This window comes from Lycium barbarum, chromosome 7, assembly GCF_019175385.1.
Source record: "Lycium barbarum isolate Lr01 chromosome 7, ASM1917538v2, whole genome shotgun sequence".
Classification (NCBI taxonomy): Eukaryota; Viridiplantae; Streptophyta; class Magnoliopsida; order Solanales; family Solanaceae; genus Lycium; species Lycium barbarum.
In genome coordinates this window covers 11,153,450-11,224,219 of record NC_083343.1, presented here as the reverse complement: position 1 = coordinate 11,224,219, position 70,770 = coordinate 11,153,450, and the positions used below count along the sequence as shown (strand labels likewise).

Sequence of the window (70,770 nt, the reverse complement as noted above, 5' to 3'; positions counted from 1 at the left end):
TAGATAAGTAGCAAAGTAGCTTCAAGATAGGTTTAGATTATAAGATTTCCCAACTTATTTAATTATGACTTTATTGATCTAGAACTATTAGCTAGGTAATATTTCAATTAATTGTTCACGCTTTCTCTTCTTTGTGCACATGATCTAGAATTTCAAAATTTTAAATTAATTGAACTCCATAAAATTGTATAGAATTTCAAAAGAGAAATTTAACTATTAATAAATCTTCAGAAACCTGCTACATAGCAAATGTGGCTGCTCTAATGGCTGAATTTAGATATGGGAGGTTTTTTTCTTGGAAAACACCCATTGTATGAACGGTGCACTAGTTATCGAAGAATGGGATGTAACTTTATTTACTTGGTTATATTTGAAGAAAAAATCAATTTTAAATTTTGGAATCCATGCTTAATTATTGAGTAATTAAGTATAACTTTTGAGTAGAGAAAAGTTCATTTATATTTATTATTAACGTGAAGTTTAATTGTCTCCTTCAATAGAGAGATCTACTTTAAGAAGATAATATTTTTTTTAAAGGTATCTAATGTTTTATTCAAGGTATAGTTATAAACGTTATCAAATTATTTCTTATTTAAAATATCTAATTCCCAAAATTATATTCTTATTTTTCTTTTAAAGAAAAAAAAAACATACATTGTATGAACGGTCTATTAATCATTGAATAAATGGACATAATTTTATTCACTTGGTTATATTTGAAGAAATATATAGAAAGATAGAAATTAGAATTTTTGATTACTTACAATTCTTGAAAAAAAAATAGACAAAATAAATATCTTAGATATTGATTTGTTGAAGGGTATTAAAGATTTATTGAAGGGAATTGGGAGATGGCATTGTACCTCATCGAATATTTAAGCATAAAAATTTCGCCTTATAATGCTTCCGCCTAAAGCTATTAGCGGTTAGCTGTCTTCAACGAATTAAATTAAGTTGGTAATCCAAATATCTTTCTAATAAATTTAAGGGTAGGGCGTTTAACCGATTAATTATAATTAAAAGAGGGGGTTGCTGCAGGGCACTGGGTAGCTTAGGTATGGTTTGGGTGGGTGTTTGTACATTCTTTTTGGTAAACAAAAAAACATTAAAATAGGTAAAAATGAAATTCCAAACAAAAATGTTGGTAGACCAGAAAATACATTTAATATAGAGAAAAACAAGACAAAATAGAATGGAAAAACATTGTAGACAAGAAATAAATTAAATAGAATAATTAAAATGATTAATATTTCTTTCGCAATTCTCATGCGGAATTATTTGCCAAAAAAGTCACAAGAAAATTCCTTTATTTCACGAATTTTTACCAAAAATTACTTGCGAATTTTTAGTATTTCATGCGAAAAAATCCGTAGATAATTTACATGCGGAGTTGAAATCCCCAAGTAAGTTACCTGGGGAATTTTAAATCCGCAGGTAATAATTACCCACGAGCTTTTTTCCAACGGATTTTTATTGGCAGGAAAATTCGCAGGAAATTTCTTTACGTGCAAATTTTGCTTCAAAATCCCAAGAAAATCCCCATGTAATTCTGGTTTTTCTAGTAGTTAATGGCATTTTTGGCCCTCTTCCGCCTTGTGAATCATAAATAAAATTTAATTCATACCATCTACTATCCATATTAGTTGTTTTATAACATTTTTGCACACCCATTAAGAAAAGATATTTAATTGTCTCAATCACAAGAATATTTATCTAAACTATCATATTTATCTCCTTAATTGTCTCCCTTACCCACACCGGGGGTGTTTACACCAAATCAATGGATGTATCACATGTTTCCTAAGATATACAATTAGCACTTAATCACAATTAGTTGAGGTATACATTCATTTCATTAAATCACTTAACCATCGTAAATTGCCTTTGTTCGGTGAAAACAAGGGCGAATCTATGTAGGACTGTGGGGGTGCCACGCCACCTAGACACCTTGGTTGAAACTGTGTGTATGTGTGTGTGTGTCTATATATATATATATATATATATATATATATATATATATATATATCAAAGCGAGTCTGTGGTACCAGTGGTGAAATGCTAGATTCTTCTCCCCAGGGACGCTGGTTCGATTCTTGCTGCTACAATTTTTAAAACTTTTTTAGTATACACAAATTTTTTAGATTGTCTACTTGTTGCAAAAAGTGTAGAACTTGTTGTAATAACTACAAATCTGTTGGTTATCTTCTACAAACATAACCAGATAAATACCAGGACAAGAACAAAAAAACTATTTGTTGGATATATTTTCCTAAACCTTGAACCATACCAGGACAGCAATAGAAAAACTATTTATTCCACTACAAACACACAACAACAACAACCTGGGTTTTATCCATCCTAAACCCCCCCAAAAAAAAACAAAAAAAAAACTTCCTTTCAAGATTTTTTTTTGGCGTGTGTGTGTTTTGGGGTGGGGGGGTGCAAAAAATCTTTTCAAAACTTTTTTTTATTTGGGTGGGTGGGGGAAGTAAGAAACCAAAAAAAAAAAAAATTCAAAACTTCTTTTCAAGAAAAATCATTTTGGTGGTGGTGCAAAAAAATAAAAACTTTTCAAAACTTCTTTTTTAAAATTTTTTTTTTTTTTGGAAGGGTGGGGGATGAAAAAAAAAACAAAAAGAAAAACTTATCAAAACTTTTTTTTAAAAAATAATTTTTTTTTGGGAGGGGGGTTGGCAGGGGTGGGAGGAGGAGGAGTGGGGACCGGTAAAAAAAATTAATTTTTTTTTTTGAGGTGTGGCATGGAGGAAGGGGGTGAGGAGTGGGAGGAGGAGGAATTGGGACTGGTTAAAAAAAAAACTAATTTTTTTTTTTAATTTTTTTTTTTTGGGAGGGTGAAAAAACAAATAAAGAAAATCAAAACTTAAAAAAAAATTGGGGGAGGGGTGGGAGGAGGAGGAGCCGGGGGGGTGTGGCTGATGAAAAAGCAAATAATTTTTTTTTTTTTTTTTTTTTCAAGTGGTCTCTATGAGTCACCTATGAAAATTTCAATAGCTAATTCTTCCCGCTTACTAAGACATCCACATCCAATGGACTTTCTTAATTGGTTGATTTTATTAAAGGAATTAATCCAAGCAAATGATAATCACATTTGTACTTAAAATAACATATATTGCATCTTCTCTGTCCCCTCTCTTTTCAAATACAGAGAAGAAATTAAGACAGGTAACACGTTTTTTGGGTCATAATAAAAGTTATATATAGTACTATATTAATAAAACATGATTCATGGCGGAAAAGTGATTTATTTTTCCTTGATTTATTCAGCTCTTTTTTATCGTGGACGTTGTTTATCTAAAGTCTTATCAGTAGATTTGTTAAGTATTACTCCCTACTAATTTGTCGAATATTTACAACCACTAAAGTTTATTGATTTTTTTTTTCGGACGTGTGTCTCTGCGGGTTAGGTGAAAAAACAAACAAACTTTAATGTTTAACTTATCACATTTTTTATATTACAAATGCTAATAATTGTTCGTGTCTTTTTGTCTCTTTGTGACGGCACTACATTGTCTCATTAGGTTTGTAAGTCTAGGACAGATTTAATTAACGGGAAAAGGTTTTAATTTCGTTCAATAGGATTATAACATGTAATATTAATAATTAAAATTTAATTTATGCCTGAGCACAAGATGGATATAAGCGTCAATTGTCACCTAAAAAAGAAGATGTATGTGTGTATATATGTATGTATGTATGTATGTTAGTTTTAATATAAGGGCAAAAACGAGCCAAAATGGTGAGCAATTGGGTATTTCTAACAAAATAGGTAGATGAAGAATATATTTAGACCTTTTTAAAAAGTCAAGACACATTTTTGGCCTTTTTCCGAAGAAAGAATATGTGAAAATATGTGTTTATTGCAACTCTAACCACACATAAACCTATCATCTTGATACAATTTTGCATGAAAGGTTAACAAAATCTTTCTTATGTAAACCGACTATAAATATGAATCTCTGATTTGAATTACTTTCAATAATTTTTTATACTCCTTTTTTTCCTTACTTGTTAATGAAATATACAAAAAATCATTTCCAAACATGTAATCCTTAACAAATACTATATAATGTCGGACATAGCAAGATGTCACGTGTAAATTTAAAAGAAGATGAAATTAATTTGCTCAATTATAAAGGTGCTTTATGAAAAGTAAGAACCAAACATATACTCCTATAAAATAAATAATGTGTCCATGGACGTGAACCCCTGAACCCCATACTCCCCCACCCGCAACTCTCCAATAAAATTTATATTGGGTCCCACATAGACAAATGGAGACGTGGGTCCCATATTATTAGCTTATTTACCTTTAACTAATCTCATACCTCCTTTCTTGCTTGTACCGAAATAATTTTGCTTTCCGTTAAAATTTTAGTCAATACCTCCGGCATTAATTAATTTTGTAAATCATATAATAATACTAAAATAGGATTGTTCACTAAAATTTTCAAATAGTAATTCTTCATTAAACAGAAATGGCACAACTTGGCACAACTCCACCTTTTTAGGGGTATTAATGTAATTCCACGTGGCCTTTGAGGGTGTACCAGTAAATTTCTCTTTTTTCTATTCCATTAATATCCTTCCTGAAAAGTTAGAGGGAAAAGTCAAAATAATTCAAATTTTACTCTCTCTTTCTTCAACACCATAATTATTCTTTTCTTCCCAATAACATTCAACAAGAAAAAACGTGCAATACACCTATTCCAAGTACATATTTGCATGCCTATTTTTTTTTAAATATGACTCCAAAAATATCTTCATTGGATAAATCAGAAAATTATCATATGCAACATATTGCTGACATGTTGAAAAAATTCAAGCTCAATTCAATGACTAAGGAATTTTTTCTTCCTTCTTATAATAATCGTGTTGGTGATCAGATGCTTCTCACTAACTTTGTACCGGCTAATAAGACTAATGGTTTTCAATATAACAGAAGGGTATAGATTTCGTTTTTTTTATTTTGATTAATTTTTTATTTTTTTTGGAAATTGATGTTTTTGCCTGTTTTGTTTTATGGATCGATTCAAAATTGAATTAGTGCAAATTAACTAAGATTAAATTAGGATTGAGTAAAAAAATATTGCTAACCGTTGATTTAATTTCGTCAATTTTAAAAAAATGTATGTAACAAGTAGTCAACACTATGGTTGGGATGAAAAAATTAATCAACTAGAACATAATCTAATCTATAACTTAACGTTCTCTTCTCTCTCTACACGGAGGCCTGAGGGCGTAGCCATTGCTGCTGCAGCTAGTTGACTTTACCTGAAACATTAAATTATCTCAATTTAGCTAAGATTAGATATAATTGAGTAATAATTAGCAAGTTTTGATTTAATTCAATAACTTTTAAAAAAAAAAAAGTTGATGTAACAAGTGTTCAACACTATGGTTGACTTTAATTGAAATATAGGATCGATTCAATTTAGCTAAGTATTATATAAGATTACGTAAAACAAGTTGATAACTATTGATTCAATTTCATCAATTTAAAAAAAAAAAAAAAAGTGGATGTAAGAGTTTGTCAACACTATGGTTGACTTTAATTGAAACATTGAGTTATCTCAACTTAGCTAAGTATTAGATAGAGTTAAGTAGCAATTAGTAAATTTAGATCTAATTTAATCAATAAAACAATTGATGTAACAAGTATTCAACACTATGATTGAAACATTGAATTGCTTCAATTCATCTAAGTATTATATAAGATTGAGTAACAAGTAGCAGCTTTTGATTTAATTCTATCAATTTCAAAAGAAAAAAGTATATGTAATTAGTAGTCAGTACTATAATTGACTTTAACTGAAACATTGAATTATCTTGATTAGTTAAGTATTAAATGGAAAAAAGTAACAATGAACAACTTTAGATCTAATTCAATCATTTTTTTTTTTAAAAGAGTGGATGTAACAAGTAGTCAACACTACAGTTGACTTTAATTGAAACAATAAATTATCTCAATTTTGCTGAGTATTAGATAGAATTGAGTAGCAATTAGTAAGTTTATATCTAATTCAATCAATAAAACAGTGGATGTAACAAGTAGTCAATATTACAATTAACTTTAATTGAAATATGAATTGCTTCAATTTAGCTAAGTACTATATAGGATTGAATAACAATTAGCAACTTTTGATTTAATTCAATCATTTTTTTAAAAGTAGTTGTAGCAAGTAGTCAATACTATGGTTGACTTTAATTGAGACATAGAATTATCTCAATTAGTTAAGTATTAAATAGAATTGAGTAGCAATTAGCAAGTTTATATCTAATTCAATCAATTTAAACAAAAATAAAAGATGTAACAAGTGGTCAACAATATGGTCGACTTTCATTGAAACGTTGAATTCCTTCAATTTAGCTAAGTATTAGATAGGATTGAATAACAATTTGCAACTTCTGATTTAATTCAATCAATTTAAAAAAAAAAAAGTAGATGTAACAAATAGTCAATACTATAGTTGATTTTAATTGGAACATTGAATTATCTCAATTAGATAAGTATAAAATAGAATTGAGTAACAATGACCAAGTTTAGATCTAATTCAATCAATTTTAAAAAAATGTAGATGTAAAATGTAGTCAACACTATGGTTGATTTTAATTGAAATATTGAATTGCTTCAATTTAGCTAAGCATTATAAAGGATTGAGTAACAATTAACAACTCTTGATTTAATTCAATCAATTTTTTTAATTTAAAAAGTAGACGCAACAAGTAGTCAATATATGGTTGACTTTAATTGAAAAATTGAATTATCTTAATTAGTCAAATATTAAATAAAATTGAGTAACAATTGGCAAGTTTTGATCTAATTTAATCAATCTCAACAAAAATAATGAATGTAACAAGTAGTCAACACTATGATTAACTTTAATTAAAACATAAAAATTATCTCAATTTAACTAAGTATTATATAGAATTGAATAGCAATTAGTAAGTTTAGATCTAATTCAATCAATAAAATAGTGGATGTAACAAGTAGTCAACACTATGGTTGACTTTAATTGAAACATTGAATTGCTTCAATTTAGCTAAGTATAGGATTGAGTAACAATTAGCAACTTTTGATTTAATTCAATCAATTAAAAAAAATAGATGTAACAAGTAGTCACTACTATCGTTGACTTTAATTGAAATATGAATGATCTCAATTAGTTAATTATTAAATAGAATTGAGTGACCATTAGCAAGTTCATATATAATTGATTCAATTTAAACAAAAATAGTGGATGTAACGAGTAGTTAACACTATGATAATGGTTGACTTTGATTGGAATATTTAATTATCTCAATTTAGGAAAGTATTAGATATGATTGAGTAACAATTAACAAGTTTTGATTTAAGTCAATTATTTTTTTAAAATACGGATGTAACAAGTAGTAAACACTATGGTTGACTTTAATTGCAATATTAAATTATCTTAATTTAGTTAAGCATTAGATAGGATTGAATAACAATTAGCAAGTTTTGATTTAATTCGATTTTTTTAAAAAAAAAAAATAGACGATGTAACAAGTAGTTTCTCTTCGTAGACATTCGATAAAATTGAAACGATACAAAGAGACGTAACAAGTAGTCAACACTATGGTTGACTTTGATTGAAGTTGAATTATCTCAATTTAGCTAAGCATCAACCATTATTAAGTAAAAGTTTTCCCAAGTGTTGATTCAATTCAATCATTTTTTTTAAAAAATAAGTGAATATAACAAGTAGTCAACACTATGATTGACTTTAATTGAAATGTTGAATTATCTTAGTTTTTCTAAGAGTTAGATAAATTTGAGTACCAATTAGCAAGTTTTGATTTAATTCCATGATTATTTTTTTTAAAAAGGATGTAACAAGCAGTCAACACTATGGTTGACTCTAATTGAAAAATTAAATTATCTCAAATTAGCTAAGTATTAGATATGATTGAGTAACAATCATCGGCTTTTAATTTAATTAAATCAACTTTTAAAAAATAATAATGGATGTAATGAGTAGTTGACATTGTGATTGACTTTAATTAAAACATTAAATTATCTCAATTTGTTAAGCATTAGATAAGATTAGATCGAATAAATATTTTTTAAGTGCTGATTTAATTCAATCAATTTAAGAAAATAAAAAAAACAGTGAATGTAACAATTAACCAACACTGAGTTGACTTTAATGGAAACATTGAATTATCTCAATTTAGCTAAGTATTAGATAGAATTGAATAACAATTAGCAGATTTCGATTTACTTCAATCATTTTTTTTAAATAGTGGGTTTAACAGGTAGTCACACTATTGTTGACTTTGAATTAAAGATTTATTCTAGCAAGAACTTAGATAAGTATTAGATATAATTGAGAAACAATTAGCAAGTTTTGATTTAATTCAATCAATTTAAAAAAAATGACAAAAATTGGATGAAACAAGCAATCAATATTATGATTGACTGTAATTGAAATGTTGAATTATTAGCTAAATATTATATAGGATTGAGTAAATATTTTTACTAAGTTTTGATTCAATTCAATCATTTTTTATATAAAATAAATGCAATTTCGTCAAAAAAGTAGACAATTTTTGTATGTAATTTAGGACTTTTTTTCTATTGTTTAAAAGATATTTATTGGGTACATTAACTTGTAATTTGTATTGATAGACCGTATATATAGGTTGACCAAATAACTAAATTAGGTGTATGTATAAATTATATAAAAATATTAGAGGGAAAAAAATTGAAGTAAATCTTTATCCAAGATAAATTTATGGGTTCTAGGTGTTGGAAGAATGAAAAGCTTAAACATGCTATGTGTAATAATTGTTTTGTCTTGGAGGAAAATTTTTGAGGGAAAGACCACCTAGTGAAGCTAAATCTTCATTAAGGATAATTAGGACTTTTAATAAATTAAGTTGTGCCAAATTGTGCCATTTTGAGTTGTACCAAATAGCAGCATCCAAAAAAAAAAAAGAGAGCTGAAATCCATTGAAATGCTATAGACACTTGGGTTGTGCCAAATAGCAGCACCCAAAAGAAAAAGAGTTTCAATCCATTGAAATGCTATAGACACTTGTACTTTATTTTATGTTCGTAAAAGGCATAGACATCAATTAAAGATGGCTGTGGGCTGTGGCAATCATTCTGTCCTAGGATTCTCATGACACTCATCATTTCTAAGCAGTCCTTATAATAGAGACATCGACATCCAATGTACTTTCTTAATTGGTTGATTTTACTAAAGGAATTAATCCCAAGCAAATGATAATCACGTTTGTACTTAAAAATTACAATAACATCGCATCTTTCTGTCCCCCCTCTCTCATGTCAAATACAGAGAAGAATTTAAGACATGTAACACGCTTTTTGGGTCATAATAAAAGTTATGGGAAAATTTCAGAGACCTCCCTTACATTTTTTTTCGTTTTATTGATCTCCTCTTACATTTGCAATATTACGGTTATCTTCCTTATTTTAACTTTTATGTTGCAACTATTTTATTCTATTTATTACTAATAAAAAATAATATATCTGGACTGATTTGTCCTCCCTAAGATCCATCTCTTTTTGATTAATTATTATTTTATTAATAAGTTTGTATTGAGTATATATTGCAGTGTGAGAGAGTAAAAGAAGAGAGGCCTTCGTTGTGACTGAAAAGTTCGTCACTCTTATGCTTCATTGTAATTGTAATCCGAAGGAAAAGAAAAGATGGTCTTCTTAGACAAATTGTTTAATATTAAAGAGAAGATGGTCTTCTTTTTCTTGCTATTAGACTTATTTGATTATTATACAAAATTACTGTTAGGGTAAAACCTAACAGAATAAATTAAAAAAAGAAGAAGATGGTCTTCATTTAATATTCCTAAGAAAGAAACTTTTAGAGAAGATATTAATGAAATAATAATTAATCAAAAGAGAATGATTTTAGGGGAGGGCAAATAAGTCCAGATATATTATATTTTCATTATTAGTAATAAATAGAATAAAATAGTTGTAACATAAAAGTTAAAATAGGGGAGGTAGCAGTAATATTGCAAACGTGAGGGGAGGTTTATGAAATTTTTCCAAAAGTTATATATAGTACTGTATTAATAAAAAACATGATTCATGCCGGAAAAGTGATTTATTTTCCTTGGTTTATTCAGCTCCTTTTTGTTGTGGAAGTTTTTTATCGAGAGTCTTATCAGTAGATTTGTTAAGTATTACTCCTAATTTGTCGAATATATACAACCACTAAAGTTTTTTTTTTTCCATATGTGTGTCTCTACGGGTTAGTTGAAACAAAAGAAACAAACTTTAACGTCGTCATGCCATCATCCTCGTACCATCGGTTTTGATATCGTTTTGAGGATCTCGTACTAGTCCAAAAATACTATATAACTTAATTTTCTTTTAATTATCGATGCGAGATTAATTTTCTTTTAATTATCGATGCGAGATTTTGTTCGCACATCTCATAAATTATTTCTTCCATTCCCTCTTTTATAAGGACGGAACTAGAAGTCCAGGTACGAATTCGGTTGAACCCAATAGCTATTGTTCAAATATTATATTTGTATTAAAAAATCATTCAATATTTACAACAATCATATACACAATGTAATTCTACAAGTGCGGTTTAATGGGGTAGGATGTCCGCAGACCTTACCCCTACCTATGTACATATATTAAATTTAAAACTCAGTGATTAAATATTTAATATCGTTATTTTAAAATTCATAACCAATAAAATTAAAATTGTGGGCTCTGCCTCTGCTCTTTCAGGCACTATTATATGATTAAAATTTGTCGAAAGTATATTTGTATACAAAATAGATATTTATTATCACAAAAAAGTGTAGTGGCTTTTTATTTTATAACATGGTGTTCACGTGAAGGGTACCTGTTACCTCTCATTAGCACAAGTACGGAATAACTTGTCCACCAAAGCTTAAATAGGTTGGAAGAAATTATGTAGGATTTTTGTTTGTGTCAGATTTTGAACCTGAAACTTAATAATTCTCAACCTACTTCATCGATCTCTCTAAAAAATCTATAAAAATAAATAAATTGTGACTATATGAGTATTATATTATCTACTTATTTGAAATCTGGTAGTTATCTCCCTCCCCACTCTATTTTTCCCAGACCAAGGATTGATTATGCAGTAACAAGAAGTCAGCCTTTTTATGCCACAAAAACTGAAACTGAATCCTACAATAAAATACAAAAAAATAAAACTAAATGGTGAGATAACTTGGCGATGTATGAATAGACCGGTGGAAAAAAACACTAGCAAAGCTAAATACGTAATTGTCTTGGTTAGAAAAGACAACCAGTTGTCTCTATTTTCTCGATTAGCTTAATACATGGATCGGACAACCCCTCAAATTTGCCAGCAAATTTCATTTAGACACTTGAACTATTATTTATTTTAATTTAGTATCTGAACACATGATATAATGTTCCTAGTAAGGACTTTCGGTTCAAATTTTGAGAATCTTTTTGTGCATGATCTCAAATACCCATTACTTAGATAAGTTAACTATTTAAAATATGTCACCTCCTCTGATTATACTACACATCATCTTCAATTGGAAAATGCATGAGGTTTTATGGCTTATTGAGACAAATTCGTATAATTAAAGGAGGTGACATATTTTAAGTGATTACATTATCTATGTAATGGACATTTGAGATATGCGCGAAAAAGAAATTCAAGTGCTTTATAAAAACATTTTATTATGTGTTTAAAATCGATTGGAACAAGCAGTGTGTCAAAATAGTATTTGTTAGGAAGTTTGAGGGCTATATAAGTATTAAGCCTTTTGATTTACCAAGTGACATCATAGGCCAAAATAGTCAAAGGTCCCATGTGTCAATGGGGACAAGACGAGTGGCTTATAAAGAGAAGAAATTATTGTATCAAGAAAGACAATGAAAATCACACATTTGGTCCTTTTGTATGCTGGCATTTTGAATGATGGATTTCTTGTTATACTATAATAATATTTGTGACGTCTTACAATTATATATCCTGCCAACAAAGAAAAGGATTTTGCAGGAATATTCCTTAATTCATTTTTTAAAGAAAAAACTGACCATCACATTCGAGATCATTTTGGTATCTATGTTTTTGCCAGCAATTAGTTGACTTTCTAATTAGTAAAATCAACTACTTATGCTTGGTCAAGATAACTTGTCAGCCCCTTAGGCTATCCTCGAACTTCGCATAAAACATATTACTTTGTGCACCGAGCAATCTTTTTTTATTATAAAAAGGTAAACTTAAAAAAGCTTATCATAATCTTTGTTTTGAATTAGAATTCTCTTATGGGGCCACTTTTGCAATCACATGATATATGATCAGAAAATAAAATAAAACGATAGTAGAAAAATGATTTGGTCATATGTGAACCAAATGACACAGAGCAATCTTGAATTTGACACAAGTCGATTAGTCATTAGGCAACTATAGATACCTGTTCCGTTACAAATTTAGCCACTCGTTGGTATAGAATATCCTAATATGTACTAGCATTAGACAAACATCAGACATTCGGTGTCTTCAGTTTCATATGGTTGAAGTTTATGCATTAACACCACATATCTAAAGTTATCCCAAAGTGAATAGATGTACCGAAAATTTATAAACTTAGCCATAACTTAAACAGTAACAACAAAACCGGATATCTCGCACTTCCCCGTGCAAACTTGGCTTTAGTTAGCATTCTTATTTTTTCATCCAGAAAAATACTGCCTCACGTCCATACTATATGTCTTTAAAGGTTTTTGTGCTCTTTATCTGATAGTCTTGATAATAAAAGAATTTGTTTGAACTATCATTTTTCTTGTCTTAAAAAATTTCACTTAATTGACACCACTAATTAGAGCAGTAAGGGTGAACCTACTTAAGTAATAAATGCTTCTAACTACAGCCTAAAGATAGAAACCTGAAAGCAGCCTGAAAATTAGTTGTCTCAAATTTTATAGTGAATACTAGTACCATGTAAATAAAAGCAATGAATTAAGAAAAAAATAGACCATCAATTTTTCATGATGAAGATATATGAAGACTCAAATTATAGAAGGTCCTCTCACCTCACCCTACATCTAGTTCAAATTCGTGACTTGTGCCTAGCTCACACATCAAATGTTGCCGGAAATATCTCCTGCAAATTTTTGGTCTGACTACCTACCCCACGTTCATTTCAGCAGCAATTCAAATACAAGAAGACTATATCTTTGATTGAATAAGACTTAAAACATCATGGAAGGAGAAAGATTGATGTCATTGCCCAAAAGAACAATAAATCATCTGATACTAGAAAAAAAATCATCCTTCTGGCATCAAAACTAGAATCCTGCTAGCTTTTCCAAGCTAATTGTTATTACAAGAACCGCAGAAAACTTTTGTATGCTCTTCTAAATCAATACTATACAGTTTATTACTCTGATACAAACTACAGCCATCTCAACTTTACCTGACAACAAAAAGAAGTGTCTTTTTTACCTACCCTGGATTTGATAATACTGATCTAACAACAACGAAAACATAGCAACCTTCGCTCATCGCTGAACTGCTTCATGAGAAACACCACCCTAAAAATATGTAGACTACAAGTAAGAAATTACTTTCGCACCTTGAAGCCCTGGAGATGGCGCCTAAAGAAAAATTGATAGGCCCCCTAATATTCATCCCGCTTCCAGGGTATCTTCAACAAGTTGGTCGTTTCTCTTTCTGCGCAACAGGGCTCTTGCGATGGAGAAAAGTGCGATAAAAGCTATTTCCATGCGCTCAGAGCTGCTTGTCTTGATGGAAAACTGGCCCAGTTTCCGGTTATTGAGATTTGCACTCACTGACATGTTTGTACCTCGGCTCACTCTGAAGTCAGTTTGCAAGTTTCCGCTCAAAACCGTTTCTTTGTTAAGAGAAAGAACTGTCATCGAGAGGCTCAGACTTTCATTTCTCACTGGATAATCTCTTCCTCTTAAAGTAGCTATGAAGCTTCCGCCATAAGCTGCTTGTCCAGCACCCCCCATCCGACCAGTGTTCACATTAAACTTCAGTCTCTTTCCAATTGTAAAACTATCTTCACACTTGGCACCGAGAAAATACTTATCCCCGAACGGTATTACAGAAATACCGCATTCAGTGACATTATTTCTTAGGTTTTTTACCTTTGCGTTACTGTGAATAGTGCAGATCAGCTCTTTGTTGGCAGATTGAACATCAAGACCAACCGCGTAAGTGGGCCCACCTGGATTGGTGAAAGCCGCAGCAAATTCAGATTGAATACTGAAGTCTTGTTTGTCCTTGCTCATTTGTCCATTAACCGAGGCAAATACGTTTTTTCGTATTTCTGCACTGCTCTCGAGGTTAATTCCGTCGAAGCTGACGTCATGGTCCCAGCCATGGGGATCGAGGACCGGCCTTGCGAGCCACTGTTCACTGGTGACGAGACACCTGTATCTGTGGATAGGGCAATCTGAATCGAAGCTTGGAGGAATAGCCATATCTGGCAACAGAACTGGCTCTGGCGGGCCCTCCTCAGACCCATCATCCACGGCTTTTCCCTCACTCGAAGAAGAAGAAACTCTCTTTTCTCTCTTTCTACTGGCTTCTTCTATCAGTTGTTTTTTCAAATATAGGGTTTCCCGGTAATCTAATTCGTCGAGATAATCCTTCTTTTGGGGACCACTCAACCTTTCAAACTGAGACTTGGTCAGTATCCGAATAGGAGGCAATTGATCATATTCTTCATCTTCATCATCCGAGTCAAAAAGAAAAACCTCGTCAATTTCATTCTCAGCTCCGTCATGCCTTATCTGAGCACGATGCTTTAGAAAGGATGAGAGAAGATGAGGAAGAGAAGGCAATCGTCCTACATTTGAGGGTCCCACCTTCAGACTGTCTTCAAACTCCAATAGGGTATTAACATCACTTAGAACTTTGGTGCATATGCACAGCAACAATAACTGTGACTTCCACACCTGCCCATTAGGGAGAATTTTCTCTCCGGCATTATTGGTCTTACAATTGGGATCGTTCTCCACCAAAATTACGGGATTTTCAAGCTTCGTGTCAGAGACAGCCCGGTGAATATAATGTTGCACCAAATCCGTGCACGTGGTGACAAAAGATTCATAGTTAACAGGATATCCGTTTGTTCCTTCGCGAAGATTGAAGGAAGAATGAGTCATAACAAGGATGGTATTAAACCAAATTGCAGGACCAAAGACTTCCGTTATAAGCTTCAACAAAGGAAAATCACTGTATCCCGTGTTGATCAAATCCAGGCGCTCAAAATACAGTACCATGTCAGGCTTAGATTTCCTTAGAAATCGTTTCACAGAATGCAAAATCTTCTTGTTTTTCCGGACATTACTGGGTGAGGGGGGCAATAAACCGGGAGTGTCGATAAACGATACTTGGATGCCATTTACTGTTCCCGAGATCTCTTGAATACGGTCGGTACTAGGCTTGAATGCATCGGTTATTGCTTTTGATTGGTCAAATATCGAATTTATGGTTGAACTCTTGCCAACTCCAGTTCTACCCAGTACAAGGATCTTAAATGAGAAATCTAATTGTGGTCGGCCAGCAGCTTCTTGTTCTGCTGCTATTACACGAGCTCTCTCGATTTTAAGATTTGCCCTTTTTAAATCTGATTCTCTTGCCCGTATAAGTGATGCCAGCTGGATCCGGTATAAGACCTTTGATACCAGAAGGTTGTCCTCGGACAGGCCAAAACGTTTAAGAAGGCGCAAGAACTTAATCTGAAGGGCTTCAATCTTTACCACTGGACTAGGCTTCTCATCAACCCTAAAATCCGACTGAAAAGAATCTTCATCCATCCTTTGTTGTGAATGGAAATTATTTGTATTCTGTGTATTCTCCTGATTATCATCGGAAGATTGGATTGTATTGGCTAATGTTGTAACCAAATCGGCAGTGTGAGCTGAACCAAAAAGAGAAAAGAATGCCATCAACGATTTGATACAATAGTGATAGATGTGGAAATTGACAGTCAATTAATTAATAGTGAAGTGCATATGAGTCAGTGTTATTATATACTCCTTCTGTTTTAATTGGTTTGTCTTACTTTCCTTTTTAGTTTGTCTAAAAAAGAATGCCTCTTTCCTAATTTGGCAACTCTTTAATTTCAACATCCCACATGGCATGTTTAAGACCACATGATTCAAAAGTGTTTTTTACTTTCTAAGACAAACAAATTAAATGTAGGGAGTAACATTCAGAAGATTATTACAATAAAGTCCAAAAGGATATGCCAGAGTAAGATGCTATTTCAGTTGACACTAACGAGGGAAGCCCAATACTACATGACAGGATCTGCATGATATGCATATGGGCCCGATCTTATCAACAGATAAAACACTGATACATGTTTTTATTTGCTGTCATTATCTTTTTTACACACGTCAATAATAATTCTGGTCTATTGGTGCTTCTTTTTGTTTTCGCATTACTTAATGTTCTAGGGAACTACAGATCTTTAAGCTTTGGTGCAGTAATGGTATATAAATTTCCTTATCACAACAAAAGAAAGTGTCCAATCTATCTAAACACGTAAAATGTGCCTTAAGAACAAAATTATGGAATTATAGCAGTTACAGAGTACCGCCCCAATAGACCGTTGCACTTCGGATGCGCACACATTAATGGTCTACATAAATAATTTTGATGAAAGGTCTACACAAATAATAAACACACAACAACATGCGGATGACAAACAATGAAGCTAGGAGACTAATTTTTGATAAAAACAATGATCATGATGACCTCTATCATGATATTTTCTCTATCAAACTATCTTTTTCACCATTATTTATTTGCTTCTACTATAACCAATATGATATATATGTCAAATTTTACATCTTAAACACCAGGATTCAAGTACCATCATATAAAATAGATTGCAGGGGGTGCTAGGCATCTGGAATTTGGGTTCAAACCGAATATCAATTGGTTTTACTCTTGTAATCTAAAATGCCAAGCATGTAGTAATTGTTAAGTTGGACACAGTATTTGTGATCAGCAAAAACCAAAACTTCATTTTTATCGATATTAATCAATATAAGAATATTAGAAATATATAGTAAACTAATGAAACAGAAGTCTCCTTTAAATCATTTGTCTAAATTGTAGCCATAATTTGCCTATTCGACCTATATGTGCTTCTAGTAGCAAACTAGTTGATCTCGAGGAATATGTTATGACTGATTTGCAGGGGTCAATGATATTAACTATGATTATATAGAGTATAATTTAATACATTGCTCTCCTCTTTCAGCCAAACAAGAACTCATTAACTAAGCAATTTGAAGCCTAGGACCATTTGGATTTATTTCCTTCTATAATGTAACAAAACCTATAAAGCCTAAAGATGGCATTACCTTACAAGGAAACAGTTTAAAAGTTTAACAATTAGCTACTCGAAAAAGTTATCCCGTACTCCTTGTTGCAACTTGCATGAGAAGGCAAGATTTGGAGTCAGAAAGCATAAGATGAGATAATGTAGAATATCATTCAAAAAACTGGTAGAATTTCTTTTGCCTATTTTAAAGAGAAACGATGTCATACTTCCCTTATGTTTCTTTTAAACGGTTGTAGATCTAACTTCTAACATCTGAAAAAGCTAACCATCTAGCAAATAACATAAAACCAAGCATAAACCAACTTGAATCCCACATGATTGGAACGAAATTAAGTACTTCCCTTTTTATTTTTAATATAATAAAATCTTCAGCTGCTTTTTGTTTCTTTCAACTTTGAAATGGTCCTAAGTAGGGAATTACTATTAAGCATGCAACTATCATGCGCAAGGGTACAAAACACTATAAATGCACGACATATTTTTCAGGTCAACATGCTATCACTTTTTGGAAAACCAACATAGATAAATAGATAAACGAAAAAAGCTACCCACACTCTAAACTTGTCAGAGTTTCTAAAACTCATACATTGTTCAGAAACTTGATCCAACCACCAAAACTTTAGTTTCACCTGCTAATAGAATCTATAGAACATAACCAAATATCAGGTCATTTTGTTAGCTCTCTCTTTATAGCACAAAAACACCATTTCTTGCATCAACCTTCAGAAGATCTCTGCTTAAGAGCATAGAGCAACTTCATCAGGTGGAAAGTCTACATCAAACTCCATCAAGCAAATTAGACATGCTTACACTACTGTATATAGGGGTGTCAAATGGGTGGGTTGGGCTAGATTTGGTCGGGTCAAAATGGGCTGATTTAGTAACTGGGCGGGTCATTACTGGGCTGACATGGGCTAAAGCGGGTCACAACCCAACTAGCCCAATTCTTACTATTTTTTTTTTATTTTTTTTTTGAATGAGCTAAGTTTTAATTTCTTTGTTTGTTCTTCTGTAATTTTTTAAATACCTAATAAAAATGTTTATTTATTTTTCTTTATTATGGCTATATATAATATATCAAATTAAAAAAATGCCTTTTTGTAAATATATTGACAAGGTTTCCATGAGTCAATCTGGGCTACATATCAGACCAATATTTAGATGGGCTGAAATGGGTTGAGCTAAAATGGGCTGAACTAATAAATGGCCTGAACGGGTTGAGGGGGTCTAAGTTTTCATGGGCTAATTTTGCCACCAATAATTGTATATACCCAGAGTGCAAAGCAAAAACCAATAACAAGAAATTAACTTCGGAATTGAAGCTAGAAGACAATCGAAACACCGTAGCCACACTAACAACAACAACAACATACCCAGTATAGTCCCACCCCCACCAGGTAGGGTCTGGGGAGGGTAGAGTGTACGCAGACCTTACCCCTACCTTGTAACGGTAGAGAGGTTGTTTCCGATAGATCCTCGGCTTAAGGAAAGATGAAAAGGAAGCAGTGACAAAGGCAGTAACAGGAGCAAGATAATAAGATAAACAAAATGAAAGAAACAAGCAGGTAGCCCTAGAGATCTAAGAATAAGCAGACGTAAAAAACTACTAATACTCCTGGTACGGATAAGAGATCTGCGCGGCGACCTACTACCCTTTACCCTGATACTCGACCTCCACACCCTCTTATCAAGGGTCATGTCCCAGCTAAGCTGAAGCTGTGTCATATCCTGCCTAATCACCTCCACTAAAGTCTTCTTCAGCCTACCTCTCCCTTTCCTCAGGCCCACCATGGCCACCCTCTCACACCTCCTCACCGTTGCCACACTAACATAGAGTCATATTCCAATGAAATAGCAAGAAAATTATAGGTGAACAATATATAATAGTACATGAAGGAGAATTACCTGGGTGATCAAACTCTTGATCAAGATGTTCCTCTGATAAAAAGCTATCCGATACTAAAAGTGGTCTTGACGAGGCTACTGACTTGGTTATCAACTGTGATAGGACCCAGTCCTTGAAGCTCATCATGTTTTCTGCACACAAGGACAAAGCTTCTTACTATTAATTCAGCTTGCCTCGTTAGGTGACAACACCAACTGAAGATGCACATAGAATTGCATTATCTAAAGAAAGTAATAGCATGCTCCAATAAATAACTACAGAGAATTTCTTATATAGAAGGTTGTGATTGGACCCGTTTGGTAAAGGGAATAATCTCAACATTTGAGAATAATAAACAACACGCAATGTTCAATTGGAATGTGAATATGTGAGCAAGGGTGTGTTTGGTACGAAGGAAAATGTTTTCTTGAAAAACAAGTGGTTTTCTTACTTGTTTTCTAGTGTTCGGTAAGTAAGCAAAAGAATATTATCCCAAAAGCATTTACATGTAATCTAGCAAAACACTATGGGGGTGGGATGAGGTCGGGAGTGAGGGTTCGGGGGTTGGGGGGTGGGATAGTCAAAAGGTGGGGGTTGGGATAGTCAAGGGGTGGGGGGTGGGGGCGTTGGGTGGGTGGGGAGGAGATAATGAACTTGGAATGACACTTATAGGACTTGTTTTCCCTACTTCCTTTAGGGAAGTCATTTTCTCATTTTCAGGAACTTGTTTCCTAGAGAAAATGTTTTCTAATACTCCCTCCATTTCATAATAAGTGACTTTTTAAGCTCATTCACGTCCTTTAAGAAATTGCTCACTCCTAGAAAAGTAGGAGTGTTTTTACTATCTTACCCCTAATCAAGTTTTACTACTTTCTAGAAAAAGAAAATGTAGTTAGTGAATCTTGACTATTTAAATAAGGGTAATCTTGGAAGAATTTGCCCAAAGTCTTCTTGAAATCCTAAAGCACTACTTATTTTGGAAAAAATTAAAATGCCTAAAACACCACTTATCACGGAATGGAGGGAGTAATTTTGACCAACTAAACATGGGAAAATTGGTTCATACTAAACACACCCTAAGTTGGTCCTAGTTACTTTTCGGGGCAAAGTGAAGAGGAGGAGGGGGGACTCTCAAACTGCTTGAATAAGAACGCTACGTCAAAATAATTCCAGGATATTTCAACCAAATTATTGGACCAAATATGGTGATTCACCATGTATTGATCCTGTGGATCAGTCTCCTTCATACTATCAGTATCTTAGTTCACTCTAATGTTTCACAGTTGCAGAAATGCCAAGTAAGGCTATGTACAGTAAGCTCAATGTGCTCCACCCCTTCCCCGAACCTCACACATAGAAGGAGTTCAGTGCAGCGAGCTGCCCTTTTAATATTTCAGACTTGGGATTTATTTGATGAGTGATATTTCCTGCATAAACCATACCTACATGGTAATGGGCGAAACATCAACCAAGAAAACAATAAAGACTCCCTAGTTCAATTTTAGATGTCAAAACCAAAAAAACTACACTTCTAATCCAGGCCTTTTCCTTAACAAAACAAGAAATACATAACCATCAAGAAAACAAGACCTAGTTTAATTTTAGGGATAAGGCATAGAAACACCCCCTAAACTATGGCGAAGTTGCCGACTACACACCTAAACTATGTGGGTGTCCTATAACCCCCCCCCCCCCCCCCCCCCAAAAAAAACCCGAACTTATTTTTTTGTATTATTTACCCCCTTCACTAATTACCTAGTAAAGAAAATAAGTAAAAGCACAGCATGTGCAAACGCGCGCTTATTTTATACTTAAAAAAGGGGTCTTAATGTTTGTTTGCATTGGATTCTTCCCAACTTAAACGACTGGACCCTCATCCTCTTCCTTTTACTGTTACGATCTCCATCTCTTCTTTTGATTTTTTCTTTTCTGAGTCACTTTATGAGGGTCTGGTCGTTTGAGTTTGAAAGAATCAAATAAAAAAAAAAAACCATTAAGACCAATTTTTTTAACTTATTTTCTTTACTAGATAATTAGTGAACGAGGTAAATAATACGAAAAAAAATAATTTTGGGTAAATATTATGAAAAATAAGTTCACAGGGGTCCATAGGATCCCGCATAGTTTAGGCGTGTAGTTGGCTATTTCGCCATAGTTTAGGGGTGTTTCAATGCCTTACACCTTAATTTTAGTACAAGGCAGCTTTCTGAAATAAACCTTAATACAACAACTACTATGTCTCAATGCTAAACTAGTAGGGGTTAGCTATATAAATCTTCAACAATTTATTTGCAAGAAATAAGCAAAGTTCATAAAAATCATCAATTTCCTTCTAGATTTTAACATCCAAGAAAACAGGAAGAGTAAAGAACAAGTGGTCACATACATACCTGGTTAATACTTAACTTCCAATCACCATTAAACAAGAGCTTCAAAACAACCCAAAAATAAACAAGAATCTACTTTTTCTGGTTTATTTACTATATTAAGCAAAACCCATTTCAAAAAATCAAGATAAAACCAAACCCATATGCTAAAACTGGAAGAAAAAAAAAAACTCAAAATAACAATTCAAAGTGAAACTCAAAGGGTATTGAAACTGAAACTGAAACTGAAAATGAAATGGGTATTTCAAAAAAGGGAATTTTAATACCAAGAATCTATTTTTTCTAGTTTATTTACTTAATTAAGAAAAACCCATTTCACAAAATCAAGATAAAACAAAACCCAGATGTTAAAAACTGGAAAAAAAAACAATGAAATGAAACTAAAGGGTATTGAAATTCAAAAAAGAAAAAGAGAATATGGTAAAAAGGGGATTTAAATACCAAACTTATAGGAGAGTTTTAGAATTTGGGTTCGTGGATCGAAATTGATTTTGGAGATACGTGTTTTTGGTTTTTTTTATTATGAGATAAGACACAATCACGATGTTTTGTTGTAGGCATTCTCCGCCCTAAATTTTTTTAGCATATGGTTGTTCTTTTCTTTGTTCTTCGAGATAATGATTTAAAAAAAAAAAAAAAAAAAAAAAAAAAAAAACATATGCACCTGAGTTTTTTTTTTTTTTTTTTTTTTTTTGCGAGTTTCTTATTTGAATTTCCGGGCGTTTGCATTTTTTACTTCAACTATTACTATTTATTTATCAAAACACACATTGAATGTGTAGCTCATTTTTTTTATTTAAAAGAAAGTATCAAAGGACACTTCACGCAAATAATTAAAGGAACTAATTGAAAAAAATAATTTAAAAAGTAAGAGATAATGGGTTAAAAGACACCCGAAGTATTACTTTTTTGCGAGTTTCCAGCATCATCATGATAATAGTCGAGGTGTGTTTTGATAAATAGTTGGTGATACTTTAGGTGTATTTTTGATAAATAGTTAGTGATAGTTTAGATAGAAAACACAAACTCCTGATAATTCGAGTAGAAACTCATAAAAAAGTAATAGATATATTTTTTACCATTATCTCTTGTTTTTCATTTCATTTGTCCTGTTTCCACATTGAAAAAAAAAAAAAACATTAGGCTTCATTTAGTCTCTTAGAAAGTGAAGATGAACTAACTATAACGAGTCCAAGAATCTCTCACAATTTTTTGTTTTACTCTATGGTTTATGGATTCGTACTCTAGTTATGACATTTGAGTGCAGTAATAAATGGTAGAATGCTTCATTTTCTTTGTAACTGAAATGAATGAATGGGGCTATAAACAATAATTACATGTAGTTTTTCTTTTATTTCACGCTATCTTTGGTTTTAACGTGAGATTTTACATAGATTACCTTATATTTTAGGTTGAATACACATGTAGTCCTTTAAACATGACCGAATTTTCCTCTTAGACACCTATAGTAAGACTTGTTTCTATTGAACACTTGACGTCTACTAAAACTGTGTCATTTGAACACAAATTTAACAATTCTAAACAAACTAGAGAGCATGATATTTACTCGCCAGTGACATGGTAGAGCAAACCAATTAGATTCGATTTTCAAACCAAATTCTAATTCTTCGAGTTGAAAACTCAGCAAAAATGAAAGTTTTGTGGTGAGATGGTAGAAATAATCCTTACAATTTTGAACAGACAATTATATGCTTTGACATTTTAAAATTAATATGAATCCAAATTCCTTCTTTTTAGTTCTTCTTCTATCACTGATCAAAATCAAAAATGCCAGAAATAGCTTTCTGATTCTATAATGAAAAGGACATAGACCAAAAACAAAAAAAAAAATCGAACAAAGGGAGAAGAAAAAGCAGTTACGAAAACAAGATGGAATACTTCACAATATTTTTTTTCCTCCTCCACAAAATATTCATTACCCAATATTTTAACATTGTATTTAGAGATTTATTTTTGTTTGAGATGATGAGTTTTATTCCAGAACCTCCAGGATTAAACTTTGTGGAGGAGTTAGAATTTATGGTCGTAGCTAGTGCTTGTGTGTAATGGAGGCGTCTGAATAAGTGAGAGCAAGGCATTGCTCATACATAATTAACTTTGTCCGCAAATCGTCAAAGTTAATCGAACCTCCAAAATATGTAGCAGCAGTAACAAAGTTATCATATTTATCATCCAAGCCTTCAAACACATATTCAATCAATTGTTGTTCAGTTAGTGGAGTATTAATAGCGGCCAAAGAATCTCCAATATTCTTAACTTCACGAAGATAAGCCTCCATAGATTCAGTTGAAAGTTTATTGAGATTAGAAAGTTCTCTCTTTAACTCCATAGTTATAGCCATGCTTGCAGTTAGGAATCGTTTGTGTAGGTGATCCCAAATTTGATAGGAATGTGTGAGATCACATACCTCCACCAAATAATCACCTGAGACTGTGGAAAAAAGCCATGAACAAACAGTTTGATCAGCACTAAGCCATTGCTTATACACCAGGTTTGAATGAGGATGGCCAGAATTGTCAGTGATCAATTGAAACGGGGGTTGGCTAGCCAGGGTTTGAAGAAAAAAATTGAAGTGTGGCTCTGATACCATGTGACAGAATCAAAGATGAGATGGTTGGAAGGTCTTTACCAATTGGGAATCCTGGGTCTCATATATATAATAGAGAATTAAACATCCAATATACATATGGTTTCCTTATACAAGAAGGACTAAAATATCCCCTATCAATCAGAGTAGGAAAGGAAACCAAAGTCATTCGTCTGTGAAATTTTTTAGCATGATAACAAGAGTCACAAAACAAAGATTAGTCTAAGGAGATGAGAATGATAGCCTACTTATTATTACACTTAGCTAAGATGATAGCCTACTTATTATTACACTTAATTAAGATGATAGCCTACTTATTATTAAACTTAACTAAGGAGTTAGGTAGTTGAGACTTAAATGTGTCATCAAAGCTAGCTACTTGCCACACTTTTCCTTGCAACAAATTAATAAGGCATCAACATGCATGATGGATAACTCATAACTCTCTCTTCATAAGTACTAAATCACAATATTTTGGAGCAAGATTCAAAAATTCAAAAAAAAAAAAAAAAAAAGGGGGTATTTTTATTCCCGTAATACATATCCATACCACATATAATCTCGCCTACATTTGCATATGAAATATGAACCCAAAATAATTATCAATGCATTGGGTATATTTCAACACATAAATAGGTGTAAGCTCAAAGAAGTTTTGCACTTGTATTTTTCACAAAAAAAAAATATATATATATATATATATATATATATTTTTCATGTAAAATATTTTTTCAGAAATAATCTTCAATAGTTTCATTAGCGAGTAGAATATATTTTTCAAACAAAAGCGTATGTTGAAGATTAACCACGATATGAGGAAATCAGATAGTATTATTGTCCAAGTGTTAGTTGGAGTCTAGAATAACGTAATATAAACGTATTTTTAAAAAAAATTACAATATTTACTATTAATAAATACTAGAGAATAACTTTCATTTTTTTGAAAATGACATTCATAATTTGTTTCATGTACATAACTAGTAATTGAGGAGATAATAGAACATTGGAAGGCTTAACGCATATGCGGCCCCCTAAACTTATCTTTTTTTTTAATTTTGGCACATCAACTAAGTGTTATTCCTGTTGAACCCCTGAACTCGTCCTCAAGTGTGTCTATCAAACCCCCTAAATCTGATTTTTATTAGAAGCAAAAAACTAAATTCGGGAAATGAAGGTGGAGTAATATTTTAGACATGTGTTAAGCTATTTTTTAGGTCATGGATGTATCGGTTTCTGTTGGTTCTGCTCTTCTACTGCCAGCTTAATTAAGAGCTACTCTTTTTTTTTCCTTTCAATTGATGTTAATATTAGCTAAAATATGACATAATTAAATTAGAATATATATTAGGATGTTGCTACATTAAAAATGGAATACTATATAAGTCGGATTGTGTTTGATAGACACATTTGATGACAAGTTCAGGAGTTCAATAGGAACAACACTTAGTTGAGATGCCAAAATGGAAAAAAGGGACAAGTTTAGGGAGCCGAATATGCATTAAGCCACATTAGAAAGTATGTTTTAAACATGGAGCCATTTGTCAATTTCTCAAGGCTCCATGTTAAACATGTTTTAAAGACGCATGTATTTGACACTAAAGCAAACGTTTTCTTAAAATAATATTTTTCAATGAAGATGTAACTGAACAATATTTTATAAAAAAAAATATTTGAATTGGAGAATAATCTGCATTGAAAATTTGATAAAAAAAATTTTAGTGTTAAAAATTGATAATAATGTCTCAAGGGGTGTTAAAATTTGATAATAGTGTCTCAAGGTATGTTTAATATGACATGCTGTGTCTCTGAAGAAGTCATTTTTTTTCTTCTGAGCTACCAGAAAATGCATCAGTTTAGAAGATAAAAATAACTAATACATGAATTACTAAACCCTGCATAACTAATCATGACATTATTAATACTTGCATAACTCTAATCAGCAACCAAATGACCCCATAGTGCTTTAAAATTGTCAAACCGGTCCTTAATTGTCAGAATGTTGGATATATAATTTGCTATATTGCTGATCTATTGGTAATCCATTGCTTGTTGAATGAAAGGCAAAGTTCAAAAAACCACTCACCAGCAGCTCAACGTAGCATTGAGATGCCAGAGGGCCTGGACAAGAACTGTGTCCAAAAAGATTGAAACTTGAATATCCAAGAAAAAAGGCATGAAAGGTGTAACAGGTTTCTTCTCCTTGAAGTTGCTATTATTACTTTTCTATGGTTAGTCACAAAAAATAGAAAGGTTACACTAATTATCTCTTTTGCAAGGGATAACATATTCTGTTGCCAAAATTTCCTGAATGTAGGAGAGTGCGCCTTTAAAATTCAGGCTAAGATTACACTCCAACTGAACATCGAAAACTCAAAACAGCAGCGCTCTGGAACAAAAATATCAGCTCGATCCCTTTTTTTGGCAAACAATGTCTACATAACCCGATCTTATGGGTGCTGCATTGGTACTTCGCGAATAGTACGCTGCTGCTGGTTTCTTTCTAGCTAACCTTGTTTTTCACTAGCCTTGTAGTACAACATTTTCTGCACATAGAACATCATGTATCCTTGTGCAGCTCTGACGATGTTCTCGCTCACCTGAGTGATCCAAGCATCATCACATTTGTACCATTGGTTACTTAACCTCAGATATGTTACGTAATGGCCAGCATCAAGTTTACCGGTATGGGTGATGACAGCAAACAGCTCAAATTCCGAGGACGATTCACAGGGCGCGTCTTGCTCGTCCCCGTCAAAGGAGAAGATTCTATTTCCAAATCGACTCCTTAATATCGATGAAGAGAGGTAAGGTGACATGTCCAAGGAAAAAGGAAACTGTAGGTAGTGATCAACCTTCCTTGACATTTTCTTAATCACGGAATGCTCGAACCTTTTGATATGGAAGCAAGAAACCAAAGGCAGCTTTCTTATCGACATCTGTTTAAGAGATTCCTGTCTCACTTGACAATGTTGGCAGAAGAACTTCTGATCAGAACCCAATTTCTCAGGTCTTGTAAAATGATCTAAACATCCCCTCAGCGTAGAAAGTCGACCGTTTTGGCTAGACTTTCCGGGTTCTGCTTCTTTTTTGTGAGACTTCTTTGATGTCATCTTTGTTGAACTCCCCTGGCTCAGTTCCAAGTCCAATGAGATGTCTATACATGGATCATATGTAGTAGATGTGAAGCCACAAGCTGTACACATGACATCAGACCGCAAGATTCCAGAAAATACTCTATGAGCAATGCAACAGTCCCCGCTTCCTGCGCCAAAGAAAAAGATCCGGTAAGATAAGCTCACAAATGACAAAAGGCAATACTCCAAATAAGTTACATATAGTAACACACTTTATATACACCGCTTAAAATGCTCGACACACTTCATAAAAAGCAAAAGACTCTATTCATGTCATAAAGTTTTCTGAGCTATTGCAAAACAAAACAACAATACTCCTAAGTGGAAAGGCAATCAACACAATGAGTAGCTAAAATTAATGGAGTACATTTGTCATTACAACAACAACAACATACCCAGTGAAATCCCACATAGTAGGAAGTACATATGACATTAACGTAAAAAAGTCAGAAAAAGAAGTATTGTCTTGCAAGGCACATTAATTGCCTTGAAAACTCTATTACTAAAAACTATAGGCTATTGCTCCTTGTATTCATTATTTAACTGCAATAACCAGGTTTCAGCTAAATTTTGTAAACTGAGCAGACTATCTTATTATCTCAGATTCTCAGTTCTAGCTCTGTACATTACTTAATCCTCCAATTAAGAGGAATGAGTATAGGTTTGAATTTTCTCAATCATAGTACATATGGCTTGAGCTATCTTGCTCGGACTCTTCAAAAATGTTGCCGCACCTGTGTCGGATCCTCCCAAAATGCACTACTTTTGGAGAATCCGACATGCTGGCATTTTTGAAGAGTCCAAGCAACATAGAACTTAAATAAAATTAACGCAACAAATTTACCATATCACAAATGAATTGCTGCTAAAGAGTCAGCCCTCTAACGATTGCTCTTCTAAAGAAATGCAAGGTACCAAGACGATCCACAAGAACAATATGACATGGGGCTTTAGACAAAATGACAAAGCATAGTTGTCAACCTAGTAAAGACTTCAAGCTTTCTTGAAGGTTGTGATCAGCTCTCTTGACAGTAAGACCCTAAAACATAGTAAAAGTGCGAGTTAATACGAGAATTATTGTAGTAAAAGAAAACTCCTATGTTGAAATCAAAAAGACTAACCAAACTGAGACTTACTCAGGAGAGTAGGAGGAAATCATTTCGCTTTTGTGAAACATCTCTAAGCCTGATAGCAAATGTCAACTGGTTTATTGCCTATGGCAAAGAAAGGACCTAACCACAACCTGCAGTCAAATATCACTATCCTTTTTCAGTGACGACGGAAGTTTGGATCGCCATGAGAGATGAGATTCTAGAACAACAAAGATAAGATCCTAAGTTCCTATCAAGATGCTTGAATACATTATTCTACTTCGGCAGAGATTGCCCCTTTCACCCCCTCCTCCCTCTAAGAAAAATTCAATTCACCTGCTGAGGTACCAGACCTTTGCAAGTAACTCCTAAAATTTCAGTAATCCACTTATTTAGTTATTTGAGTTTTTTAGATTTATGTTAACAATATTTTCACTCTACAGCAAAATAAATTTTGATTTCAATGATTGGTCTAATAAGGTTACCAACTGGTTAATGTAGACCAATTTTATAACAATGAAAAATCGAGTCTAACACATAGAAACTTTGCAACTACCATATGTCTATGAAACATAAGGCTAGAAAGCCAAAAGCAAACTTTCCATCTATGGTATCATGAGAAAGATTGAAGACTTCTCAAATTTAACTCTACTAATCAAGCATATTACAGTAAGGAATTTGTTACTGCAAAGGAAAAATAATGTAAATATCGTATTTTGGTGATCTACTAATAAAAAAAAGCCTATAAAACTCTGGAAGTCTTGAAATGTCTAAATACTTAAAACATTTAGATGTCCTTTAGTGGTTTTAGCTTCTTTTCTTTTTTTGTCTTTGTGTGTGTGCCCATCACACTCATTTTGATATATACTCCCTCCGGATCAAAAAGAGAGTCAAAAAGAGTGCCCACTTATCAAATCAAAAAAGAATTAACCTTATTTTCCCATATTCGCCCCTATTAAGTGCTATGTGATCAAATCCCAATACCATTTTAATTAGGGCCAGTTTAGTCAAATTACCTATTTTTTCTAGGAGTTGATATTTTCTTGAGGGGTGTGCAAATGGCTAAGCGGACACTTTTTTTATCCAGAGGGAGTATTACTTAATGCTTTAGGTACTAGGGCTTATGTTTCTGACAGCAGAACCTAAATTCTTACAGCATACTTCATTGAAAAAGATTTTTTTTACAGCACAGCATTACTTATCACAATTGAAAATAGCCTCAGCATTTTGTACAAGAACTCGTGTCAAGTTCAGATATGCATACAACAAAAAAGACTGCCAAAAAGCAACTAACATACCCGAATAACAGGGATTTTAGGTGATGGGGGAGAAAGGATGGGCAACTAACAGACACACTTAATGCAACAAACAATTTACCTGGACTCTGGGTCTTTCCCTTATCATTCTGCATTCTTTCATGAATCCCATCAAGCACGGAAATGAAAAACTCATGAGCATCCTGCTGTTCATAACTTGCAAGATTTGATGCATGCTTCCACCAGCTGTTCCGGACAAAATTTTACATCTGTCAAAATCAGATACAACATAGACTGCAACTAGATACTCAAAAAAGAAAATCTACATCCAATTAAACAAACTACATCCGCATTATATCACATACACTACCAGAAAATCTCACTTTTATTCATGGAAAAAGGTGATATGCACAACTTTTGTTAATGAGGTAAAAAAGGGCGAAAACGCTTTTCTTGAGCCGAGGGTCTATCAGAAACAGCCTCTCTACCCCACTAGGGTAAGGGTAAGGTCTGCGACTCTGCGTACACCCCACCCCATCATCCCCATACCCAACTTGTAGGATCACACGGGGTGAGTTGTTGTCATTGAGGTAAAAAGGGTAATATATACAACTCCAACAATTAAAATTTAATCTTGCCCCTATATCATTAGAAAAGAAGAGCACAACCAACCTAAACTAATGAACCCTTTGACTAAATATCACTCTCTATGCCAGAGGTGGATCCAAAATTTGGAGTCAGGGAATTCAGAGCGGGTGTAGTCTATTATATATACATTATTCGCCTCTATTCTATGCAATCATACAACAGTTCCTACAACAAAGCCAAACATGATCTCAACAACAAAAACAACATACCCAATGTAACCTCATAAGTGGGGTCTGAAGAGGGTAGGATGTATGCGGACATTACCCCTATCTTTGTGGGGTAGAGAGGTTGTTCCCAATAGACCCTCGGCTCAAAAGAAATGTATTCAACACAGGATTGTACGAAAAATAAAACAGCAAAACAGCAAGATACAAAACAACTGCAGCAACATATAGTAAAACAAACAAACAAAAGCCGACGAAATGCAGACCTGTAGAGGAACTTTGCTGGACTAATCGGGGTCCGATTGCCTGAAAAAACCGCCGAAAACATTGCATCCAAATCACAAGCCAAACACAACATAGAGTTATTATTCTTGTTAGCACCATCACCACCACCACCACCACTACTACTACTCCTCGTTACGACGCTACTATTCTTCCTCTGGCAATAATATCTATTATGCTTATCACTCAAGAAATAATTCCTCAATGGTGGTGTATGTAACAATGCTTGTAATACTGAATTCATAAAACAAGTATTTCCAAGATTATTAAGTCCTCTTAAACCCCATTGTACTAATTCTTGTGTTGTTGTTGTTTCATCATTGCTTATAATTTGACTTGGAAATGGACTCGAATTACCGACAATCAAGACTTGCTCTTGCACCTCCGGTGTCCACGGCTTGTACTCCACGCGCCGCCTCTTCGGCGTGTTCTCCTGCGCGTGCTCCCCACGCTCCTCGGTTTGGGCGAGCACGACCGCGGCGTCGAAGTCTCGGTCGTAGACCTGATCACCGCACGCGCCGCAGTAGAGCTCGGCGCGTGAGATGTCGACCGCAATGTTGTGGAGCGAAGGATCGGAATCTGGCGCGTGAGACGGCGCGTGGACGGGACAGAAGACCATAGCGCACGTGACGCAAGCGTACAATCGCAACGGCGCGTGTGGAGGAGTTTTTTCGCACGCGCCGCAACGAATCAACTCTGGATCGCGTAGGATTGACGCGCGGCCAAATGGTTTAACTTTGACGCAGTTAGGGAAGTTGCGAAACGGGTTTGACCCGAATTTAGATCGGAGCTCCGATAAATGCTCACATGAACCAGTACTAGATCCGTTTTCCGTTTCGGATTCGGGTCGGGTATTACCGATTGAAGAATGGATCAGATGATGATTCTCGTTGTTGTTAGACATTGGAGATGGAAATGAAAGGGCAAAATGGGAATAAACTGAACAATTAGTATTAGAGAGTGAAGCTTTTTGTAATCTAATAGATCATATAGATGAATGTTAAGAAACTTCATGGATCAAATTAAACAAGTAAAAGTTAAAAAAAACATTTATGGAGTTTTTTTTTTTTTTTAAAATAAAAAAAATCGAAGTGTTTCAAGTTTGGATCTGTGAATAAAAATTTTCAGTCACTGATAGAAACAAGAATGGAGGAGAGGGTTGGGGTGTGGGGGTGGGGTTGGGGTTGGGGTAGGGGGTGGGGGTTGGGGGGTGAAGGTGATTTTTCTTTTGGTGGTATTTGTGAAGAGTTTTGATGCAAAAAGGAAGGAGGTTGTTTGGGGAAACTTTGTATTTTCTTGAATTGGATTAGACAATTTTACTTTTGCTTCTTTTTGGGGTTGTTTTTCTTTTCTTTTTAATTTGTTATTACCCCTTTTTGCCTTTTTCTTTTCTTTATGAAAAGTTTAATTAAGTATTTAATTGGCCAAATAAATTGACAATTCACTTATAATTGTATCATGACAAGTTTAGGAGGTTGTTTGTCGTTGTACCGAGGGTCTACTAGAAATAATCTTCCTACCTCCCAAGGTAGGAATAAGGTTTGCTTACACTCTATCCTCTCCAGACCCCGCTTTGTAAGATTTTACTAGGTATGTCATTGTTGTTGTTATTGTGGGTATGTCATTGTGGTTGTACAAGTTTAGGAGGTTGTCTATTTTAGCTAGAGAATAAAGAGAAAGAAAAAATTACTTTAATATTTGCACGCTCAACTCTAAGCAAAAAACATTCGGCATGACATGTTTGCACAAGGTGTTCAATAAACACATTTTGGATACACGCTAAGTGTCTTATAAGAAATAACGACAATTGATGTGTCTAAATGAAAAGACATAGCAACGTTAGGAGTTTGTTTATGTAGTTGGCTAGAAACGAAAGAGAAAAATTACGGTACATTTCAATTATTCACACACTTAAGTGAAAATTACACATTTTGAATAGACATTGTAAAAAAATAATCTCAATTGAGGTACTTGAATGAATAGATGTGGTAACTTTAAATTGGACTGGATTTGTTAGTGTTAGATTATGTTGAAGATTATAGAGATTGCCATAATTTGTAGGCAAATTTATCTTAGTGATACTAAATTCGACAATCTCAACTCTCAAGGTCAATATATGATGAACTTTTTCTTTCTCTTTTCCATGTAGTTGTTTGCTTGAAATGTGGACTATTACTAACTCTAGAATATCGACTTTTGAGACAGTGTCATGAAAATTTTAGTGAAGGGGATTGTTGCATGTTTCCTATTTGATTAACATTTTTCCTCTAAAGTAAAGGAGAAAAGATGTATTTTTTTCAATTTAATCATTCAATATCAACATTCATTGTCATAACTCATAATTAATTCGGATTCGTATTGGATAGACTCACTAAGGGGATAAAGTACTTCCTACCAAAAAATAAAAGATTTTGAATTTTTAAAATTTAATCCGAAAAATCAAATTAAGGACAAAGAAATTTCAATAATCTCATTCCACACGCGTTGGCAAGATGAAAAGATAGTATGAGTTTAGTTTCATAAAAAATATGTAATAAGTATTTTTTAAGAAAACCCTTGTCAAAAGCATATAAAACTTACTGTACAAAATGAATTTGTACTTATTTTGGTACAAACTCTATAACCAACTTTTTACTGACTTAAAAGTTTTTTTTTTTTTTTTTTGGTGTATATTCTTTTCACGAAGTATCTTAACCAAAGTCTAGAATCCTATGACACAAAGTGCAAGACAAATAATTTGAGAATCAGGGACCTTAATAAGTACATTTTCTTTGAGCAAATAATTTCATAGTTTTGGGGACCAAAGAAAGGACCTACCAATACAAAGAAATGAATTAATGAAGTAGATGGTCCTATCAATGGATCCTTATTTCAAGGCTCCATTATGGTCAAAAGGCCTTCTCCAACTTGTTCAATAACCCCAAAAGCTATTCCTTTGTTTAACTTTTCAATTGCAATAATTTTTAATTATTTATTGCTCCTTATATTTCATTTATATGATGGAATTTGACTGATTTTTTTTTTTGAAAAAATATAAAAGAATATATCATTAAAGGTAAAATAAAAAAATTAATCCTAAAGAGCTTTAAATATAGAAAAATGTCATATTTTTAGACACCAAAAAAAATTGGTGATAATTTTTTCTTTTGTTCTTTCATTCAATGTTGAAAAGAGTCACCAACAAAATAGAAATTTATTACGAAATAATATTTTCAAATCTGGAAGGAAACCGAATGACACAAGCAGTAGTTTTTGCATGGTTTTATTTGACTCTACATCATCATAAAACACCATACTCATTATTTTTAATGACTTGAATAGTAAAAGAACTCATAAGTCATATCTGGTTTTGTCCAAGTTTTAGTGGACAGAATTATACTGATCATGCACTTATGCTGATGGGAGGTAGCAAGTATTAATAAACAAAATCATGTCTGGTTGGACCACTTATTTACCTTTGTCTATATTCCTTTCTTACTTCCTTAAACATGCAAATCTGGAATAGGGTTGGCCTTTATCCAAGAAAAGACATCAACCTACCCACATTTAAGAGATTTACCTACTAAAGACTGAACAAATCAAGTGTCCTTTTCTACCCCCACCATCCAGAATTGTAACAAAGTACTTCCAAGTTACCATGTAACCCTTTTAGCTCCTGGGGTCTTACCAACTGAGTAAACCTCTCTTCTCATGTTAGGTGTACATGTTCTATTGTTCTAGGATTAGGACAAATAACACTGATCTGTTGCTATGTTTAGTTCTCTAATAAACTCAAAACCATGCTTAGCAGACTTCACCCAAAAATCTCAAAGAGCTAAAAGAGACCACATATAAGTAGGAGTTTCTTCGTCTTCTTCTTCAGATCTCCTGGATCATAGAAGACATAAAGTAAACTACTTGTAGTAATGGAAAAGAACTCTAAAGATCATAGGAGATAAATAGAAACTGCAAATTGGGTTATTTAGCACACACTTCTTTCACACATTTACACTAATAATATATGTAGCTTGAGCAATTACAAGTACAACAACAGCTATGCCTCAATCCCAAGCAAGTTGGGTTCGGTTGTATGAATCCCCACCTACTTGAGTAATTACAAGTAGAGTAAGTAATTTACAAAGTGCGGAAAGTAGGTAATCTTGTGTGTTCTCAGTTCAATTATTCGCTGATAACACATGAAATGAGACAAAAGCAATTCTTTTGGTAAGCATATTACATGTTCCTGTAGAAAGTCTTGTCCTGCCAAACATTGTGCATCACCAGTCATTGTTCATCACAAAACCAACCTCACTAGGTAGTCTAAGAATTCCGTTGCAGCAAAATCACCCTCTGCAGAAGTTGAAGCTCTGGCCATCGCTAGATCCTTATTCAAGGAAGAACCATGTTCATAAACTTTCTCTTGGAAAATGCTGACCACCATTTGTTAGGAGTTCCATTAGGTCGATAAGCAACACTTAATAATCTCCCGCTAGTTTCCTCCCTTATTTGCTTCAGATAATTCCTGAATAGTTCTGAGTTCAATGTGACAGCCAGAAAAAAAAAAGTTTCAAAATCCATTAGTCTGAGAGCCAAACAACTACAGAAGAAAAGAAGAAAAAGAACAAGACAACAAAAAGAGAGTAAAAGTTGTCTAATATTGAGTATACATTTTACTGAGGAGATAAAACAAATGCAAAACGGCATCTTGATGTCAATTAAAGTAAGAGACATTGTGTCACAGTCCATATAAGAATAAGATTTTTTTGTAAGTCAGTTGCCAAATACCGCAAAGGTTTCACAAAAGGAAGAGGTGCTGCACCATTTCAATACATCCCACAGAAGTACAGAATTTCATGATAAGGATGTGTTTAATAATACTCCCTCCGTCCCAATTTATGTGGCACCATTTGATTAGGCACGGAGTTTAAGAAAGAACGGAAGACTTTTGAAATTTGTGGTCCAAAACAAGCCTTAGATAAATGTATGGCTGTAATTCATCTCATAAGGTTAAATTGTTTCTAAATATAGAAAGGTGACATTCTTTTTGGGACAAACTAAAAAGGAAAGTGTGCCACATAAATTGGGACAGAAGGAGTACCAAAATACAATCAAACTATATTTCAAAACGGGCGTGACAGCATAAACGTGCAATATAGCACATCACTTCAAACAAGAATATTAGGGATCGTTTGGTTGGAAACAAGTTATCCCAGGATAACTTATCCTGGGATTAGTTATGCCTCCTTCCCACAGGGATAAAATAACACTACAATCCAGGGATAACTAATCCCGAGTTTAATTATACTGCCATTTTATCCCAACCAAACGTGGGATAAACTCATCTCAAATATAATCCCGAGATTATTTATCCTTATCCCTTGTACCAAACGAGCCCTTACAGTTATATTTAAGTGAAAAGTGAGGAAAAAAAAAGGGAAAAAGAGATAAATGAGAAAACAAAAAATAGTCATTTCACTTTCTAAATCCGATCACTCTGTCAACTTCAGACACCCTAAGCTGGAATTCATTTTCTAGACTAACACACAACAACTCTTTCCTCCCTTCAGATTCCTCCAACATAACATTTGTTCATATACTTCTGGAACAATTTGAGGCCATAGGAGGTGATTGAAAATATTGAACATGGATGCATGGAACAACTCATTGTGGGATTCTACTGGGTATGTTGTTGTTGTTGTTGTTGGATGCGTGGAACAACTCAGGGGATCTCCAAATTGTTAGCCGCAATTTTCTGTCAATGATCAGCTCATAAGATGACAACTATCCACTGTCTTCTCGGATCACAATGGATGTTGGCAAGTATGTTTCAGCCAGGTGGTCGTTCTTTTTTCCAATAGAAGTCACTGAGGCGCTCAGAGTTGACACTAACAACCATACTTAGGTTCTCCTAATTTCGCCAAAGTACTTTTTCAAATAACACCACAATTGACAAGCTTTGGACCAACACTACTACAAAGTTTGTGTAATGATAATCCGGTTTTTCTTTTATAACAGACTACAGTTTTATTAGACAACACCCAAAGGGAACTCAACCTGTATACAAGTGTACAAAAATCCCAACATATTTAAATCTTTTAAGCCAACTTCTACTGACAATCCTAGCATGGAGAACAGAGACGTTCATACAAGGTCATAACTCTCAAAAAGTGGTTGTACAAAGACTAACCAACCCTTCATCAGAAAATACCTTCTGTGAGATTAGAGAGTTCAGATGAGAGGGATTTAAAATGATTTAGGAGAAGATTGACAGGAGAAAAAAGCACAAGGTCTTGCTGAGTGTTTTTCGAGGCGAGGCTGCATAATTTTGGCAAAAGAGGACAATGGAATAAAATAAAAGTTGCAGTTTTGACAGGGTCTGGATATACATTACTCGGCAAAAGTGATAAAACACATCAAATTCAGTCAAAAATAATGGAGTCCACAAAAGTTTTCTGTTTTGGCCTTTCCTTTTTCTTTTTTGGAAATTGGCATCCGGAAGTTTTCAAACCATCAACCGACATTGACTCATCCCAATCTTTACGAAAGAGATAGCTGATCCCAACTTCTTTTACCCTATTAAAGAAAGTCTTCCCGCTCATATAATCTTTCTCCACTTAGAACCAGATGCAGTGTTGTAAAATGTCAAAGAGGAATCGAGCCATACAAATATACTGTACATGAAAATTCCAGAAGAACAACTTGGCACAATTAGACCAGAATATTATGATTGAAGAATTATAGGCTGTGAACTTGTTTGTTTTCATTTTAGAATCTCAAAAAAAAAAAAAAATGCAAGCAAACTAGCGAACTCAACATCAACCAAAATCATTTATTGGTGGTTTATTCACATAGAAAAAGGAGAGTTGCTTAGTTCATATAACAATGTACCTGCTTCTTTTAGAGATTGGGCTGGAGAAAATAAGCCTGGGAACGGGAAACCTGCCTCTCCAGGTACAGGAACATTTTCCAGACCTAGGTTGATGATAGCCTTGGTTCCTTCAGCTAAAGTTCGGCAACCTTCAAGCCTCTTTAAAGCGATATTGATATACAATGTCAAATAGATAAGTAGCTTGTCAGATGAGCTTTTAATATCAAAGTTTTTGAAGAAGACATTTGCTCGGAAGAATGTGATTGCTTCATCGACAATATCGGTTGTATCTGCTCAAAAATAAGATAACCATCACCATAAGAATGTGGAGACATTGTCCTAAGAAAGAAAAGACTAGCAAGACTAACCTTGTTCTGAAACTGGAGCAGGTCCCCTTATATGGCTTTTCAGAGGTAATAAAGGGCATCCACAAGCTTTACTAATTCCTGCCTCGTCAACAAAGCTGGAGTGATAAACCTGCAATTGAATCAAAATCAGGTTACAGCTCTAAACGGGGCAAACTATTGGGTTTAGACACCCTGTAAAACAAAAAGAATAGTGTGACTAAATAGATCGGATAAATTCGTTGGAGTTGAATACAGAAAATCGTCAAGACAAATAGAGTCCTCATACAACCCTGGATAGCACAATGCACACTATGGAAGATCCTGAATTATCAAAAGAACCATCTACCCGTTCCAAGACCAAGAGCGTCCAAGGATTGGACGTCAGGAGTTACACGATCTCCAAGAGATAGTTAGAAGATGGTTGGAGAGCCATTTCGAAGATTCAAGCAAAGCATATCATGTTTGAAGGCTCGAGGAGTGCTTGGAAGAGGCTGAAAAAAGAAGCTGGTGGAAAGTGAAGTCCAGCGCGCGGCGAAGGCATTGAGTGTGGACCGGAGGAACTAAGGCTGGATGCCTTGCACCGAAACACAAAAGTTAAGTGGGCTGGAAATTACGACTCAGCGCGAAGCGCTGAACTTGAGGAATTGGTCAAGCGAGACGCACTGGTCTGACAAATTGGGAGGCTTTTCAGTTTTGGGCAATTTTGTCTGTCCTCAGACTTAGGTATTAGCTACATATAAGGATGAACTCGTTTTTTAGAGAGGTTTTAACATATTTTTAGATTGATAAACATCTTTCCGACGTTCGAACGGTCTTTGATCAGGCTGAACTTCGAAATTACTTTCAAGCTTGAATCTTGGTGGTAATTCTGTTTACTTTTAAATCTTTATATTTTTTTTGGTTCTTTATTGTCGTTCTTTGGGGATGATTGATTTCATCTATCAATTGTTAATATAGACATTAAGTTAGACCTGAGATTGTTTCTGTTCTTCAATTTTGGTTGGAATTTATGTCGTGTTATTTCCATTAATCAATTTATAATCTATTATGCTGCTTGAGTGTATCCAAATTGTATCCAGGTCCCGTCTCTAAATCAGTTATTGTGTTGTTTATCATCATTTGACTATAGACTTTTTAAATGAGTACAAATCAAAGAAGACTGCAATCCATCGCATATTGTCAATAACAGATCCTCATTGCCAAGATGTGTTGGAAACAGAATATACCATTTGTCATTTATTTATTTATTTATCTTTGAAGAAACCAAAGTATAACTCCAAAATAGTGGAATGTTGAACATATGAAATGTAAGCCATGTAGCTCATTTAGTGCACCAAACCATGAAAAGGGGTCCGAGTTCAATTACCAAACGAAAAGAAAAACAGTATGTTTTCGACTTTTCGTCATGTGTGGCTGTTTTCACACTGTCAACTCAGAGAGAGATAATTGTCACCAATGCAATGAAGATATGTAAACAAAAATTGCTTTCCGTACCATTTTCCTTGCCGAAAATTTTGTTTCGTAGCACCAGATGGGAAATTACACTTTCCAGCTGCTAAAACAACAATCTGCAGATGCACTCAACAAGCATCAGATAACTAATAATTGAAAAAGAAAAATTAATTGAAATACAACTAACATGACTCCAGTATAAAAGGATGTGCATCAAAATTTACAATTCACTTCACCTACATCAGATAACTAGCTATGCATCTAAGTAATATTAAAATACTCTTCCATCTAGTCCTACATCTTCTTCCCTCTCTCCCCTTGTTCCTTTTATTTTTCAAGTTTCCAAGACGTGTCCGCCCTTTCATTTCAAATCATTCTGTTCATGTCGTTTTCCGAGGGTCTTTCGGAAACAGCCTTCCTATCTTCTGAGATAGGGGTAAGGTCTGCGTACACTTTTCCCTCCCCAGACCCCACATTGTGGGATTTCACTGGGTATGTTGTTGTCATTTTCATGGTGGCTACTAGAGTAGCTTTGGCTCAGATCTTGTATTTGTGTTTAAAATCCACTTAATATTTGTGTTTCTCGAATCATAAACTCAAAATCCTACCTCCGACTCTGATTAAACATGGTTTAGCAAATCATGAAAGTTGCTAAACTTATATTCCACATAACATCAATTTATAAAAACAGGCTTGCTTGCCTTCTTTTGTTACACATTATAACAGTTCCATCTGTCACCATAAAAACACGAACGTAGGATCATTAAACTAGCATTCTTCCCTAATTTTAAGATCTAACTGAATTATGAAATCAATTGAACATTCCCAGATTTTTAAAAAATATTTGTAATCACAGCTGTAATTAACAAGTATCATCATAATTAAATACTTCTCCAGTAACAGAAAAAATTTCAACGGCAATCATCAATTAATTAATGTGAAATTATGATCATAAGAGTACCAAAAGAGAAAATAGGAAAATGAACTACGAGGGCATAATAGTAATTTTACTCACTGGATTTGGGAGAAGAGAGAGGTAATTGCACCAAACTTTTGAGACTGAAGAAGAAGTGAATGAGAATCAAACGAATTTGGGTGTAATTAGTTGAAGATGGGCTTAATGATGGAAGCTATTAGGCTTTCTCATTTAATTGGACCCAATTCATTGGGCCGTTTCTTGTAACCAATTTACTTACATTGGACCAATCATCCTCATAGTTTTCGAGAAAATTTTCATAAATAGCTATAGTTTACGGCATAATTATGAATCGTAGCTATAGTTTGCGTATTTAAGAAACGTAGCTACAGTTGTTGCATCAGGCGGAAGAGTTGTATCACGCCGGAGATTGTATCAAGCGGCGGGTATCAGTTGTATTAGCGCATACTGTATCAGCATAAATCGCGCAAAAGAGCTGCATTCAGCACATACTGCATCAGCTATACAGTTACGCGTGCTACAAAACACAAAATGTAGCTACGTTTCGTAATTTTTTGAATTTATAGCTATGTATCGTAAATACAGTCTAAATATTTGTCAAGTCCCGTAATTTTTCCTTTTCCATACAACAAGATTTATCTATTAATAAGGTCTCTCCAAACAACAACTACTTGATCTCTTTATTTTGCAAACGAGCAACTGCGTACACTATAACCAGTTGTATGAATAAGATATGCAAATGTTTATTTCTCTTTTTTTCTTTTTTTTTCTTTTCAAATGTTTATTTCTATCTATTTGAATCAATAGGAGATCATATCGTCTTTGTGACTCAGAGATATGCTTATGGCATTTTATGTAAATGTGTTTGTTGCCATAACCTGACGAGATCAAGCGGGTAATCTGTTATAACAAGTTAAATTATATTAATAGAGTAATTTTTACTATCAGTTGGTATAAGTTAAAATTTTATCTTTATATTGTCCGATGCAGTCATATGTTTATTTGTTGGCAATAAAATATGATACTCTTTGTGAAAAATATTTTGTTGCATTTTCATATGGATGTTTGGACCAGGGGCGGAGCCAGCCCTTCGGGTGTGGGTTCGGCCGAATCCAGTAGCTTTTGTCCGAACCATATATTTATATTAATTTTTTTGTCAAATATGTATAAATTATTAATTAAGAACCCAGTAACTTTAAAGAATTAGAACCCCGAACCCACAAGCTTCGAATCCTGGCTCCGCCTCTGATTTGGACTCGTGTCCGATGCTATATGATTTAACTATGATGATGATTTTGGCAAATTACTTTGCAAATGAGTTCTCTTAGGCACTTTGTATCCAAATGATTCTTTGTTTTGAAATTGATGGAACATAATGGATTTTGCACTACTATTTTGCCAACTTATTAATGTTCTTAGCAAATAATTAAAACAGTAAACTTTACGTAGAGCAAATATTCTCGAGTTCAGACTAGTATTATTTACTCCCCTACATGGCTATTTTTTTTTTTAATCCAAACATAAATTTTTTATTCATGCATCGGCAAAGCAAAAAAGTCACAAGTTTCATATACAAGCCATGTGGGAAACTGTTTATTTGGCTAAGAATCCCATGTACCAAAGCTTTCGAAAAATTAGACAGAACATGACGACATTTATTCCTTTCAATAACAAAAAAAAAAGGAACTACATATAGCTAGGTTGTCTCCTCAGATGACCAATATATTCACATATGCTATGCACAATCCGAGCTGATGATTGTATCAAACTCTATACTATATATCATTACCAATTCTTTCTCATTCAATATAATATGAATTTTCCTCCAACCTTTACGAATGACAATGTGCAAATACTTTTTTAATTAACCACAATAACTTCAGCAATTATTGGCTGATTGAATTAGGCATGAGCATCAATTCCCACCGCACCAATACTTGTTTTATACGTGAAAACAACTTTTTTGTTCTTAGATCTTAATATTCTCAAATTAAGCTCATCCAATTAATTTCTAGGAGTATTACTTTTTAAGTGCTTACTTAAAGATCTTATTGAAACTTTACCTAATTTAATGGATACTCTTCCAACTTATGATCATGGTGTAAGTATTATTAAAGGTGTCCAGAATTAAAAGACTTGTTGAAATACCCTACTTTATAATCCACCAACAATGATGATAATTAATAACCTAATGCCCAAAGAAGGAATAATTCCAAGAATGATGCTAGTATATATGAAGACCTTTGACAATGACATTATCTTGGAAATAACATTTCTTTAGTTTTTCCTTTTAATTTGTGGTCCTCATTGTCTTAGGAGTAAATCATGATCAGAAAGTTATTTGGCTCCAACCAGTTCAACTTGCTAACAAATTTGGTGCTTTTTTGAATTACTTGGTTGATTTTGAATTGAGATATGGATATATTCCACCAAATTTAATAATTCAAAGGAAATGCTTATCTTTTGTTTTTTAAATTCTACTACATTAAATTAAGAAGATTACATAACAATAGTTAGAGCCCCCTTCAAAATTAAATAATATGTAAAAACACTGAAATTAATGAAAATTTATACTACTTGTTGGTTTTAGTCAGGAAAAAAACATGAATATGACACTTTATTAATTTTTTCTTTCTCAACTTTTTGTTGTAGAAACATTCTTATCTTCTAGTAAATTAAAAGATTTAAGGTGTGTAGAAAAGACCTATAGAAGACCTTTAGACCAAATTTATGTGAACCAAAATGATCAACATAGTGTGTTTAGTGTAATTCTACAAATCAGTGTGACGTAGCTGTGTATTAACAAAAACTTATGGGGCAAAATCAATATAATTAGTTAAGAAGACTAATATGAAGACAAGACTTCCTTTTTAATGATAGTGAAATCCAATTCTTGAAAATATCTCAGGTATTAGATTCCAGCATTAGTGGTCCATAACGCCAGCAAATTCATATCTATTTATTGTCCTCATGGTTTGTTAATGACCTACCTGCCATGTGCCAAAACAATAATTATGACCCATTAATTTATCAGTTATTGGTTTTTCGATGTATTACCAAGTGTTCGATATCAATTTTTAGATTCGATTAATCTAAGATTCGTGTTGCGTAAAAACTACTATAATGAGAGCACTCTCTATCATATTTTTTTTCATTCCCAAAATTCTAATCCAAAATCTCAAATGTAGGGAGTAACGAGAATTCTATCAATCCCACTAAAATAATAGAGTTTCCACTAATAAAAGAGTTGAAAGGGACTCCTTAGTTAAACAAAGTCCAACCGAATTGAATGCATAAACCATCCTGGTCCCTCCACGTGGCACCATCACACATGTCAGACAAGGACAGATTACTTGACATTTGAATCATTAGAACGCAGCTTGGCACGTATAAAGATTTTCTCACACCGCTAATAACTTATTATTATTATTATAATTATTTCTATAATGACAATATTTAAAACGACTTGTACGCACCTGATTAATTCAATTTGGGTAACTCTGTTTTTCCTTAATATTAGCAATTCGGGAACTCTTTTTTTTCCCCATCAAAAGACTGACCTTTTCATTCATTTGATAGCAAAGCAAAAGAGTCACGAGTTTCATGTATAAGCCATATAGGAAATTGGTCATCCCAAGAAACTGCATCGACTAAAGTCTTTGAAAAACTAGCAAGACGGTGACTACACCTATTTTTGTTCCTTCTAATAAAGAAAATCGAACTACATCTAGGATGTCCCTGAGCTGCATGATATCTTCATATACATTTTGCACCGGCCAAGGTGCTGACTTCAGTCCTTGACTTATCATTACCAATTCCCTTGCATCCGATAGAATATGCACTTTCCTCCATCCTTTGTGAACCGCAATCTGCAATGCCTCTCTAACTGCAATTGCTTTAGCGATGATTGGTTTCCCAACTGACTGAATTGGAGAGCCAAAGGCATGAATCATCGAACCAACATTCGGGAAATTTAGTATTGATGTAGTACCCATCTAAGCACTAGCATCAAAATATAGCTACTACATCAATACTAAATTTCACCTAATTTTATATGGATGATATTCCCCTGAGGAAAACTGAATATGCCAAATATTACAATTTTAATTGCACCGTTTTCAATTCGAATTTCATCTAAGCACTAGTATCTAATTAGTTTTTTAAAAAACCTTTTTGTTGACAATGTGCAATGATGTATATATCCTCCTTGTAGAGTATCTTCCTCTAATGGTCTTGACTAATTTAGATTCGTGTTGAGTAAAATTTATTAAAAAAAAAAGTACTTGTCACTATTGCTTTACCACTATAACGTCGAGACCGTTAATTAAATCATACGATAAAAGAATTCCATCTATCTCACTATCATAAAATTTCCACTAATAAACGAATTGAAAAAGACTCCTCAGATTAATCAAAGTCCAACCTAGTTGATAACATGTGAACCACCCTGGTCCCTCCACGTGGCACCATTACATTTATCGGACAAAGGCAAGTTACTTGACATTGAATCATCAGAACACAGCTTGGCACATATAAAGCTTTTTCTCACATCACTGTACTAAACTATTACTATTATTATTTTCATATAACAATTATTACTTCAATAAGTACTTACTATTTTCTATCGGCATAGCAGTTCTGTAACTCTACCTATTGAAGTTTAGCTGAAAATTACCTAGATGCATCAGTATTAAATATTTCCCCTTAGTTTATATGCATGATATGTCCCGAAGGATAAAAGAACAGCCAAATATTACAATGTCAATTACAACGTTTTCAATTCAAGTTTCATCTAATTAGATTTTAGATTTTTGTTTTCTTGTTGACAATATGCAAAAGAATAAAAAACAGCAATATATTTTTTTTAAAATTAATTGGCAACTTGCTTCCTCTAATGATGTATAGATCTTCCTTGTAGAATATCTTACAAAAATGAATAAATTAATAGACATGTATAAAATTAGTAGAGTCCCACCAACAAAACTTAGACATCAATTGTGTCATATACTTAAAGCATATTCAATCAACCCAACCCCCAACAACAACATATCAAAACTTCAAGTTATTGCAATTTCATTAACGAAGGTACAAAAAATTGGTACCAGTTCAATGTTCGATAATTGTATTGAAGAGAAAAGGACCAAAATCATCCATAATGTTTGGGTTTGGATCAAAATCATACATATTCTTTCACATGGTGCACTAATAGTACATTATGTTTGCATAAGTGGTGCACTTTTAGTCACAATCCCAAATAAATTTAACGGAAAAGAACAAAAATGCCCCTGAACTTTTAGAAAAGGTATAAAAATACCCTTTATTCATCTATTTTGCTACAACTACCCCTCAATTCAACTTTTTGAGAATTTATTCCCCTTGACTAACGGACAACACTAATTTTTTTTAAAAAAAAAAAAATTAAATTGCACATGACATTTTATTACTGAAAAATTGATTTATTCTTTTAAAAAGAAATCTGAAACCTTGGATTTTTTTAAAATTTGGAAAACTTTTTTTTAACGAGTAAAATCTTGACTAACGGACAACACTAATTTTTTTTCTTTTCAAAATGTGAAAAATTGGATTTTTATAAAAATCTGAAAAAATTAAATTTTTTATGGAAAAACTGTGTTTAAAAAAAAACCAGAAAACTATCTTTTTTTAAATCTAGAAGAAAATTATGGAGTATTAGTTTTGCACATTTTACTTAAAAAAACAATCAGTTTTTCAGATTTAAAAATTGAATTTTCTAAAAAAAAAATGGGGTTTCCACCCGTTAATTTTTTTTTTCCAAACTTAAAAAAATTCCACATGTTTTAATGAAAATCCAATTATGTTTTTTTTTTAATATATATATATATATATAAAAGGCTTACTACATTTGTTTTTTTAAAGAAATGGATGTTGAAAAATTATTTTTCCTTATTCTACAAATAACGATTTTTCAGATTTCTTTTTAAAAGAATAAATCAATTTTTCAGTAATAAAATGTCATGTGCAATTTAATTAATTTTTTTAAAAAAAAATTAGTGTTGTCCGTTAGTCAAGGGGAATAAATTCTCAAAAAGTTGAATTGAGGGGTAGTTTTAGCAAAATAGATGAATAAAGGGTATTTTTATACCTTTTCTAAAAGTTCAGGGGCATTTTTGTTCTTTTCCGTTAAATTTATTTGGGATTGTGACTAAAAGTGCACCACTTATGTAAACTTAATGTACTATTAATGCACCATGTGAAAGAATATGTATGATTTTGATCCAAACCCAAACATTATGTATGATTTTGGTCCTTTTCTCTTGTATTGAAGCCTCGGTTGATTTAGATGCGCTTCTATTAAGATTTTTTATATATTTAAAACTCGAATTTAAAATCTCTGATTAAGGGTAGAAAGATCATATTCATCCACCATGGCCAATAGTGATTTCAAGTGACACTCGTCGATAGTTTAAATTCTACTCAGAGAAAAAAGAAAATAAAAAGTCGTCCCTTAGCCTTGGAACTTCAATTAAAATGGTTCCTAATTGCTAATACTTTTATAATTACAAGGTACAAGGAGTACTAATAGTCCTCGAAGTTTTAAAAAGAAGAAACTTACTTTGATAAATTGAACGAAATCCGTGTTGATATTTGTGACTAACTTTTAAATGAGAGGCAAATCTGATAAGGCAGACGAATAGATTTCGGATGCCGAATGCAAAACCAAAGAGAAAAGAGAATGAGAAGGTCACATGATCCAACACTTGTCTAGTAACTAAGTGAGAAAATATCCAGTCTTGTTGGAAGTTGTTGGACAAATGACATCTTTCTTCAATATTGGAAGCCACCTCTTCATAGAGATCCTCTAACACAAGCAACCTCTATTGTGACAATGACACTGTCACCAGTTGAAAGAAACTAAGAAAGCCACACAGAAGAATATATACAAAAAACAATTATATGAAAATAGAGTCAAAAAATCATAATCACACTTTTCTATTTCCACACAAAACTCCAAGAAAAATGCACCTTCACTTTTTTTTTTTCTTTTTTCTTGGCAATCCTCCATCTCTTATATTTTTTACCCATGGATCAGAATTTGACTAGCAAAATAATTACATCTTACAATGAGCACCAAGCCTTTGTGGCCAAAGAATGAACCTACTCTCTACATAATATGCTACTAGAAAGCAAACAAACTAGAGACTGTTATGCTAAATTAGGCTTGAAAATGAAGATGTTAACATATAAGGAATGTTGGCAAGAGGACCTCTCTGGCATGCCAATTCATGTATATCCTTCACAATATCAAATACAGCATTAGGTTGTGCGAGTTTAAGCGCGTTCGCTGACATCCTTTTCAGCTCGTCGCTTTTGGTGGTAAACCATTCTGCAACGATCCGAGCTGTTTCTCTAGGGCGTCGCGTGAAAACACCAGCTCCGTTGTCAACTACAAAGGGAACATTTCCCTTCTCCTGTAAATACACAAGAAAGTACAAATCAATAACAAGATTAAATACGCCACCAGGACTCGAAGTGAAAAGTCAACTTCTAAAATTCACTAACTTGTCCAGGGATGTAGTCGTTCAGAATAATGGGAAGTCCCCTGATTAATGCTTCCGCAATTGTACCAGGTCCAGCCTATGAAGTGCAGAAACAGAACTTTTAGTCCAATTATCTCAATAGTCATCGGAAATTTAGGCGACAGATTGACATACCTTTGTGATAATACAATCACAAGCACCCATCCACTTCTCCATCTGTTTCTGAAATCCTTTGATCTGAACATTAACAAATATAAGATACAGTAAGACCTCTCTATAATAGGTATCCTCTATCTTAACATTTCACTATAACTGGATAATTTTCTTTGGAACCGACTTTCGTATTATGTTATATGTTCTCTATAACAACATCTTGCTATAGCAGTCAAAAATATCTGGACAAGTGACACTGGTATAGAGAGGTGTGGCTGTACTTGCCATTGTCAAGCCTACAGAAAGTGTATTAACAGAGTTTTGCAATTCCATTTACCTGGACGGGGATGTTCCATTCGAGTGATCGTAATGTGGATGCTAGGGCTTCGTTGCGTCCACATATGACAATCATTTGACCTATAGGTTTGCCAAGTTGCTTATCGAAGAGTGCTTCCCCAAGAGCCTTTGCAGTTTTTTTCACAGGACCCATCCCTTCACCGCCACCCATCAGCAAAACCGCTGGCAATGTGGGGTCCATCTCAAGTTCTATTCTAAGGTCATCTTTGGAAAGAACTGCCCGGCAAAAAGAAGGCCGGATGGGCAAACCAAAAACACGTGTTTGAGATTCTCCCAAGCGATCTAGTGAGGCTCTCTTTGCTACCTCCTCTGAGGGGCAGTACAAACGATTGACTCCCGGATGAAACCTGAAATAGAAAGATTTCATATATCGGATTGTTATATGAGATGAATGCATTAAACTTTTATAGAGTTCGTCAATAATTTACCATGTGCGATGGCAAGTGTTGAGATCCGTAATAACTGTTACAAAAATTACTTTTTTCTGCAGGCCTTGCCATTTAAGAACACATAAAGGAATGTGCTGCATAAGAGGATGAACACTAATGATTATGTCTGGCTTGTACTCCATCAGGCCAGCTTCTACCTCCCTATAAATTCAAAAATGCAAACAGAAATTAGTAAAACCCTGTGGAAGTAGGATGCTAAAAAGGCAAGTGTGTAATTAAATGTAGACAAAGTTATAGGTATGGCCTAACTACAGTACAAAAAGAATCTAGAAAGCAATAAAACTCAATGAGCATTCCCCTAGAAACAACATTGGACATATAACAACAGAAAATATCTATAACTTGAGACAAGGCAGAAAAAGTTAAAAGCAGAGGAGACAACAACATACTTTGCATAGAAGGCGGCAATAGCAGCAAGATAGACGGAGTGTATCCACCGAGGGGACGTGCCATGAAATGCGACGCTCCAAAGGCCAACATGTTTAACCATGAACTTGTATTGTTGCTCCATGTTGTTCAATGGCCAGCCTGTGTATTCCTTCCAAACATCCTTGACGAAAATCTGCATGTATTAGGCAAGACTTAGTTGAAATCATGGTAGGTCCAATACAGCAAAGACCTCTGTAAGGCATATGATTGCATGATTCAGAACCCCAAATACAAAATTGTCAAAAATTCAGAATTTTAATTATACGCATTAGCCTCAATAAGCTATAAAACTTAAGGCTTTTTTCAACTGAGGGTGATGTGTATAATTCAAAGAGATTGATTCATTTTATGTAGTTAACTACCTAATAGATGCTTGAGAACATGCGTAAAATATTTTCCAAAATTTAACCACAAGTGTGTAATATAAACACTTTATCATGTATTCAGGTGTTCAATTGGAACAAGCCGTAGTTCGAGTGTCTAAATAAAATTTACTAACAAATTTAAGGACCGTGGATGTAAATAAGCCTAAAAACAAATAGGAGAGAGGCTAAACTATGATTTTGTTCAAACCTTGTAACATCATTGTTAACATCAAACACGCAATGTGAATATCTAAAACAAGGTTTACTCAACAACTCTCATTTTAAGAATAAAAAAATTTGATCTCATTAGTTGCCCAATGGGACCACACACCATTGATATGTAGTACTTAACAACTAAGCAAACAGATCACAGAAACTCAAAAAATTTCAAGAACCAAAAACCAAGCTGGTAAAAAACAAGAAAAATATCAACATATGCAAATAATTACTCCTTCCGTTTCAATTTATTTGTCTTACTTTTTAATCTGTTTTAAAAATATGTCACTTTCTATATTTAGCGGTTACTCTTTACACCCAACATCCTATATGACGAACTCTCTCCGTTGATATAGTTTGACTGGTACGGAATTTAAGAAAGAAATGAAGACTTTTGAAACTCGTGATCTAAAACAGATAATAGATATTTGTGTGGCCGTAAACAATTTCCTTAAAATAAAAGGGGAAATTTTGAGTTATTTTTAAATATAGGAATGTATCATTCTTTTTAGAACATACTAAAAAGAAAAATATATTGGGACAGAGGGAGTATTTAATGCCACAAGATTCATAGGACATTTTGGTTCATTATACGCGATTAAGAATACAAGATTCAAAAACAAATTGAAACGGAGGGAGTAAAAAAAAAAAAAAAAACTTACCCTATATTGATCACCAAATTCTAAATTGAAAGCATCTCTAATAGCCTCAGCTGAAGCTCTATGACCACCACCAGTATCACTCATCAAAATAAGCACATTTTTGGTTCTTTCAGCACCAATTTGCACCATTTCCATGGTATCATCTTCATCTTCTTGAAAATCATATTTTAATCTCTTTTGGCTACTACCTCCAACAAATCCATAAACACCAACTCTCTCTAAAACAGTGTGTATTGATTTTCTAGGAGAAGTCACCTTAGTCACCATATTTTTAACCTCTTTTCGCACCAACTCTGTAATATATAAATTGGTTACTTGAAAATGTACTCCAAAGGGTCAAATACCAACCAGTAAAAGAAAGTAACAATTCAACTACCCTTTTTTTGCCAAATTCAAGATTTGGATACCCTTTAAGACAAGAAGATGAAGTTTAGTAGGTAACTTTCTATTTCAGGCAAACGTCAAAAAAAAGAAGTAGAGTAAAGTTACAATAACATTATAAACTTCAAATCTTTTAAGAAAATCCAAGATTTTGACACACTTTAAGACTCTTTTTCTAAAAATGGAATCAGAGACTTCAACAACACAAGTAAGGATGAAATGGGATGGTTTAACAATTTTATTTTTTTAAAATCAAGATTTGGACACCCTCTAAGACCCTTTTGCAGAAAATGGAAGAAATGGTGTGGTTTAACACTTCTTCTTTTTTTTTAAATCAAGATTTGGACACCCTTTAGCAGAAAATGATGTGGTTTAACAAATTTTAAGAAAATTCAAGATTTGGACACCCTTTAAGACCCTTTTTCATAAAATGGAGGAAATGGTATGGTTTAACAAATTCAAAGAAAAATCAACTTTTGGACACCCTTTAAGACCCTTTTTCATAAAATGGAGGAAACAGTATGGTTTAACAAACTTCAAAAAAAAAAAAAAGATTTGGACACCCTTTAAGACCCTTTTTACAGAAAATGGAGACTAAAGAGTTAGGACAGTACAAATATGGTGGTTTTTTCTGTTATAATAAGAGAGAGAGAGAAGAGGAGGGAATGTGCTGTTTTAGATACTGGAATTATGCTTTTCACTTCAAAAAAATAAAAATAAAGAAGAAACAATTATGGCGGAGTATTCACTTTTCAAGGATTTATAGCCGTCGGATTCATCGTGTTTAATAGAAATTTGGAATGATTCGCATATTGGGTAGGAAACTTCGAATGTTCGTATGGGAAAATTCGAATCTTTTTGTCACACAACTATTGGTACTAACCAATGGTAATTTGAGTTATTTCGCTCCGACATAAATAGTGTGATATTTGAAATAAGTAGTGTGATATTTGAAATTAAATTTTTAAAAATATACTCCCTCCGTTTTAATTTATGTTAATTCATTTGACTCGGCACGACATTTAAAAAAGAGGGAAGACTTTTGAAACTTATGGTTCAAAATAAGTTTTGAATATTTATGTGGCTGTAAATCATTTCATAAAGTGAGTTAGAAAATAGGTCATTCATTTTGACACGGACTAAAAAGAACATAGGTTCAAATAAATTGAAACAGAAAGAATATGAAAGTTGAAGTTATGTTGAACATGAAAATGCAATTCATACTTTTGTGAGTCAAAATTTTAAAAAATTGAAAACTCTGCGAAAATCTATTTTTCAAACTTCAAAATTTAAAATTGAAATAGTAAACCAATTTGAAAAATGGAAACTTTAAATAATTTCAAAATTTTGAAATAAGGTTCTTTGCTCATTTCGTCTTTCTATGAGCTGAGGTTTTCCGGAAACATTCTCTCTTCCTTCCCCAGGTAGAGGTTAGGTCTGCGCACATTCTATTCTTCCCAAACCTCACTTGTAAAATTACACTGGATATGTTATTGTTCTTTGTTAATTTCATAATTTAGCACACATTAAAAAAAGTGTGTCGCATTAAAATAGAATGTGTGTCATAGAAAAGAAATTATCCATCCGTTCTATTGACACTATTTTCGTATTAGTCCATAAAAAAGAAATGTCATATTTTTATATTTTTTTAATGAGATGCTTTAATAGCTACACAAATATTACGGCGTGCTTAAGATCATAGTTTAATGAACAAACAAGTTAAAATTAACTCTTTTAAAAAGCCAAATGGCAATTTGTAATTGGTCAATAATAAAATTCCGTAATTTAAAAAAAAATCCAAATTTTAAAAAAAAATTGCCAATAATAAATTTCCAGTAATTTAAAATTCCAGATTTAAAAAAAAAATTGCCAATAATAAAATTCCGTAATTTACATATTTGTTTTAAAAAAAATTGTGTGGAAACTTAAAAATTAAAAACTAAAAATTTAAAAATATGAACGAAACTGTTTTTATTTATTTTTGCATTTCGTGAATAAAAAAACGAAATAGGAAATTATAATTTTTTTTGCATTTCGTGTATTAAAAAACGAAATAGGATAATTTTTTTTTTCGTTCATATAAAAACGAAATAGGATAATTTTTTTTTTCGTTCATATAAAAACGAAATTGGAAAATTGGACAAAATATATTTTCCAATTTTGTTTTTATATGAACAAAATTAATTTTTTTATCCTATTTCATTTTTCAATACACGAAATGCAAAAAAAAATTATAATTTCCTATTTCATTTTTTTATTCACGAAATGCAAAAAAAAATAAAAAAAATTCGTTGATTAATTCACGAAATGCAAAAAAAAAATCAGTTTTGTTCATATTTTTTAATTTTTAAATTAAATAATATATGTGTCCAATCACAAAATGCCATTTGGCTTTTTAAAAGAGTTAACTTTAACTTTGTTAGTTTGAGGGGTATATTTGAGCCAAAAACAAACCTTAAGGGTATTTTTAGACCAAAAGGTGGAAGGAGGGTATTTATGAGCCTTTTTCAATAGTTCAGGGGTATTTTTGGACCTTTTCCGTTATAAAATATTTAAAATCACAAATCAAACGTCTTCCTTTCTTTACAAAACTTTGTGTCAAGTCAAACTACGACAAAATTTAAACAACGTGAGTATTTGTTATCTTTTTACGATCTTGCCCTTCCTTCTTGTGGAATTTTGTCTTTTTACTTGTATGGAAATTATAGTTCAAGTTTATTGTCAGTTTGCTTTAGTCATTGTCCATTACAGTCGGTCGTTAAGCCCATGAGTCATTGGCGTGGCGTCCACTCTTTGCTTTGTATTTCTTGCGGGTAATTTTCACAATTGTGGCCTTCCATTTATTAATATCACTATTTGCTTTATAATTGTCGCCTTCCATTTATTAATACCTAATTATAGTTTTTCTCATGTATAGCTTTCATGGGGCATGATTAAGTTTTCATTAGTTGGACAATTTTTCGATGATATTGATTTTTATTAGTAGTATCTTTAAACTGTTAATATCATTATAGAATATGTTTACGCGTCGAATAAAACAATTCAAATAAGTTATGAAGACAAATATTCTGTTATTTATTCCTTCATTTCGTTGCAGGACAATCTCTTGATATTATTTTAGAAGTTGAAAGAACCGAAATGTGTGCTATTTTGATGCTAAAAAAAAAATGTGTGCTATTTTTATTTTTTTCTCATAACAACATACATAAATTGTTCTTTAAATTGGAATTTGTTATTTAACTCCTCTTAAAATGCCTGCAATTGGAATATTCATATACTATTGACCTCTGCAATATGTGCAACATAACGTTTCTTTTCTGTCAAGGCATATATATAAAGTGAAATTTGTGATTTGACATGGCTTTTTTTCTCATTGTCGTTGCTCCTTTTTGAATTGCTTTTATTTTAGCCAAGGGCCAATCTGAATCAACTTGTGACTTCCTAAAATAGGGATAGAGTCTGCGTACACTCTAACCTCCTTAAGTCTCACTTATGGGATTATACTGCGTATGTTGTTGTTGTTGATGATGATTTAACTCGTCTTAAAATGCTTGAAATATCAACAATATATTGACTTTAAGATAATACAAATTTTCAAAGGGCAAAAAATATAAATGTACATATTAAGATGGTATATTTACGGAACATGACGATAACTTTCAGTTTACAAAATATATCAATAGATTTGTTACAAAATCTATACGAATCAGGTAAATTTAAAAGAAGCAAAAAAACACATTAAATAAGGCAAGGCAACTGCTTTCCTTATTCTATCCACTTTTTTCTCTCCATTCAAAATTAATAGATATTGTTCCTGATTTCTCCAACTTTTGCTTCCTTATTTCACCCACTTTTCTCTCCCCATTCAAAATTAAGAGATATTGTTCCCTAATTTACTCCAACTTTTACTCAAAAAGTTCATTCTAATTGGTCATTTTTATGTACAAAGTTCATACACTAGAAAACATATATGTATAATTTTTGTATGCCATATGTATAACTGTATAAATTTGTTATAATTTTTATATATGAAATATGTATAAAAATTGTATGTGTATTTTGATTATGATAAAGGACATATAAAGGTATAAAATTTAATCAAAGTATGTATAAATTTTGGAAAATATGTATGATAAATTTGTAAATCAACCAGATTTCACACAAAGTACATATACCAGAAAATAAATATGTATAAATTTTTGTATGCAATATGTATAACTGTATAAATTCGTTATAATTTTTATGTATGGAATATGTATAAAAGTTGTATGTATATTTTGATTATGATAAAGTACATATAAATTGTATAAAATCTTATCAAAGTATGTATAGATTATGAGAAAGTATATATGTATAATAAGTTTTCTGATTGATACAAACCAGATTCCATACACATATCAGTTTTCAATATTTTTAAGACTAATTCATATCGAATTTATTCGCATTTCATACACATTGTGCCGCATATATCTAAAAAAAATGAAATATAGCATATTCCATACGCATTTCGTACATATTTTAGTTTTCAATATTTTTGAAAACTACAGTTTATATAAATTATACAAATTTCAAACACACAATGATCACATCTCAAAACAATACAAACCGGTATTTATATATAATTAATACACAGGTCAGTAATAAAAATACTTGTAATATTAGTTTGAGAGAGAGATAAATCTTTTTAAAAAGAAGAAGAAGAAGTTGATTGGTAACTATCCTAGTCTTTAGCCACATTTAAAATCAAATTCTCTTCCTTAAAACAAAATCGTGGGTGTCCCATTAAGCCTAAATTTGGTATACTTTATAATTTTGTTGTATATTTTGTAAATAAGAAAAAAATACCTTTTTTTGTAATATAGAGCCTTAAGGGTTTGGTTTGAACACAAGTTATGATGGGATTAATTATGTTGGGATAAGTTATACTGGGATTATTTATGCTGGGGTTAGTTATCCTGATATTATTTCTTATTGATTGTTTGGTTTGTTGTATTAAAAGTAACATGCATTGCATAACTTTTAAGAAAAAGTTATTTGTTTACAAAAATACCCTCCACCTTATGTGGTAGAAAAAGGTTTTTGAGAACCTCAGGGCTATTTTAGTCAATTTCACTGTTTTATCCTGGGATAAGTTATCCCGAGATTACTATTCACCCTCTGATGAGTATAAGTTATCTCAGCACTATTTTTAATCCTGGAATAACTTATCCCACGATTAGTAACCAAACAAAGGATAAGATGGTACTAAATTTTTATCTCATCTCTATTTTTACCTATTCATTATACCAAACCATCCCTTAAAGTAGTCCCATTTTCAAAAGGGGTCCATGTTGTTTGAATATTTAACTATGGGTCCATGAGACCCACTTCTAATTCTGACTAATGATTGACTACTGGTGGAAGTTAAGTCGGCCAGATATGTTATGACATTCACATCAGAAAGAAATTGCCAAAGAGTCATTTTTTGAACCACTAATTAAGTTTTCGTCGACGATTCCGTATCTAGTCACTTTAAATGTGAAAAATAAAATTTTAACAAAAATATCCCGCGAGTTGGAACAGAAAAGAAAGTTAAACTTTTACTGAAATTTGAAAATTTATCAGTTTTAATTCCATGAATTATTCTTGAAATTTAAAGTGATAAAGGTCAAACTCTATCAAATTTTCACATTTAAATTAAATTATGAAAGTTTGAGCTCAACTGATAAAGATTTGAACTTTAATAATCGTTCATGAATTTTCAAACTCAAACAAACACATGGAGTTGTTCCTTATTTTAGCTAGGGTATTTTATTTTTCATATTAAAACGTAAGTACTTTCAATTATATTTAAAATAGTGGCTAAATTTTAATTGCCTCCTTAAAAGTTGGTCATTCCACCTAATTCACAATTCACATAATCAACATGGGCTTGTAATTCAATGTCTATCTTACTTCTCAAAAAAATGGAATATGACAGGTATCAACCAATTCTAATGTAATCACCATAACACCCTTAGAGGATAGTATTACAATAAATGAGATATTAGATGTGATTCATGTGAAGCCACTATTTTTTATGGACGGTAGGGTCAAAATGGGTCACTGGATTTAATTTCCTATATGTATGATTTGATCCATCTCCATAATGTAAATTGTAATTGGTCCAAGTGATGGACAATGTTCATTCATTTAGCTACTTATTTAAGAGGGAGAAAAAAGTTTTTTTTTTTTAAAAAAAAAGTATACTTACAATTTAATTCATGCCACTGTTCTCCATATCGTGTTTCAGACTTTATTTTATGACAAGCCATAGAGTTAAAAAAAAAGATTTTGTTAGGAACACGTACTTGTATTTTACACATGTAAAGGGATATTTCTTCCAAACGTTTTGCATGTGGAATAAATAGATGACTCTATAAAATAAAGCCCCTTGATCAATCTATCTTATAAGGACAAATTAAGCTCTGATAATTTGATTAGAAATTGCTGCTTCCTCTTGATTGATACTTTTACAACAAAAAACAAATTACACACGCAATACAATTGATTCAACTAATCAATATTCGTGCCGCTTAAAAACACTAAAGGGAAAGAGCTTGTCTCGTGTCAAAAAAATTCGTTTTCTAAAGCCATAATTGCACCTTATAATAAGTTTCTTCCATAGTACAACAAAATTGATATGATCGTGTGAACTAGTATCATTATCGATTCTATAGTTTTCTATCTGGATCAACAAAATGTCAGATGCATATTAAATTTATTTTAGCAGAAAATTTTGTAAGAATAACACTTTCTTTTGGACTTTGTTACTTTTTTTTAGTTCCATTTTATACTGGCAAATGACTCTATTATTACTTGGGAGTCAAAGAGTTTCTTTGACTACTATTTTTTCAAACATTTTTAATTATAAGAAATTAATGATTTATACCATGCTATATAGCTTTCAAAAGTGTAAAGTTTAACAATAAAATTAGTATAGAATTGATGCGCTAATGCATATATAAAAGATTATACTACATATTTACCAATCACTCTTGGGCGGATCTTAAAATCCGGATCTTTATAAAGCAAAATAATGTGGGAGCTACTCATAACATTATCACTCATTCAATTATAGATTGATTGATGTGTTTTATGCTTTGTTTAGTCCTTTTTTTTTTTTTTTGTTGTTGTTGTTGTTGTTGTTGCAGCAAAAGATATCTTACTTTTTCTACAATACTAAATTTAGTTTAGTTCATAGTACATTTTATTCGTCTATTAAGGTTCCTGCACACTTCGCAAAAAGAAGAATTAATAACTTCAATTTTAAATGTATTTGTCCAAACTATTAATAATGCAGAAAAGATAAATTTGGCAGAATAATGACTTTTTTTCTTTCTAAAACGTATAAATTTAACTTGCCTGAACTGCACATATTTGTCAAAGTTCCTGTTATTTGATTTCCTTATATGATCTTGAATAATCTTCATCTCGTGAGCTAAATTACTGGTTGAGAAAGCCTCAACATCCGTTTTCTTATTATGGTGTTGAGTCAAAGTCATTTCAATTTGTGTGTCTATACATTTTCTATACTTGTACATATAGTTTTAAATATGTCATAATATTTGTGTGCCGAAAAAGAATTCTCATTAAGAATATGTAGGAATATACCAATTCTTAGAATGAACTAATAAGAAAATAGTGTCAAACAAAATGAAATGAAACGAAAACGTATTAATTTTACATCTTTTTCTTAGTTTGCTATAATTGTTGAGCTCGTGAAAAGTTGATATCTGATAGAAACTAAGTGTCCACCAAACAGTATAGAGAACGAGGTTCTCTATCTGTTCCCTCAAGTAAACAAACAGAAAGTAAACAAGACAAGATATTTATATGGAAAACTTCTTGCTTAAGGGATTAAAAACCACGACCCACCGGATTAGGATTTGAACTTTACTAAACTGAGCAACTTAAAGATTACAATCTCTTGCAACCTCGGAATTAACCTCTTTATTCCTCACCCCTTACAATAACTCTATTATAAGCTACAACCCTTGACTAACTCTAGCCAAGCAACCAAACTAACCTTGACTAACTCTAGCCAAGCACCCAAACACACCTTGACTAACTATAGCCAAGAAACCATAATAACAAAGGTTGAAACCTTCCTACAATGACACTTCTCGAAAGTAGAGTAGGATTACAAATGAAGAACAAAATTATAAAGACTTAACAAACCTAGGACTTAAGACATCTTCAGTTGTTAGGATCTGATCCTTAAGTTTGATGAAGCTTTGTTCTTGGGAGCACTAAAGGAGCAGTGGCGGCTACACTTGAGAGAATATGATTTTCTGATTTTGCAAGTGATAGGTTAAGTATTGTAACGTGTTGTATATATATTGGAGAACATGTGAGAAGTATGTGACCATGGATAGGAACATTTCATCTTTTGACATTGGCCTTGGCCTTTAGCTGCAGGTTTGGCCTCTAGCAAACTGCAGCTGTGCTGTTGCAATTCTGCCAATCGGCACAGTAACAGTACCGTAGCTTTATAGCTGTAGCGCATTGACTGTACGATACTCAGGGGACCTGATCGAGTACCTGCTCCCTCAAGTGTTTGTCAAATCATCAAAACACAAAATGGCATAACTTATCAATTTTTCCCTCTTTGATGATGACAAACCCATAAATGAAATTCCCCCCGAGAACCAGGTTCCCCACTTGTTCCCCCTGCGGATCAGACTTAAACAACATGTTAACATCCATTTCATTTGAAATTTACCCCTTGAACGTTCAGCTCATATCAATTTACCCCTAGAAAACTTCCTTCTCTTGGCATCATTGAAAAGAGTCATAAAAGTGGCACAAGCACAAAGAAATTCAGTGACATTAACTCATGGCCACTGGGGAAACACAACATGAGCAAAAACAAGAACTATATATAGAAGTATTGCATAAATCAGAGTAATTTCCCATAAAACAGAGTAAAAATTTATCATATCTAAAACGTAGCAGTCAAAACAGTACAAATTAGATAATTAAAATGCTACAAGTACCAATGTCATCAAAAAGGTAGGAGGAAACCGAATAGACTTTTAAAAGGGGAGGAATGAGCTAAAAGGACATGGGGATTAAGGATAAGACGGGAAGGATCTAGTGGGCTAAAGCCTTGAGGAGATTATAAAATCTCTCACTGGCATTCCTCTGATCCTGGACCATTTGGTCACGGAGCTCATCGATCTTTTGCCTCAATCTTTAATTGTCAGCCGTTAATTCAGCATTAGCAGTCGCCATTTCAGCACTGGGACCAGGTTCCTCTGCCTTTTCAACCAACTTTGCCTTCAGGAGAGCATTTTCAGCTTGAAGACTCTTAATTTCTGCAATGGCCCATTCCTGAGACTTAATAAGACTAGATATGGTCGAGTTACTTCCAACACCACCCTTATTGGGAACACACTCAGATTCCTCTAGAGTACTCAGAATAACCATCTGCTTTCGAGTGCCCATAGTAGCATCTCCAGTCTGTACTTTAAAGTGCTCAAAGACCCTAGTCAAGAAGAAGCCATATGGAAAACCATGTTTAACCTCCCTGGCATTGACAACCTTTAGCATATGTTCAATCATTATAGCTGGCAGACTGATGGATTGGAAACCTGCTAGACCTCAAGAAGGACAAGGTCCGCAATAAAAGCAATAGATTTCCGTTCAGCCCTAGGAAGCAGTACTTTGTTGACAAGCTCAAACATGAGGTGATACTCAGGTTGAAGCTGCTTCTTAAAGAGCCTGGCACCAGTTGCAGTCCCTTCCCTTTTGATAATCATATTTTTGAAGGCGTCAGAGGCCTCCCCTTCAATGGTTTTCAGTCCACCAGTTGGAACACCAAGTATTTGACCCAGAGTTTCTTCATCCATCTTAAACTCTGACCCATTTACTGACAAGATCAAAATGGAGTCATCAGTGTACAACAAGTTGGCATAAAACTCTGCCACTCCATTCTCAAAGACACCGGGGGGAGGGAAGACAAACAAATGACCCCATTTTTTAAATTCAACAACCTTCCGTAACTCTTTCATCACAAATTTTTTAGCAATATCAGAGTCAAACACCCTGCCCAGTAGCACCTTTTGATCTTTCAAGTTGGCTTGCCTCTCCAATTCCAAGACCCTAAGCCTTTGTCTTTCTTTGGAGGAACCAAGTTTCACATTTTGTTTCACACTGCTCTTTCTTTTCTTTGAGGAACCAGGTTCCTCACTTACATTGCCTTTTCGTTTCTTAGTGGGTCGAGACACACTCTCTTCCCTCTCAATCTGCTCATCATCATCAACTACAATCTCTTTTTCAACAGTTGTCTCTCCTCTTTTTTTTTTGGAATCTTTCCTCATAAGTGAAGATTTCTCCACCTCCTCCTCTTCATCAGGTACAGTCACCATATCTTCAGGTGATTGCACCTCTTCATATCTCAACTTACCCTTCACTAATTTCCTTCTTTTTTGCCCAACATTCTTCTCTTTATTGGCCTTGAGGGCAGATTCAAGTTTCTCTTTTGCCTGGTGTTGGTTGGCTTAAAAGAAACATGTTTTTGTCGAATGCCACCACCGTTCTTTGCAGCACCAGAGGTTCATAGCACAGACTTGATAACAAGGTCATCATCCGATTCAACTTCCTCAGAAGGACTATGGGAATCAGGTTCCTTCTCAGGTGAAGGGTCACCCAAAGGTACAACTATAGTAGACAAAGTATTTCCAGGGTCAACATCAGCCAAATTTTCCTTAGAGGGACCAGGTTCCTCGTTTAACTCCCCTATTTCACTACCATTTTCCCCTTAAGTCCCTGCGCCACCATTCTCATCCTGTAAAGCATCAACACAACTAGAGACATTTTCTACCACACTCTTCGAAATATTAGACAAATTCACTCCTTTTTCAAAAGTAGAATCCTCTACCCTTTATCACTATCAAGAGGGTTAGAGTTACCTGATTTTGGAGGGTTTTCCTCAGATTCTTCAACATTTTCTTATTCCTTTGTACCACCAACACCAACAGACTTATGCATGACAGTGGGACTTGATTTTATGCAGCCCCACTTTGATCCTTGCATATCCTCAGTAGCCATAGTTTGGCTTGAAACCTCGACTCCATCATCTTTATCCTCAACTCCTCAGTATTTTAGAAGAATTTTGAGACAGGAAGAGTTTGACCACTTTCTTCTGAGTCAGGCTTCTCATTTAGAGCAGGGATTGTGGAGGAAGAGACGAATTTTTCTAGGGTTTGACTCTTGCAAGTCCTAAGGGGACCAAAAATGATGGGCTTTGGTGGTTAGACATATGGGTTTTGGTCAGTCGAGATTGGTATGGAGGTGATTCTGGTAGTTTTGGATCTGATGGAGTTAGGTTTTTGGAAGGTAAGAGAGTGGGGTTCATTTCTGGTATGGTAGGAGAGTGGAATCATTTTGAGACATGGTTAATTTTTGGACAAATCGACACAGGAGAGGAGAAGAGAAAGGGTTAAGAATGTTACACAAGCAGAGATAGAGAAGGTGAAGTGAGTTTTAAGTGGGGAGAGAGAAAAAATCTTTGGTTTAAATAGAGATGCAAGGAATCGTTTCTGATTGGTTAAAAAAACTTTTCGTGCACGCCGGGTCGATTCAGAAAAGATGTAGCATTTGTGCTCTAAATTTGAATTGGAGGCAGGAGAAATTTAATGACATGGCACTTTTAGACAGTTTAAAAGGAATATAAGTACTAAAGATACTACTAACCTGAGCCAGAGGAACCAGGTTCCTTGACAGTCTTTTAAGATGTAGGCAAAAATTCTTGAAAATGCAATGCCTTCAATACTTAAGTTGTCCTGAAGATGCCATACGTGTATACCTGTAACAGTATATGTGTCACGACCCAGCTAAGGGCCGCGACGGGTACCCAGAGCTAGCCACCGAGCACCCTTGGTCTACTACTCATCTTACTCATTTAATGCCCTTTTTATCAACTTGTACATGAAATTATAGGAAAACACATTTTATATAGAAACATAGATGCTTTATATACATTTTCCTCTCGGCCATCAAAAATATATATACGTATGATAACATCTTGTGAGACTATCTAACCCACACTGCGTATCTACGAGCCTCTACTGACATACTGTATACATAGACGGAACAAGACTCCGTCGTGCCCAAAATATGCATATATATACCAAAGAATAATCATAAGCACCTCCGGACAATGGAGTGCTTCCAATCAACTGACAGCTCCTAGGAATCTAGATCAAGTTCGCCTCCCTGTCTACCTGTGGGCATGAACACAGCGTCCAAAGAAAACGGACGTCAGTACAAATATTGTACTAAGTATGAGAGACATAAACAATGAAGAAAGACAACAATAATATAATGAAAACATCAATATGAAACATCTGGATCCGAATGACCATCATAAAGGAAGTAATGCATGCTGTCTTACTCATACTCATTATCATGTCATGTATGCATAATATGTAAGCTTCCCGTCCATGTCGGAACGGTGTGATAATCAATAACATTAGCCCGCGTCCAGGCTTCCCGCGTCCGGGGTACCATCTCATGCCGCCCACTAGTGGTGTCTGCCCATGCCAAAAGGTCATGGTGTATCCGTATAGCTGCCCGCCTTGGCGGTGACTGCCCGGCCAACTAGGCCCGGTGTGATGCAATCATGTCATGCTCATCATAAAATTCTTATAATAATATGCTCATCAAAATATACTTGTCATCATACATGCATAAAGGCTCTAGACAACTGCACTCTATCGAGGTGACGTAAGGTCGTGAACCCTCGATTCCATTATGGACATATATATGAACATTCTGCCTCACCTTGAAGGAAGTAGTGCATAAGGTGAGTGTGAGCAATAAATAACATCATTATCAACATGGCATCATCATATCATATCTCTTTATCTTATATGAGCACTTATGGATATAGGCTTTTAGCTTTTCGGAATATAGGCACTCATGAAGAGGAAAAGAATTCATGATATAGGATTCATGCCATTAGAAAGAAAGGACTATCCTCACATACCTTTGTCGTTTAGCTAAGCTATCATCCACTTGTTCTCCTTCGATATCACGTCGTTACCTTCACGAGAGAATTCGGACTAACGTTAGTTAATTGACTACAAGAACGCATCGTGATTTCTAGGGAAAATTGGGCAGCATTTCCTTTATTTCTACTACTTTTCCCATATTCTATATCAACTCCCAACATTCACAACAACATCCACGATATAGAGACCAACAATCATCGTTTATATACATTGAGTAAAATCCACCATTTCTCTCCAATTTTTCCACATTTAATGGTTATAGCTCGTTATCGCGTTTCCTCTTATATAATACTCATTGCATGGTCTAAACATCGTTTACAACGTATTCATAACCATAATGCATCAACATTCATGATTCCATTCCACTATCATTCAATTGTGACACTATTCACTCAGTAATGACCCATTTTCTATATTCTTCTACATTTCAAGTATCTAAGCCTTCCAATGCCTTGAACAACATGGTATAGTCATGAAACATACCTTAGATGTTGGTGGAACAAGTCTAGAGTGGAATCCTTCCTTTTGCACCAAAACCCTTCTTCACCTCTTTTGGGATTTCTTAGTTTGGATGAACTTTACTTGAGTCTCACACACTTTGTTTCATGAATTTAATGTTGTTGATCCTTGATTTCCTTGGTATTCTTTTGGTTGAAGTGTTTGAAGACTTTTCGAGAGAATTCTTGAGTTGGAGAGTGGAAGATGAAATAAGATGGAATGGAAAAATGATCCCTTAAGTGATTTAAAAAGCTGGCCGACCAACATTATACGGACCAACATACGGTCCGTACTATTTATACGGACCGTATGTATGGGCGTACATTTGGTCCAGTGGATGGTGGCCTTCTTGGCCAATTATACGGTCCAATCTACGGCTGGTATAAATTATACAGTCCGTAGATTGGGTCGTATAATGCCCAGTGATTCCGTTTTCGTTCTCGTTGTCTCGTTTGATCTCCGATCCTTATGGAACCTTCTTGGCACTTGTTTAACATCTCAACATCAACCTAAAGGGCGTTATTACACTTCTCTAAGACATCATTATGCCATCACAAAATCGTTGCTCGTTATTCTTACCCGATACACCACATATGGTTTGCTTTTCTTAGCATCTATCTCTCCTTATCTCCCATGCTTTCAAATTCTCGTTTAGGATCGTCAAATACTACTTCTTACTCATCAAAACACCGTATACGTCATGACCTTCGTTGTCCTATTCACAGTACATGTAAGGGAATTTTTCGAGGTGTAACAATATGAGTGAGTTAGATACCACCACAAAACACTTTTAGCATTGTATCTTTCCTCTTAGCATAGCCAATCATTGAGGGAATTTTAAGGAGAGGCAACTAGTTGAGCTTAATCAAGCCCAACTCCAAACGATTTCTTTCAAATTGCTCCCTGCTCAGTGCCTTGGTAAAGATATCTACTATCCGGTCCTCTGTCTTGCAGAACTTTATACAGATCAAGCCCTTTTCAGCATTATCTCTTAGGAAATGGTGCCTCACATCAATGTGCTTAGACCTTTTGTGTTGTACTGGATTATTTGCCATATTAAGTGCACTTGTATCATCACATAACAAGGGCACACAATCAGTAAGAACACCAAAATCCTCAAGCTATTGTTTGATCCATAACAGTTGAGCACAACAACAGGCAGCAGCCACATATTCAGCTTCAGCAGTAGAAAGTGCCACAAAATTTTGTTTCTTTGTACCCCAGGAGATCAAGCATGACCCCAGAAAATGTGTCATTCCAGATGTATGATAAGTTGGTATTTTACCAATTTATCTCTTTTTTAATCTTATATTTTTACTATGTTTGATTGAGAAAATAGTGCATTTAATATCGTTTACATCTATTTTACAGGTTTTATGTGATTTAGAAGTGATCGAAAGAAACCAAGTGAAAATAAAGTCAAAAAGAGGCCAAATTGGAGAAAAACTAGACGGTTTTGCAAAACTGTCAAAACTGGAAAGTTTTGCAAAAACGGGACAGTTTTGCAAATCTTTAAACTTGGGGCTTATTTTGTTATTTTTGGACTTGGAAAAAGTTGGGAACTACAAAAGGAAGACAAGGGAGAAATTATATTCATCTTTGGCCATTTTTACAAGCTTTGGAGCTAGGGTTTTACACCACACCTTTGGAGGAGAAGATTGGAGCTCTTTAATGATAAATTTCTTAACCCTTTCTTCAACTCCTTGCTTTGTATTGCATATTTAAGTGTGTTGTATTTTATTCCATTACTTGAAACTTGTTTATGAAAATATACATTGTTAAAGTTTTGGATCAAACTCTTGTTATGCTTATATATTGAATGATGTTTATATCTAATGAAGTGGGTCATTGTTTCTTTAATTAATCTTGTTCTTGAATGTTTCTTAAGGGAGTAGCTAACCCTAAGACTCGCCCATTTACTTTGATTGAGCTCGGAAGAGAAAATCTAGGTGAAAAAGATTAATTAACAAAAATTTGAGGCATAACCCTCATCTAATAACTTGAGTTAGGAATAGGAAAGTTACTTGAGATTCATTTGGTTGTGCTTGATATCACACTCTAAGGCTTGGAAAAGCTTAGAGTGAAATTCATTGATTTGGTTGGAAGACTTTCAATGAGATGTTAGAAACCATTATCTATTAACATAAGTCCACTCTTAGTTGTAAAATCATAAAAGATATTGGATCGTTACTTGAGAGTTCCTTGTATCCATGCTTGTGGTCATTGATCATTTTACCCGCTTTCTAGATTAGTTTATATTTTCGCATTAGGTATAATTTTCTCAAAAACCAAAACATTATCAAGTGTTTGGCTTAGCGTAGAAAGTGATAAATCCTTACTTGTTTAAATCGCCTAGTTTATTGTTCCCTATGGGATCGACCCCGACTCATAGTTGGGTAAATTATATTGCGACGACCGTGTACACTTACTCTTTGAGGAGTGGATTTGGACGTTATCAATTTGACGTTATCAATGTACTCTTCCTATCTACCAAGTATCCAGCATAATCAGCATTAACATATCCAACCAAGTCAAAATTATCTTCTGAAGGATAGAAGAAAACCAGGTCCTGAGTCCCTTTTAGATAGCTCAAGATTCTTTTTGCAGCTTTCAAATGAGATTCATTTGAACTTGATTGGAACCTTACACACAACCCAACACTAAAGACAATGTCAGGTCTTCTAGCAGTTAAGTACATTAGTGACCCAATGGTACCCCTATACATGATTTCATTCACAGGAGATCCAGGTTCATCCCTGTCTAATCGAGTCGCAGTGGCTATAGGTGTACTAATGGGCTTAGAATTCTCCATCTCAAATCTTTTAAGCAGCTCTTTGACGTATTTTTGTTGACTGATCATGGTGCCTTTTGGGATTTGCTTTACTTGCATCCCCAAAAAGAAATTTAGCTCATCCACCATGCTCATCTCAAATTCACTTACCATGAGCTTGGCAAATTCTTCACAGAGGGAATCATTGGTGGCACCAAAAATGATATCATCGACATAAACTTGCACAATCAACAGATTCCTTCCTCTTTTCTTCAGAAATAAGATGTTGTCAATTTTTCCTCTTGTGAAGCCATTTTCAAGAAATTTTTTTGACAATTTCTCATGCCATGCCCGAGGAGCTTACTTTAAACCATATAGAGCCTTGTCAAGCTTGAACACATGCTCAGGATGCTCATGACTTTTAAAACCAGGAGGTTGCTTGACAAAGATTTCCTCTTTCAGGTACCTATTAATGTAGGCACTTTTGACATCAATTTGGAACAATTTGAATTACATATAAGATGCAAAAGCAATAAGAATCCTAATTTATCCCATTCTTGCAACATGTGCAAAGGTCTCATCATAGTCAATACCTTCTTCTTGATTGTAGCCTTAAACCAACAGTCTTGCCTTGTTCCTTGTGGTGTTTCTAAATTCATCAAGCTTATTGCGAAACACCCACCTAGTCCCAATCACTTTTCTGTTTGAAGGCCTGAGGACCAGGTGCCACACCTTGTTTCTCTCCAATTGATGGAGTTCTTCTTGCATAGCAACTATCCAGTCAGTATCTTTCAATGTCTCCTTGATATTTTTTTGTTCAATTTGAGATAGGAAATCTAAGAAGGCAAACATTTTTCTCGCCCTAGACCTAGTTTGAATACCCGAGTCTAAGGGAGTAATGACATTGTGGAATGGATGAGAACCTTTGTGATTCCAGTTGGATATCTGGACTTCAGGATTCATGGGACTAGGTTCCTCCATGTTTGATCTGTCATTGACATCTACAAAGCCATGACTTCTGCTTCTTTGCTCATCCTCAGGAGTGCCTGAAACAACGTCAGCTACCCGATGTTTTTCTTTAGGTGAGGTAATGGAGGAACCAGGTTCATTTGTGCCTTTTAGACACTCTGATGCATCTTCTTCGTTGATCTGCTAGACTTGGCTCATCATTTCAGTTTTTCCATTTGAGATTTCTATGGCCTCATCAGAAATTTTTGAAAATTCCCCATCTTCAGCTTCATCACTGTGTATCCCTTTATCACCCAAATCATTTGATTTATCAAAGATCACATGCACACATTTCTCTACACACTGAGTTCTTTTGTTGAAGACTTTGTATGCCTTGCGATAAGAAGAGTACCCCAGGAAGATTCCTTCATCACTCTTTGCATCAAATTTTCTCAAAGCCTCCTTACCATTGTTGAGAACAAAACATTTGCATCCAAAGGTTCTTAGGTAAGTCAGCATGGGCTTTCTCCTATTTAGTAATTCATAGGGAATCTTCTCAAGCAAAGACCTGATCATGCACCTATTGATCAAATAACAAGCAATGTTAACGGCCTCAGCCAAAAAACTTCTAGACACACCACTTGCTATCAACATTGTCCTGGCCATATCTTCAACTCCTGGTTTTCCTCTCCACAACACCATTTTGCTGAGGTGTTCTAGGAGCAGAAAAATTGTGGCTTATACCATTTTCAGCACATAATTTTTCAAACTTAGCATTGTCAAACTCAGTACCATGATCAGATCTAATGCTTACAACTTGATTTCCCAACGTCACTTGAATCTGTTTCACAAAGGCCACAAACACAAGGAATGTTTCATCCTTGGTTCACAGAAACAGAGTCCAAGTGAATCTGGAGTATTCGTCAACAATAATAAAGATATACTTCTTTCCTCCTTTGCTTTGAACCCTTATTGGCCCACACATATCTATGTGAAGAAGATCTAATGGCCTTGAAGTGCTCACTTCCTTCTTTGGTTTGAAGGAGGATCTGACCCGCTTTCTTTTTATGCAAGCATCACCGGCCTTGTGATCTTTGAACTTGACATTTGGTAACCCACCGACCAGGTCTTTGGCAACAAGCTTGTTCAGTAGAGAGAAGTTTGCATGTCCCAGTCGCCTGTGTCACAGCTCAGCATCATCATCTATAGCACTAAGGCATTTCAAATCACCACCATTCAATGAATCAAAATCTGCAACATAGATGTTCTTGAACCTTTTTGCTATCAGCACCACTTCACCAGTTTTTAGATTAGTGACAGGACAAGAACTTCACTTCATTTCCCTTATCACAGATTTGGGACACACTTAATAGACTGTAATTCAAGCCATTTACATAGTAAACATTCAATCACATGGGAGAGTGTATTTCCAATTTTTTCAATACTAAGAATAAGTCCTTTCTTGCCATTTCCATAAGACACACTCTCACCTTGGAAGGCTTGAGTGAGAGGAAATCATCCATTCTTCCAGTCAATGCCAATTATCAATCACAGTAACATACTTGCTATGGGGATTATAGGGGGCTTTGGCCTTTTGAAAACCAATGCCTTGCCTTCCACTATTACTGTTGTACATAGCAGCAACAACATCAGAGGACCAAGTCCAATGAAGTGACTTGTTAAGATCAATTTTAACCCTTTTCAGATCCTCTTAAAGTTGCCTATTCTTCTCTAGCTCAGCTATGGGACTTTTTTTTTTCTTAAGCTCATTTTCAAGCTCAAAGTAAGTCTCACTGGCCACTTGTTTTTCTTTAGATGGAGTGTTCATCCATTTTTTCATTTGACTTTGTAACAGAGAATTTTCTCTAGTTACTTCCTCAACTTGCTCCTTCAGATCTACAACATTGACTACCAAACATCCTTACTTGTTCTAAATCACTAATTTCTTCATTTAGAGAATTTTTCTTATTAATAAGGCTATGATAGGCATCAATCAACACATTTGCTAAAGATATCAATTTTTTCTGAGAGTAACTTTTCAGATTTTTCTGAACATCAAAAAATTTACCTCATCTTTTTCATTATAATTATCAACGTCAGATCTGGCCATGACTTCAAAGATTGACTCATATTCAGAAGGTTCATTGTCGATATCCAGCATGGATGTATCGCCTAAATCATCTCCATCTTCAGATTCACTGGAGGAATCTCCCCAAGCAGCCAGAGCCTGCTTTACCAAGTAGTCAGCAGCATCTTTTCTGTTGAAATTCTTCTCAGGGACCTGGTTCCTCTTAGCTGTCTTATCAACATTTTTATAATAATCATGCTTGTGAAGAGAACATTTTTTGATGAAGTGTCCAGTCTTCCACATTTGTGACAACAATCATTTCCTTTGAATTTCCTGCTGGAGCTTCCTTTATTTGGGATCCCACTATTTCTTCGAATCATCTTATGAAATCTTCAAGTGAGGTACGCCATCTCAGATTCATCACTACTTGAGTCACTTTTAGTTGCTCTGAGAACCAAACTTTCCTCCTTATTTGGCTCCCTTCTTTGAAGATCCTT

At 33.8% G+C, this 70,770-nt stretch overlaps 4 protein-coding genes across 5 annotated transcripts; all 4 read right to left on the bottom strand.

Moving 5' to 3' along the window:
- Positions 1-13,259: 13,259 nt before the first annotated feature.
- Positions 13,260-22,250, bottom strand: LOC132603114 (translocase of chloroplast 90, chloroplastic). Of its 2 annotated transcripts, XM_060316012.1 has the most exons (4): positions 21,661-22,250; positions 20,485-20,712; positions 19,291-19,422; positions 13,260-15,948 (listed from the first exon to the last, which is right to left on the bottom strand). In XM_060316012.1, exons 3-4 carry the CDS (start codon positions 19,415-19,417, stop codon positions 13,682-13,684), a joined length of 2,394 nt encoding a protein of 797 aa, XP_060171995.1. In that variant the 5' UTR covers positions 19,418-19,422; positions 20,485-20,712; positions 21,661-22,250; the 3' UTR covers positions 13,260-13,681. The 2 variants fall into 2 exon arrangements, with proteins under 2 accessions (XP_060171995.1, XP_060171994.1); XM_060316011.1 differs by lacking the exon at positions 20,485-20,712 and having other exon boundaries at positions 21,661-22,249.
- Positions 22,251-26,435: 4,185 nt separating this feature from the next.
- LOC132603113 (ubiquitin C-terminal hydrolase 22-like) lies at positions 26,436-32,024 on the bottom strand. The gene is made up of 3 exons (XM_060316010.1): positions 30,825-32,024; positions 29,868-29,992; positions 26,436-27,527 (listed from the first exon to the last, which is right to left on the bottom strand). Exons 1-3 carry the CDS (start codon positions 31,742-31,744, stop codon positions 26,770-26,772), a joined length of 1,803 nt encoding a protein of 600 aa, XP_060171993.1. The 5' UTR covers positions 31,745-32,024; the 3' UTR covers positions 26,436-26,769.
- A 2,751-nt stretch (positions 32,025-34,775) lies between these two features.
- On the bottom strand, positions 34,776-40,648 carry LOC132603112 (actin-related protein 2/3 complex subunit 3). The gene is made up of 5 exons (XM_060316008.1): positions 40,502-40,648; positions 39,529-39,602; positions 38,056-38,164; positions 37,708-37,977; positions 34,776-35,351 (listed from the first exon to the last, which is right to left on the bottom strand). The coding sequence occupies exons 2-5, from the start codon at positions 39,529-39,531 to the stop codon at positions 35,209-35,211; spliced, it is 525 nt and encodes a 174-aa protein (XP_060171991.1). The 5' UTR covers positions 39,532-39,602; positions 40,502-40,648; the 3' UTR covers positions 34,776-35,208.
- Positions 40,649-47,363: 6,715 nt separating this feature from the next.
- On the bottom strand, positions 47,364-51,669 carry LOC132603111 (monogalactosyldiacylglycerol synthase 2, chloroplastic-like). Its single transcript, XM_060316007.1, has 7 exons — positions 50,572-51,669; positions 49,289-49,461; positions 48,879-49,040; positions 48,431-48,797; positions 48,115-48,177; positions 47,963-48,037; positions 47,364-47,871 (listed from the first exon to the last, which is right to left on the bottom strand). The coding sequence occupies exons 1-7, from the start codon at positions 50,836-50,838 to the stop codon at positions 47,611-47,613; spliced, it is 1,368 nt and encodes a 455-aa protein (XP_060171990.1). The 5' UTR covers positions 50,839-51,669; the 3' UTR covers positions 47,364-47,610.
- Positions 51,670-70,770: the final 19,101 nt, after the last annotated feature.

Bases quoted from the DNA above. Each gene is read 5' to 3' on its own strand.
- LOC132603112 (XM_060316008.1), bottom strand. The intron at 37,978-38,055 runs GTTAGTCTTGCT...ATTTTTGAGCAG, and splicing joins TGCTCCAGTTTCAGAACAAG to ATACAACCGATATTGTCGAT. The intron at 35,352-37,707 runs GTACATTGTTAT...CATTGAACTCAG, and splicing joins CCAATCTCTAAAAGAAGCAG to AACTATTCAGGAATTATCTG.
- LOC132603113 (XM_060316010.1), bottom strand. From the start codon at position 31,744: ATGTCTAACAACAACGAGAATCATCATCTGATCCATTCTTCAATCGGT. The intron at 29,993-30,824 runs GTCTGCATTTCG...TGTCCGGAACAG, and splicing joins CCAGCAAAGTTCCTCTACAG to CTGGTGGAAGCATGCATCAA. The intron at 27,528-29,867 runs GTAAATTGTTTG...TCTTTGGCGCAG, and splicing joins GGGAAAGACCCAGAGTCCAG to GAAGCGGGGACTGTTGCATT.
- LOC132603111 (XM_060316007.1), bottom strand. From the start codon at position 50,838: ATGGTGACTAAGGTGACTTCTCCTAGAAAATCAATACACACTGTTTTA. The intron at 49,041-49,288 runs GTATGTTGTTGT...TTGAATTTATAG, and splicing joins ATTGCCGCCTTCTATGCAAA to GGAGGTAGAAGCTGGCCTGA. The intron at 48,038-48,114 runs GTATGTCAATCT...TGCACTTCATAG, and splicing joins GTGATTGTATTATCACAAAG to GCTGGACCTGGTACAATTGC.
- LOC132603114 (XM_060316012.1), bottom strand. From the start codon at position 19,417: ATGATGAGCTTCAAGGACTGGGTCCTATCACAGTTGATAACCAAGTCA. The intron at 15,949-19,290 runs GTAATTCTCCTT...TTTTTGGTTCAG, and splicing joins TCAAGAGTTTGATCACCCAG to CTCACACTGCCGATTTGGTT.